The sequence below is a fragment of the Carassius auratus genome, chromosome 25 (assembly GCF_003368295.1).
Source record: "Carassius auratus strain Wakin chromosome 25, ASM336829v1, whole genome shotgun sequence".
NCBI classification, from domain to species: Eukaryota; Metazoa; Chordata; class Actinopteri; order Cypriniformes; family Cyprinidae; genus Carassius; species Carassius auratus.
Window position 1 is genome coordinate 21,408,361 of NC_039267.1, and position 64,572 is coordinate 21,472,932.

Sequence of the window (64,572 nt, forward strand, 5' to 3'; positions counted from 1 at the left end):
TTTTCATTGTGTTGCGTCATGTTTTCATTGTGTTGTGTCTTGTTTTCGATATGTTGCATCTTATCTCCGTTGTGTTGCGTGATGTTTCCATTGTGTTGTGTCTTGTTTTCGTTGTGTTGCATCATGTTTTCATTGTGTTGCATCATGTTTCCATTGTGTTGCATCTTGTTTTCATTGTGTTGCATCATGTTTTCGCTGTGTTGCATCTTGTTTTCATTGTGTTGCATCTTGTTTCCATTGTGTTGTATCTTGTTTCCGTTGTGTTGTATCTTGTTTTCATTGTGTTGCCTATTGTTTTCGTTATGTTGCGTCTTGTTTACGTTGTGTTGCATCTTGTTTTCATTGTGTTGCCTCTTGTTTTTGTTGTGTTGCGTCTTCTTTTCATTGTGTTGCATCATGTTTTCATTGTGTTGCGTCTAGTTTTCGATGTGTTGCATCTTATCTCCGTTGTGTTGCATGATGTTTCCATTGTGTTGTCTTGTTTTTGTTGTGTTGTGTCATGTTTTCATTGTGTTGCATCATGTTTCCATTGTGTTGCATCTTGTTTTCATTGTGTTGCATCATGTTTTCGCTGTGTTGTGTCTTGTTTTCATTTTGTTGCCTCTTGTTTACGTTGTGTTGCGTCTTGTTTTCATTGTGTTGCATCTTGTTTTCATTGTGTTGCATCTTGTTTTCATTGTGTTGCATCTTGTTTTCATTGTGTTGCGTCTTGTTTCCGTTGTGTTGCATCTTGTTTCCATTGTGTTGTGTCTTGTTTCCGTTGTGTTGCATCATGTTTCCATTGTGTTGCCTATTGTTTTCGTTATGTTGCGTCTTGTTTTTGTTGTGTTGCATCTTGTTTTCGTTGTGTTGCATCTTGTTTTCATTATGTTGCATCATGTTTTCATTGTGTTGCGTCTAGTTTTCGATGTGTTGCATCTTATCTCCATTGTGTTGCGTGATGTTTCCATTGTGTTGTGTCTTGTTTTCATTGTGTTGCATCATGTTTCCATTGTGTTGCATCTTGTTTTCATTGTGTTGCATCATGTTTTCGCTGTGTTGTGTCTTGTTTTCATTTTGTTGCCTCTTGTTTACGTTGTGTTGCATCTTGTTTTCATTGTGTTGCATCTTGTTTTCATTGTGTTGCGTCTTGTTTACGTTGTGTTGCATCTTGTTTTCATTGTGTTGCATCTTGTTTTCATTGTGTTGCATCTTGTTTCCGTTGTGTTGCGTCTTGTTTCCATTGTGTTGTGTCTTGTTTCCGTTGTGTTGCATCATGTTTCCATTGTGTTGTGTCTTGTTTCCGTTGTGTTGTATCTTGTTTTCATTGTGTTGCCTCTTGTTTACATTATTTTGCATCATGTTTTCATTGTGTTGCGTCTTGTTTTCGTTGTGTTGCATCTTGTTTTCATTGTGTTGCCTCTTGTTTACATTATGTTGCATCATGTTTTCATTGTGTTGCGTCTTGTTTTCGATGTGTTGCATCTTATCTCCGTTGTGTTGTGTCTTGTTTTCATTGTGTTGCGTCATGTTTTCGTTGTGTTGCATCTTGTTTACATTGTGTTGCATCATGTTTTCGTTATGTTGCGTCTTGTTTTTATTGTGTTGCGGCTTCTTTCCGTTGTGTTGCATCTTGTTTTCATTGTGTTGCATCTTGTTTACATTGTGTTGCCTCTTGTTTTCGTTGTGTTGCATCTTGTTTTCGCTGTGTTGCCTCTTGTTTTCGTTGTGTTGCGTCTTGTTTTCCTTGTGTTGTATCTTGTTTTCGCTGTGTTGTGTTTTCGTTGTGTTGTGTCTTGTTTTCGTTGTGTTGCATCTTGTTTACGTTGTGTTGCCTCTTGTTTTCGTTGTGTTGTGTCTTGTTTCCGTTGTGTTGCCTCTTGTTTTCGTTGTGTTGCGTCTTGTTTTCCTTGTGTTGTATCTTGTTTTCGCTGTGTTGTGTTTTGTTTTCGTTGTGTTGCATCTTGTTTACGTTGTGTTGCGTTTTGTTTTCGTTGTGTTGCATCTTGTTTACGTTGTGTTGCGTTTTGTTTTCGTTGTGTTGCATCTTGTTTACGTTGTGTTGCCTCTTGTTTTCGTTGTGTTGCGTCTTGTTTTCCTTGTGTTGTATCTTGTTTTCGCTGTGTTGTGTTTTGTTTTCGTTGTGTTGCATCTTGTTTACGTTGTGTTGCGTTTTGTTTTCGTTGTGTTGCATCTTGTTTACGTTGTGTTGCGTTTTGTTTTCGTTGTGTTGCATCTTGTTTACGTTGTGTTGCATCTTGTTTACGTTGTGTTGCGTTTTGTTTTCGTTGTGTTGCATCTTGTTTACGTTGTGTTGCATCTTGTTTACGTTGTGTTGCCTCTTGTTTTCCTTGTGTTGCATCTTGTTTACGTTGTGTTGCGTTTTGTTTTCGTTGTGTTGCATCTTGTTTACGTTGTGTTGCGTTTTGTTTTCGTTGTGTTGCATCTGTTTACGTTGTGTTGCATCTTGTTTACGTTGTGTTGCATCTTGTTTTCCTTGTGTTGTATCTTGTTTTCGCTGTGTTGTGTTTTGTTTGCATTGTGTTGTGTCTTGTTTTCGTTGTGTTGCATCTTGTTTACATTGTGTTGTGTTTTGTTTTCATTGTGTTGCATCTTGTTTTCATTGTGTTGCATCTTGTTTTCGTTGTGTTGCCTCTTGTTTCTGTTGTGTTGCATCTTGTTTTCGCTGTGTTGCCTCTTGTTTCTGTTGTGTTGCATCTTGTTTTCGCTGTGTTGCCTCTTGTTTTCTTTGTGTTGCGTCTTGTTTTCCTTGTGTTGTATCTGGTTTTCGCTGTGTTGTGTCTTGTTTCCGTTGTGTTGCCTCTTGTTTTCATTGTGTTGCGTCTTGTTTTCGTTGTGTTGTGTTTTGTTTTCTTTGTGTTGCGTCTTGTTTTCCTTGTGTTGTATCTGGTTTTCGCTGTGTTGCCTCTTGTTTTCTTTGTGTTGCATTTTGTTTTCCTTGTGTTGTATCTGGTTTTCGCTGTGTTGTGTTTTGTTTTCGTTGTGTTGTGTCTTGTTTCTGTTGTGTTGTATATTGTTTTCGCTGTGTTGTGTTTTCGTTGTGTTGTGTCTTGTTTTCGTTGTGTTGCATCTTGTTTACGTTGTGTTGCCTCTTGTTTTCGTTGTGTTGTGTCTTGTTTCCGTTGTGTTGCCTCTTGTTTTCGTTGTGTTGCGTCTTGTTTTCCTTGTGTTGTATCTTGTTTTCGCTGTGTTGTGTTTTGTTTTCGTTGTGTTGCATCTTGTTTACGTTGTGTTGCGTTTTGTTTTCGTTGTGTTGCATCTTGTTTACGTTGTGTTGCGTTTTGTTTTCGTTGTGTTGCATCTTGTTTACGTTGTGTTGCCTCTTGTTTTCGTTGTGTTGCGTCTTGTTTTCCTTGTGTTGTATCTTGTTTTCGCTGTGTTGTGTTTTGTTTTCGTTGTGTTGCATCTTGTTTACGTTGTGTTGCGTTTTGTTTTCGTTGTGTTGCATCTTGTTTACGTTGTGTTGCGTTTTGTTTTCGTTGTGTTGCATCTTGTTTACGTTGTGTTGCATCTTGTTTACGTTGTGTTGCGTTTTGTTTTCGTTGTGTTGCATCTTGTTTACGTTGTGTTGCATCTTGTTTACGTTGTGTTGCCTCTTGTTTTCCTTGTGTTGCATCTTGTTTACGTTGTGTTGCGTTTTGTTTTCGTTGTGTTGCATCTTGTTTACGTTGTGTTGCGTTTTGTTTTCGTTGTGTTGCATCTGTTTACGTTGTGTTGCATCTTGTTTACGTTGTGTTGCATCTTGTTTTCCTTGTGTTGTATCTTGTTTTCGCTGTGTTGTGTTTTGTTTGCATTGTGTTGTGTCTTGTTTTCGTTGTGTTGCATCTTGTTTACATTGTGTTGTGTTTTGTTTTCATTGTGTTGCATCTTGTTTTCATTGTGTTGCATCTTGTTTTCGTTGTGTTGCCTCTTGTTTCTGTTGTGTTGCATCTTGTTTTCGCTGTGTTGCCTCTTGTTTTCTTTGTGTTGCGTCTTGTTTTCCTTGTGTTGTATCTGGTTTTCGCTGTGTTGTGTCTTGTTTCCGTTGTGTTGCCTCTTGTTTTCATTGTGTTGCGTCTTGTTTTCGTTGTGTTGTGTTTTGTTTTCTTTGTGTTGCGTCTTGTTTTCCTTGTGTTGTATCTGGTTTTCGCTGTGTTGCCTCTTGTTTTCTTTGTGTTGCATTTTGTTTTCCTTGTGTTGTATCTGGTTTTCGCTGTGTTGTGTTTTGTTTTCGTTGTGTTGTGTCTTGTTTCTGTTGTGTTGTATATTGTTTTCGCTGTGTTGTGTTTTCGTTGTGTTGTGTCTTGTTTTCGTTGTGTTGCATCTTGTTTACGTTGTGTTGCCTCTTGTTTTCGTTGTGTTGTGTCTTGTTTCCGTTGTGTTGCCTCTTGTTTTCGTTGTGTTGCGTCTTGTTTTCCTTGTGTTGTATCTTGTTTTCGCTGTGTTGTGTTTTGTTTTCGTTGTGTTGCATCTTGTTTACGTTGTGTTGCGTTTTGTTTTCGTTGTGTTGCATCTTGTTTACGTTGTGTTGCGTTTTGTTTTCGTTGTGTTGCATCTTGTTTACGTTGTGTTGCATCTTGTTTACGTTGTGTTGCGTTTTGTTTTCGTTGTGTTGCATCTTGTTTACGTTGTGTTGCATCTTGTTTACGTTGTGTTGCCTCTTGTTTTCCTTGTGTTGCATCTTGTTTACGTTGTGTTGCGTTTTGTTTTCGTTGTGTTGCATCTTGTTTACGTTGTGTTGCGTTTTGTTTTCGTTGTGTTGCATCTGTTTACGTTGTGTTGCATCTTGTTTACGTTGTGTTGCATCTTGTTTTCCTTGTGTTGTATCTTGTTTTCGCTGTGTTGTGTTTTGTTTGCATTGTGTTGTGTCTTGTTTTCGTTGTGTTGCATCTTGTTTTCGTTGTGTTGCTGCTTATTTTCATTGTGTTGCAGCTTGTTTCCTTTGTATTGTGTTAATTTTGTTGTGTTGCAGCTTGTTTTCATTGTGTTGCATCTTCTTTTCATTGTGTTGTATCTTGTTTTCATTGTGTTGCGTCTTGTTTTCGTTGTGTTGCGGCTTCATTACATTGTGTTGTGTTATTTTTGTTATGTCGCAGCCTGTTTCTGTTGCGGCTTGTTTCCATTGTGTTGCTGCTCTTTTCTGTTGTGTTACGGATTGTTTCCTTTGTGTTGTGCTAATTTTAGCTATATAAAGTTTGCACAAAACTAAATGATCTGATTTGTCATTTCTTGGCTGCATAATTTCAAAACCATCAACATCAATTCCATGTGACAGTATTGAATCTAGAGTATGATTTAGACAATGAGTAGGTCCTGAAACGTGTTGTCTAACACCAATAGAGTTCAGAATGTCTATAAATGCTGATCCCAAGAATCTTTTTCATTATCAACATGGATATTAAAATCATTAACCATTAAAACTTTATCTGCAGCCAGCACTAGCTTAGCTGACATGTTATTTTAGATCTAAGTTTGGGTTTAGGAGTGACTGCACATGATCCACAGACAGTGAAAGCCAAACCTTTGAGACGCTGTCTTTATATGTCATGGCTGGACAGATGAAATTCAATGCACCCTATCCCATTCTGACTGAAATGACACATATCCTATGCAGGTTTCCAAACTGATAAAGAGTCTGACAGCGCTGGTAAAAAAGTGTAAGTAATCAATATCTATTCAGGTTAGTGCTGACACCTCAACCTTGAGTGACAAATGACAGAGACATCTGCTGAGACCAGCAAAAAAACAATCAATCATACACTATATCGCACCCACATACATGAAAACATTCAGACTGCGGCAGCATGAATATGAATGATATCTACACTGCACTGATGTATACTGACAAATGTTAATTAGCTAAGTCAAGCACCTTGACAGGTGATTGCATGATTAAGTTGACAAATGAAATTGGCTACAGGGAAAGGTTTGGAACTGGTTTGGAAAGAGCACAGCCATGTAGCTAGCAAATGCATAGTAATACACTAAAAGTGCGGTCACATTAGTGAAAAATTGTCAGGCAAAATGGGTCCATTGTCTGCATGAAGCACAACTCAAACAGAAGTCATTTAGAACTGAGTAACGTTCTGTTGGACAGCATGATGAATTCGAGTTACCAACTTGAATCAGCTGCAAAATCTGCATGAAAAAAATTATTCTTCCTCACATGGTATACCCAAATCTGTGGCTTCCAGAAAAAATGTGACGCAACTTAACAAACATCTTAGCATAGCATCGCATTGCAAACACCAACAACTTAGCAGTTACTTTGAATGGGGAAGCATTAGTAACAATCTCTTCAGAAAATATAAAAACCTAGTTTATGTGCTTAACAGACTCTTTTTTTGTCAAGTGACTGTTAATTACCAGAGCAGGATGCCATGAATTAGTGATAGGAATACCCGGTTCCTTTTAGAGAGCTCAGCTCAGCAATAAGAACAGGCTCTTCTGCACCCCAAACAGTTCTCTATTTAGCACCACTTCCAGCTTTCATTTAAATTATTCAAAGTAATTACACTAAACCTTTCCAAAATACCACATTTGTGCATTACTTGTGCTATAAAATCCTTGAATTATGTAAAAAAAAAATTACAGATCTATTACAGAATATTACAGTGAACTATCAAAACATAAACCAGTCCAAATGAATCATACTCAGAATGGAACATGGTGTGCCAGATTAACACAATTTGTAGTAAACTTGTGAAAGGAGTAACCAAAGGGCATGGACCTTGTGAAGGGTCAGTTACACTTCAACAACTATATCATACAATTATACAGAGCTACTGCAAGATGGCTGCAAACGTGTTTCCCTGACGCATACGGTCTATAAACTTAAATTAATCTGTAGTCCTTAGGTTTCACCTTAAGTTTCAACCAAATCTAAACGTTCTATTGTTTTCCATGATATCTAAAACGCATTGCACAATGTTCATTAAGAGCAGGAACTTATAAAGCATAAAACAGAGCTGAACACTCAATAAAGAGAATAACACAAGCAACAACACAATTTTTGGCACAAATGGCACCCCATATTTTATGTGTTGAAGGCACCTAAGCCTCTTTAAACGATTAATCATGACACTCTAAATCTGAAAGCGCTTTTGTGAAATACAAAATGAGCCCTTTTGCACTTGGCAGATTCAAAAGATGAGTTTTTCTTTGTATTGCTTCCTAGACAACTGCAATCAATTACAATAAATTATACAAAGAGCGTCTCTTCTCATCCAGGATTACTCATCTCTCTCTTCCGTCCTCTTTGATGTGTATTTTCTTCAGTGCCCGATGTTTAGGTGGTCAGATGAGAGGCGGTTATAATTGAGATGGGCATGTGCATAGGGTTGCGTCACACTCATCCAAACACTTTAATGTCAGAGGCGTGATAAACAACACATAAACACAGATGCATCCCAGAACATGACTGCTGGAAAGCCAGAATATGTGAGACGGTTTCCATGTATTATTGAGCTTCTCTGTCCTCATTTTCATCCCCCAACCTGTCTGTGTTTTTCACTTCTGCGATCGCATGTACCATCTGCCTCCACTATGATCTCTGTAGTGTCCTGCTGGAGCACATGTTTGTCCTCTCAACAACACCCCTGCTGCACATTCATAGTGTGATTCGTCACCATAATGGATGTGTTTTCTTGCTGATTAGCCCTGGTCTTGTTCTGAAATCCTGGTCAAATGACTTTGCTGCAGTGCGCCGCATGTCATTTCCTGAGGGCTGATGCTGCCCCCTACTGGAGACATTAAAATGTGTTCATGTGCCCCAGGGAACTGAACACTTCTGTCACTCCGTACTAGCAGTCTTGGCTTGCCAGTCAAAGGGTCTTATTATATTAGTCTGCTATATCACAGCATGGCATGGGATGATACGCACAGCTGGACAGCAATCAATTATTTAAATGAAGATTTCAAGAAATGATTTCCAAAGCAACAAGATCCTACCAAACTTCATTTATCTTAAAGCTTCTGGGTGATTTGTGCCTCTGTGAAGAATTAAAGCTGAGCATCACAGTCTCTTTGACTGATTAAATATTCATCAGAGGTTAAATCAATAAAGCAAGAGGAAACAACAGACCGAGAGCATGTTCTTCTTAGAGTTCAGTGTGAGCTTATCACTTCATCACTTCAGACTGAATGAATCAATGTGTGCAGGGTATTTCAGACAGTTCGTGCTATTGATTTCATTTGTTTCTCTCATTTGGCAGTGAATCATTTCAACAACACAAACCTGTGGAAATAACAGTCAAGTCAAGTCAACCATGTAATGAAGGCAGGTTGCAGCTCAAAGTCAAACTGTGTTTTTAAGACAACGGTATTTTCTTCCTTTGTTTTTGAATTGTCATTGGTTTCCTAATTGCTTCACTGTGTAAATCTAGCTGAAAAGCTATCAAATACAGTTTAACATGCTTTCCAAAACTCCCTGGGGTGTATTTATAATATTTTTTCTTCCAGAAGACTGAATGACAATCAATCCCACCACAGCAAACAAACAGCTGTTCACCATCACACAACATCTGAACAGGATCTGGACAAATTTACTATGTACACCTATATTTTCCACTGCATGTCAAACATAGTTCTGTGTTTTGACTTCTATTTCGTCCACATATTTATTTATTTATTCATTCATTTATTTAGCCATTTATTTATTCATTTATTTATTATTTGAACACTTTTTGCATGTTACAATGTTATTTTCATGTTATTAGCACATTAATATTGCCACAGAATGTAAACTACATTATCGCACAACCTCCGCTGCTTGATTGCTTATATCATCACATATTATCATCCAAATTTAATTTGCTAAATGCAACTATAATGCACAGCCATGTGCATTAAATATATTATAAGCAATAACATCATGATTGTTTGTAAAGCTGCAATGTATATTGCACTACAAATAAAAGTCTTGACATTTCCCGCCATTTCAATTATTAAAAATTGGAAAAGGACTTTACAATTCTACATTTCTACATGAACAATTGCAAACTGAGTGTGTTGAATGAGACAAATAATATGAAGTGTATAACCAGATTTAAATGATAATGAGTGGTGTCAACTGATTTTGATTTAAAGGACTAGTTTCATACTGCTTTAACAGCAGTGAACTCAAAGTAGTGAGACTCATTTGCCTGATCGATAGTCTCAGACTTCCTCTCATATTGATTATTTAGTAACAAATAACTCTCCTAAATGCTCTGGAGTCAGAACCTCTTTAGATGAACACACTTCCACTTCATCCTTTAAAAAGGCAGTGTGACACTTCTGTCTGGTATGATGGAGCAGAAATTTATGAATTATGCAACGATAAAAAGTCTTGTGTCACATTTCACCTTAAACTAATCAGAAAAAAAGACAAAAAGAAAAAAAAGAAAATCATATTTTGTGTTAATTATGAACTGACTGCAAAAAGAAAGGTATTTTTTAGCTCTAATGTGTAAACGTTTCAAGACAGAACTATGAGTTTGATAATAAGAGAATATCAAAAGCTAATTAATGAAATGCTGAGAACTGATAGAAACTGATTAACTGATACAAAAACCAAATCAACCCTAAAACAGCAATACAACATTATGCAAATAATATCAAAGGGTTATGAAAAGGTGTGTTCAAATATAACACAATCACAATAGTTCAGCTTCAGTGTGCAGATGAACACAGCTGATTACCAGATGCCTGTGATGATGAAGGTCCTGGCCATGTCTCCAGCTCCAAGCTTTCGGTCTCCCTGCGCTCTGACTGCACTGGCTCAAACTGCATCTCTGTCCCAAACTGTGTTCAAGCCCCTTACCGCTGATGCTCATCCATTGTGGCGTTTTGAACTAGTTGGAAATAAAGTTATATTCAGCAGAAACGCTGGCAGCAGTTATGAGCCAACAGTGATGTTTATTTGTGCTCAGCCACAGATGGGGTGGAGTTTTACACACTCCACATTTGCAAAAAAATTACAGGCACAGATAATGTAACGGTAGGCCACTAACAACAATCTCCCATCAATAATGGATTAGTCCTGTGTTATAGTTTACTGTGCCGTAAGTGCTGTATTTTGAGTGCACACTTGACTTACTTTTATTGTGCAGTGATTATGACCCTAACACAAACTCCTACTGTATCTCCAAGCGTGATCATGGAGCTCAGACAGAGTGAACATCAGGTTCTTGGTCACCACACTAACCCAAGCCCTTCTCCATCAGCTGCTCATCTCTATAGGAAGAGTCCTGGTTGTTTCAAACTTCTTCCATAATGGAGTTAGTTATCAAAAAAAAAAAAAAAAAAAAAAAAAAAGATAATATCCGTTATATGGACCATGGTAAATGCTGTGATATTACGATACTCCAATACTGTGACTTTTTACTTATCGGATAAAAAAATCATCCTACTCAAATTTGTATGCGTATTTGTAGAATTTATCCACATCTTGGTGTCTCCATGCAGAGTTTTTTAAATACACAATTCCAAAATGCACATTAATATAGGTGGATGAAAACATATATTGACAGATCAGTCAGAGTCAGTCAATCATGTTAGCTTTGCTTGGCAGCATAAAGGAAATTAATGCAATTGTTTGTAAATTTGACTGAAAATGAAAGTAAATGAGGGGAGTTGAATGATTCCTTGTCCTGTTGCTCCCTCTAGTGGACTGCAGTTGTCTTAGAGAGGGCAGTTTACCTTTGATTTCTGATAATTATTTATGTGAAAACTGTTAGAAAATATATAGAAACAAACTACAGATCATGTCTAAGGTCTCTGGGTTTGGTTGCCTGTAGCCATTATTACAAGTCTTTTTCACAAACTATATCCACAATTATCCAGCAGTTACTACTTACATGGTATTACTATGGTTATATACGTACAGTGATGTGTCTTCCGTGCGGCAGCAGGGCGCTGTTGAGCTGCACTTCCCTCGACTGACAGAGCTGCTGTAATCGTGTCCTTCTGACAGCTACACTGTCAGCTGAAGTAATACATCTTATTTATACAGCAAACCAAAAACAAATGTCTGGAGGCGTGAGAAAGAGGTTCGCTGAAGGTCACATTCGTCTGTTAGTGTGGTAAAGGTTATTTAGCGGCAGCGCTAGCTGGCTAAAGTAGCTCAGAACTGCTTTGTTTACATTGCTAGTTCAGTTCAAGCAGCTTTCATAGAGGGTTTATAGCAGCATATAAACGCTGTTAGACTGTTAGAGACACAATCTCAGCGGCCTGGCGCATCATAGGTGCTCAATTTGACCCTGATTTGGCTAAAACAAGTTGTATTTGTGCCTGTGCTTCATTAAACGCCAGTATGGGGATGTGTTTGCCCTGTCTGGGTGGAGCTGAGGATGATGCAGCAGTCACACCAGACCCCGTGAGTCCTGGACATTCATCTGCTTCAGATGTTTAGCGGAGTAAAGTCTGCGTCAAATAATGACGTCGGAGTGGCTGTCCGTGACATGAATGAAAACTTAAGACGTTAATACATTTATTTGATTATTGTGGGGAAAATTCTGAAATGTAATGGTGTAATTAATACTCTCTTTGATTTAAAGCCGCTATAGTTGTCGCCAAATCTTTATTTAAAACATAGCCTATTATTTGCTATAATAACAAGACAGAAATAAAGACATATTTTTAGGTAACATGAGTTCACTTTCCCTTGCTGATCAATATTTTAAATTTTATTTTATTCAGTTAATTATTACTTTTTTAGTTAATATATATATATATATATATATATATATATATATATATATATATATATATATATATAGTTTATTCATTCATTTGTTTATTTTCCTCGTGTATTTGTGTTTTTCCTTGTGTTTGTGTGGCCTTGTTTGTGATTTTTTTTTTTTTTTTTACTTTGAGGTTCTCCTGAAGGTGCTTGTACAGTGTGAATACACACGCACACACACACACACACACACAGATATATATATATATATATATATATATATATATATATATATATATATATATTTGTCAAGACTTAGGTCTATACTTCTGTCTGTTTTTGAGCAAAACATTTATTATATTTTCTTTTCCACAGGAGACGAGGAGAAGACAGCTAGCGGAGGCTGCAGAGAAGAGACAGAAAGAGGTCTGACAGCGTTACACACAGACATGAGTAATATCCATGCTGTTTAGTTAAGTGTAGCTCTATCTAGTGAAATAGACGTTTACAAGTACAAATAAGTTTTGCATGCACCTTAGAAAAGAGCTGTTGTTAGATAAACACTTTATTTAAGCTGAAAAGTACCACAACGTGAACCCGTTTATAACATATTTCTGGAGATTTGAGCCTTTATTATTACTGCTGGACTAGTTAATGTTGGATCTGTCTCTGAAATGTATGGTGTAGTAGCAGTATTTTGTCTGTGTGTAGACCACCTGCAGAGGTATCAAAAACCCAGAAGCCTTGGAGAGGAAAAAGAAGAAACTAGAAGAGACAGAGAAACAGAGCATGACCTCTGCAGCTTCTGGAGGCGGTGGGCTGAAGGTACACACATTATTTACATTCTTATTATTTACACAAACAGAGGACACTTTTCTGTCCCAGTATTATTTCTATTATTTAATATGGACAGCATCTCCTAAAGTTTAGCTTTGCCTCTCTCTCTCTCTCTCTCTCTCTCTCTCTCCAGTGGCAGGTTGGCTAACACAGGCTGAAGGGAAGATCGCTGATGTGTCCACTGCGGGTGTCACCCTTCATCCACACTGACTTGAGAGATTCTTCGGTTCTGATTTTGAAGTGTACACTAGCTAGGAGATTTTGCATAGACTCTAGATTTTTTGCCAAGCTCTTGCACTTGAACTCCTCATCCTCCAGGCCTTCTGATTGGCCAGAGTGCATTCAGGCCACACCCCTTTAAATGCCAAGATGGGCTAGCTAGTGGGTTCATGGGTCTTTAGCAATTCATGTTTTGTTTTGTTTTGTTTTATCCCCTTCAACCTGTTCAGTTTGTGTTCATGCATCATTTCAGACACGCAGCTTTTGTACCGATGTGCTTTCTATTTTTAACATTAGTAGAATCCTCAGATCTGAATGTCATTTGAATACCAATTTATACAACTGAACAGCATCTTTTATATTGAATTTTGGATAATACATATATAGCCATTTGTATTTATGCATCAGTTACCAGTGCATTTTGCGATTGGGCATGACTTGAAGTATAATAATAATAATGCATATTATGTCAGTAAGCACTTTCACTGCCTGTTGATTGTACGACTTGCTGTTCTTATGAACCAAATTGAATGTGCATCACTTTATCTCATGAGATGCATTGATTTCTCACCGTTTTCCGAAGGCTACTGGCTGTCTTCCGTTAAGAAAATCTTAACTTAAAGCATTTAAACTCAACATCCATACAGTATGTCCATATATTTTATCTTTAGAAACTCATCTTATTGCCTTTAATGCATTTATTTGATGTATTGCTCATGAGTTGTAATGTCTGCCTACAGCAACTCATTCACTGCTTGAGGCAGGGAAACAAATAAACAAGTGAAACATCTTCCCAGGTTTCATTCAGAGTGGGTTATCAACATCAGACACTGTATAACAGTAATCTAAAAGTATTGCAATGTTCATGTTTACCAGTAGAGGGCAGCGGCACACTTTCTGATCAGGAACTGTATTGAAGCGCATCAGCAAAGAAATCTTGTGTTTGAATGAACAACCAACGGAAATATCTCCTTTGCCCCGAACCGATGACCTCTGGCCTCTAAAGTTCTGTTCTGAAGAGTGGCATGAACAGTGTTGGGGAAAGTTACTTTTAAAACTAATGCAATACAATAGTGCATTACTTAAGTTACTTTTAATGGAACGTAATGTACTACTTTTTATCATCTGGGCTGGGTTTGCTTTAAAACCCAAACGCTTTGCCAACTCTAAAGGCCCTTTCACACCAGAAGTCAAAATAACGGAAGTGCCTCTGCATCTCACTCACAGTTTCTCTCAACAGGAGACAGGAGAGATGTCAGTGAATAAATAGGAAATCAAAGTAACTTGCGTTACTTATCTGAAAAAGTAACATTTAAAGTAATGCATTACTTTACTAGTTACATGAAAAAGTAATTGATGTGTAACTCGCTTTACTTGTAATGCGTTACGATCAACACTCGGCGTGAACAGATTACGTTCTCCAACAGAGCATGTTCAGCACAGTATTATACAATACATGTCAGAAAATATATATATCATGACATCAAAAGAGCAAAAGAATACACCCCCCAAAAAAGTCATTAGTATTACTATTAGTATAGGAAGCACTAAAAAATATAGCCACCAGGGTAGAAGTAAATACTTGAATTCATCCAGCGATTTCATTACATATAGGCACTATTAAATGTAAAAGGTTATTATGCCATTTATATTTAATCAATTAAACATTAAGAGGCTAAAAAGAAATGTAAGAAATTGGTATACAAAAACAGCCTTGTTTCTGGATTCCAGTTCAGTAATTTGTTATGCACAGACTAATTGATTTAAACTGTTATTTATGTATTATGATTTGTTTTTTTTTTCTTTAACATTTTTAGTTCTAGAAGCCAGTAGAAGTCCATGTGTCCTTCTGGCATCTACAACGCCTAGCCAGTGAGCTGTGCTTCAAAGTTACGATAAAAGTCATCATTTCTTTAGTACATTTCTTCTTTATTTCTTGCTTTTGTAGTGAGCCGCCACTACCAGATAGCTGTCAGGTGCGAGGTCTTTGATGTTAGGAGATTTGCCAGAGATGGGTGATATCTTTCCTTCCACACGAGAGATCTGGAGCATGCGACATGGGTCATGCTTCAGCAGGTAGCTCTCGAACGTCTCCCAGCCTCCACCAACTCGCACCATCACATGTTTATTATGCAGCATCTAGAGAGACCGAGACAAATACTTTACTGATAGATAAACATATGCAAGTATGTGAAAGTAGACTCTTTTAGCTTCCCTAGCTTGATTTTAAGCATCTCTGGCCAGATTGCAATCCTCGGGAGGTGAGATGCGTGGCATTTGAACACTCTGACCCACTTGAAAACTGATGTTTGTTAGCACCAAAGGAATGCAATGTTACTGAGTGCGACTACCTGTTTTGCATCTGGGTTAATGCATACATAACTGGATGTTACAAACAGGTTGGCAAAGTCTGACAGAATGGAGGCCTGTGGCCTGTAGAACTGATTAAGTAAAGTGGTGCCATGACCCGGATGGATATGAGTGTAATAGAGGCCAGCTGGTTTGAGATAGCTGTGTGGGTAAACGTCAATCCCTTAGTAAACCTCATCCTATTAGCATCTCATAAGTGTGCACAACTCCCATCCTGGTTATTGCCAATTTGAGCTCTGCTCGAAGTGGAACATGTGAAACCAGTTACAGTGGTGTTGTACGGAGTGACCCAGATGGGGGAGCCCAGCAAGAAGCAGTTGTGCAGGTAAATCTCACTCTCCTGGCTACAAGAGGCATGCTATTGGCCAGACTCCGTGACTGCAGCCAGTTCAAACCCCCACAGAGTGAGGCAAGAAGAAACGATCACATATGCAAGTAGTTCTTTTTTTTTTTTTTTTTTTTTAACTAAGGCTCAATTTTCAGCATGTCAGAACATGTTAAGTGAGACTGTTTGCTTGCAATGCATTGGCAAAGCATTTGTGTCTACAAAGAGTGTTTCAGACCTAATCCTGATATTCATGAAAGCTCATTTGGGGGAAAGAGTCTCTGCTATCAAACTCTTTTAACAGCTCTAGTGCTATAATCACACCCTTTATTGGCTTTCTGTCACCTGCGGTTCCTACTGTGAAGCTCCCTCCAGGCAGAGAGCAGTTTGAGTCGCTGAGATGAGGGGCTGTATTTCCTGTGAATTATTCTTTCAGGTGTCTACATTCCCCAGAGGTCTAAATTCAGGAGCAATTTTGATGCAGGTCCAGTTAGGGGTGTGCGATATTTATCATGTATGATACAATATTGTAATTTATCGTATCGTAGTCTATGATTGAATTGAATTGTTTTAGTTTTTTATATGTATAAGATATGATATAATATCACACAAGCAAGAGTGATATTTTCCTAAATATTGGTACACGAGTGTGGTTGCCAATGTGATATAAGTTTTATACAACAGTTCAAAACAAGTTAATATTGAGTGTTACATTTATACATCTGAACATTTGCACAGTTCAAAACAACACTATGGTGTTTCGTTCCAATGATATCAATGTCAAGTCAATGATTCAATAATCTATTCATAAAAAGCATGCATAAATTATTATTATTATTATTTGTGCTTCTATCACTCATTTCTGATGCGATACTTGAAAATGCGCATAAAAACGTTGATGGAAACAAAGCTAATGTTATTATTTTTTGTTTTATTCTCATGTAATTCTGTTGAAAATGAGTGAAATTTAAGTCTATTCTTAATCACCCTAAAATAGGGTTCATTTTATTTATACAAAATGTTCTGAGGTGAAATATAAGGCTGAAATTTCTTTGTGAGTTTAAGGTTGAATCTTTGGTTTGGATTTACATTTACAACTCAATTTTAATGCACAAATACATCATTAATGAATTTTAATTTCTTCTGCAACCAATAATAATCAATCTTAGCTTAATTCTCTCAAAGCGCACACACGTAGAGCTCTGAAGTATACACCAGCACATAATAATAGTCAATCACAGTCCCAATAAAAAGTGGCAGTGGAGTAATTCAGCTGTGATTCATCCCTCTATTACAGCCTCTGTCCCAGCGGCCTTGAGCAGGCTGCTGAAGAATCTTTCATAAAGGGTGAGAAATGACGAAATATCACTCTGATAACACACTGTAACCCTCTCCTGGGTGAACAAGCCGTAGCCTACAGACACACGCGCTCAAAAACAGATCCGTGAGGACAGGGAAAATGAAAGAACATTAAACGATAAACAACAACAGAGAAATCTCTTACTGTGAGCTGCAGCTCATATTAACCCTGCGGGGGAATGATATTAAAGATTCATAAGGCTCTTAGCAGGCTGACGGAGGGACATTCACAGGTCAGCCTCTCCAGATGGGCGTCTGTGTGCCCCTCAGGCCCCGGAGTCACAAATATATCAGCAATCAGACTCTACAAGTCACCGCAGGACCCCTTTATGAACACACCAGACACACGTATGTTATATCAAGTAGCTCAGGTCTGTGATGTTGAAGGTTACCTCTCTAAATAGGGAACACACACACAATTCATTTCTTTCAGGAGCACCAAAGTTCAACGGACCAAACGACACACACTGAAGCACAGTCTATTTGAGTGAGAACCAAATGAAAACACTGATGACTGTCTACTGAAACCATCTGGGGAATCTGAAGGTCCTTCACAGACAAACACAAAAGGAATGTGTCCTTGAGACAAATTCATTCGCTCGTTTCACTGGAAAACGAACAAGAGGAAGCAGAAGATTTGCTCGACTTGGCCTTGGTTGCTGAGCAACACGTTTTAAGGATTCATTCTTTCAAAAAATACACTAAGAAAAGGATTTCAGTCATTTAAGTCATACATGTATAGAGCGGAAAAACTGAATCTCTGTTTATTCAAATAAACGTTTGGTAACCAATTACATTTATCTACAGTAGACGCATTGTACCATGGTTTAAAATAAATAAATGGCATTGTTGATACACGACGGCTGTGATTCTGAACTGGTCCAGATTTGACACAAGACATAAAGATCAACCAAACAATGCAGAATAACAAACAGCAGAAGAGTGTTTGGTGTGTTGAATATCAATGTCTCTTGAATTTTTCATGTGCTCAGCAGCCAATTATTCAAAATCACACTGCGGTTGGCACACCCTTTTTTACTTTGGTTTTGTTCATTGTTTTTGAGAAAAGGGGTGTCATGTAACTCGCACATGTAGATGTCTGCCTAATTTGATTAAAAAAAGTTAGTTTAATTGTCTTTCTCCAAGGAGCTTTTTTGAATTTGTGAAGTCTTTGGTATGTGTGCAGAAATCAACTGTGTTAGCTTCCCTCTATAGAGGGCAGCAGTGATGCAGCATGCTTCATTTCTCAGCCAGAGAGCAATTAAAACCAGCACTGACTAATGTGATTCTCCTCAGGCGAATGAATTAACATCAGCTGCAGTGGTTTAACATGATGAATCGCTGCAGTCAGAGTTTTAAATGAAAGCCGAGCTCTGACATCTAAACTTGAAAAAGACGGGGAATATTAATTGTGTAATTATGAGGTCTAGACAGCTAAAGTTGATCGAATCAAATGACTGAGTTCATGGAGAGAGAGAGTGAAAGCGAGAGCATATTTAATTTGGCTACTATGAATGTCAAACAGTGGACAGGACAATTCTGTGCCATGTCATCAATGTCATCTCAAATAAAGACTGAAACATCCTAAACATTTACTCAGGCCATCCAAGATGCAGATGCGTTTGTTTCTACATTAGACTTGGGGGGGGGGTTCTTATTGCGTGAGAACACTCATTAAACACTGTTTCTAATGAGCTACGAATGCTGTGATCACTCAAGAGAGCTGTTATCAGTTATTACTCCACAGCTCAGGGTAATAAAACACAACTGATGCAGATACACAGTGAGGACTACTCCGATCTAAAGCATCTTTTAGTCATGGGTTGCCTGGTAACAGGATTCCATGGTGAGCAGGCCCATCTCACTAATCAGTTTTTGTCAGTTAGTGTCAGTCCGTGCTGTTATGGGATGCCCCACAGCAGTGTTTGTGTGCATGTTTAACACAGTGATGAACGTTATCACACAGCATAGATAATAAAGTTTCTGCTGCATATCTAGGAATCATGTACAGGGATCATAGGTGCTGCCTTGACACACAGTTAGCAGCACTGTGTGCAAAATTAAGGCATGCATTTAGCAACATGTTAACTTATCTCGAATCAATTGTGAGGGGCTCTATTTTTGTGGTGTGCATATTTGTTGCCTATGAAGAGTGTTTCAGATGAGTCCCGTAAGGTGCTGTTTAATTTATAAATCACTGTAGGCTGGTGTTAGCATTATACAATCATTCTTGCATATACTGTATCCTGTGAAACAATTTTTTTTTTATAAATACATTTAATTTCATTATATTACTACCAAAAATACTACTACTACTAACAATAGAATATTGAACATTAAATTGTTTTTAAAAGTGTTGGCTAAGTCTTTTAACTTAGCAACATGCTAACATGCTACATAAATATCCAACCCAGGCTCACTGGAAAATAAGAATGCATCAATACCGATACCGATACCGATACTGGTATAAGTATCTGCCGGATGAAATGAAACGAGACAACAGAACAAAGAGAGTAGAATTTCATTATTCGAGATTATGGATGTCTAAAAATTACATGTATGTAATTAATATAATGTTGAACATTCAATATTCACAAATGTATACCTGATTGATGCAAAGTACGCAGAGTGAATTGACTGCGTGGCGACATGGATGAGCAAACTTGTCGAGGTTAATATTTCTTTCTCACAGACATGACTGGAGAGATTGTCATTTGTTTGGATATGTCAAATGCAGGTAAGTAACATAAATTACTTGACAGTAAGTAGAGAGAAAGAGAGAGAGAGCACTTCGGTTGCATAACCATGATTGCTGTTTGCTGACTTAGCACACAAATCATTTGGATTATAAGTAAATTGTAAATGTAAAACAATTTATAGGGGCATTCACTACAAACATTTTATGATACACATCAAGCTTACACAACTTTATTTAAAGCTAAAGTGAAACAGCAGCCTGTACATGTCTCTCTCATTCTGCACCAATAATAATATATGCGCACACTTCACATGTTTTGCTTGTTGATGTTAACTGCATTATACTGTATGGGTCGCTTTATGAGTTGAATTTAAGTTGCAGCACATTTCAGATGATAAAAAACAGCAATATTTCAGAAACTATGTTCATAGTTGTTACAAGTTTTATGTATAATATTCCCTTCACTGTTACAGGAAACAGTCTCCTGCTTACAGTACCGAGCCACTTCTTTAATGCACTATTAAATTTAAGACGGAATACAGCAATAATACTAACACTGAAAGTAAACTTGTAAACTTGTACAATACATTTTAATGCAATTAAAAATAAAAAAACTGAATTAAATATCTATTTGCTATGAACTAAGCCAACTAACATTATTCACACTCTTTTGGTTTCTGTGCCCACTGCCCAGTATTTTTTTTTAAATTACAAAAGCAATGTAAATACAGGTATCGGTACACTGTATCGGCAAGTACCAAAAGAAAAGTATCGGTATCGGCCACATTCTGCAAAAGAGGTATCTGTGGGTATAAATGGTTACACAATGATATTTCATTGCTTGTAGTTTCATGGCAGTTTAAAAGTGAAAAAAACAAAATGTCCAGTGACTGCGGTTAAAAACAGTGAATTGCACAGTTAAATACAGTATTATTACATTGTTTGGTGTACATGTTGTACAATCACTGCATTTTAGCTTCCTTTTATGAGCTCTGTGGTGGAAAACTCGTAATTCACCAGATTCACACCTGAGCTGCTCCAAATTGCAAGGGCAGTTCTCGATCAGGTGCGCTACTGAGCAAGTTTACCATGTCAGAAAAGATATTAAATGCATGTAGAGGAACCTTTTTTGAGATATGTAGGCAGAGTTGTTAATATGGCATCTACCTTGAATATGGTTTGTTTTATACTCACTCTAATGAAAAGCATTTTTTCTCCAACACGGTAACGGCCTTGTGATTGTCGTTCTATGCAGAACTTATTTGGGCACTTACAGGGTGGATCTTCAGAAATGTGCTTTACCTGGAACACACGTTACACGCTCAGTTAAAACATTACATTCTCATTGTAAAGGAAATAAACATCTGTCAATCTAAAATTTACAGAGTTACCGATAACAAGAGTGATGTATGAGAAAGTAAATGTAACGTACAGCTGCATCCAGCAGCTTGCCGGTGCTTTTTTTGCTGGAGTTGGTCTTGTTGAATGGAGAGATGGATGGAGAGATGGTTGGAGAGATGGATGGAGAGATGGATGGAGAAACAGATGGAGATTGAGAACTGGAAGTGGGAGGTACAGGTGAGAGCGGAGGTTCAGGCGTCTTCTCTTCCTGTTCGATCTCTTTCTCCAGCTTTATAAGTCCAGGTGGCTCGACCTTATACCTGGCACAACAGTGACCGTTCACAACAAGATGCTGATTTAAAATGAACACTTACTTATCATTATAAAAACAGACAAGCAAGTTAACCACGTTAAGATTCATTTTTGAAATAACAGACAAAAATCTATGTCGATTTGTCGCTTTTGCAAATTAATTTTCCTTTACTTCGCCATTTTGAGACTATGGCTTTTGCCAATAACTAATAACCATACCTAACTAGAACTTGTAGAGACAGTTATATACAGCTTTTTATATCTAGAAAAAATATATCTAGACCTGAAACTATATTACATAAAGGACATACCTTTGTATTATGTTGTCTATTATTATTTTATATTTTACATTATTTATATAATAGAATAGATAATAGCTAATTAGATTATAATTAGATCATAGAAAACACTGTGATCACAACATTGAAACAAGGCATTCTCTGTGAAGTTGCTTTACAATCTGCATTGCGAAAAGCGCTATACAAATAAACTTGAATTGAATTGAATAGAATGTACCTGGATGCTATTCTTCCCAGCTCCAGCAGACATAGACAAACCTCTCTTGGCTGTTTGTGTAAAACTAGAAGAACATAAATATAAACCCATCAGACACAGCACAGCTACTGCATCCTGTGCTGACATACTGTACCAATAATACAACTACTGAGAAACATCCATGTGGTTGAAGGATGAAACCAAGAGCCCACAGAATGAGAGAGAAGATGAAATACTAATTCACTGACAGCTAATGTTCCTTCAGCGGGTTTTTAGCTAACAACACATGCTTCTCATGTGGGATTGTGGAGCACACAAACTACATTGCCCATTATCCAGTGGGTTTAGTGATGACAACACAACACAACACACCATGCATGAAATCTGTAATCTCCACATCAAACCACAGAACATCCCACCTGAACATAACGCATCCTCGTTTTCATTTACCTATTTCTAAAGAGGGAAAAGGAAGAAAAGATGAATAAAGGATTTAGTGTTTTTTTTTTTTTTTTTCAATTGAAGTTTGGTTGAACAGCACATATTTGACCACATCTCACACCGTTCACACATGTGCAAAACTATAATAGCAGTTTTCTTGGTGGACAGAACAGATAAACAAGCACAACACAACACACTCTTGATACATCTCCTATTTCACTGATTTGCATTTCAAATCTCATGGGTATCCAAGCAGATTTTTCTGAACATTTAAATGAAAGTCATGTTAGGACAGCTCTTCTGGCTTGAGTTACTGACAAACACATCTACATACAACACATTTTACCACAAACACACACACATGCAGCTTCTATTGTGTGTAACTCCAGTGGGAGAGAAACAGTTCTTTCTGCACTGCCCTGCTGTACTCCCTAGACGTCCCAATCCTGTCTTTCTCTCGTTCTTTCTGTAGTTTCAGCAAACTTGTTATTCTCTCCAGCTGTCTTGGATATGTGTTGAAAGCAAAGCATAAAGAAGCAGAAGCTGCATAACAATCTACCTGGAGTCTTTGAGTTGAGTGCGTACGCCTGGATCTGACACATGACAGAGAGAAGTCCCGTCCTCTTACACACCATAAAGCTGGAGAAGAAGAGGCCTTTCTTTCACCAGAATAGTTTGTGTCTAGAATACTACAATTCTTCGAAATGCAGGGAAAGAACAAAAGCCAAAGACACAGTTCTCCATTTAACTGACCTTTTCCAATTTCAGTCCATAATCCTCTCAAGTTTCATTATATTTCTGCATAATGGAGTTTTATGTACAGTGAAACAAATTAATCATCACCCAAACATATTAGAAGCATTGCCATGTGACTTTCCAGAAATGTCCTTCAACTGTATTGTCTATGAACCCTTTGTTCGTCATTATTTTCTGAAATATACAGTACAGACCAAAAGTTTGGACACACCTTCTCATTCAAAGAGTTTTCTTTATTTTCATGACTATGAAAATAGTAGATTCACACTGAAAAAAAAAAAAAAAAAAACTTAAACAAAAAGATATGTGGCCATTATTATTATTATTATTTTTTTTTTTTTTGGCTCAGACACAATTTATATATAACTATTAGTTATTAACAATTAATAACTAGCCGGACATACTGAAAGGCTTTTTTCTCTGTTCTGACTGGGAGGTGCTATATGATCCAGATATTGACAGGCATAATGAAATCAGTTCTGCTTATGTCAAATTCAGTTTAAGGCTGGATCAGAAAAAGCTTAATCAGAAAAAGGAGAGAAACTCTTTTTTTGTTGTTGACACAATTAAAAAATTGTGGTTTAAGGTAAGGTACTTAACTAATAGAAAACCTAAAATGATAAGTATGCAAGTTATAAATGAAGAAGAGACATTGGCAAATGAGCTTTAGTGGTTAGGGTTATAAACTTTTATTGTGCGTTTGATGTTAATTTTCATGACTGTATCAATGTTTTGGGGGCTATTAGGATTGACGATTCTGTTTCTAAACCTTAAGTGAGTTTAATTATTTTAAGGTTGTTGAAGATCTTGATATTAAAAAGTCAACTGGCTCAACTCAAAGTCAATTTTATATAATCGTTTTGCTTTCATCTTGAAAACCTTTGCTGAGGAATATGCGGATATTTTTCAGCGGTCTATTGATTTACATATTATTCCTGATATTTGAAAAAAAAAAAAAAGTAATTATACCTGTCCCAAAAAGACATGGGGCCGTATTCATAGAGAATCTTAATGCAAAAAGTAGCTCCTAGTGACAAAATTCTAAGAAAATTCTAAGAAATGTGGGCGTTTACTCTTAAATTTAAACAAAAAATCCTAGTAAAGAAAAAAGTAATTCAGAAAGCATCTTAACCCTTAAAAGACCTCTTAAGGTCAATCTTGTTTGGCGCACAGACAAAGACTTTTAAGAGGCTTAAGAGTTTCTTTAGCGGAGGAGAAAATGTCAGAAAGATGAAGAGGCAGAAGAAATGTGTTGCAGACAATGGATGACAGTGAGTTAATAAGACGCTATAGATTAGATCGTGCAGCGATCATATTTGTGACTGATCTTATTAGAGATGTGCTAACATCTCAGACACAGCGCAGAAATGCCATAGCGCCAGAAATTAAAGTAATCACTACATTACGATATTTGGCAACTGGGAAAATGCAACAGTGATGAGTTGGGTCTGTCACAACCTTCTGTAAGCAGAGTGATCACACAATTACAGCACTTTCAGAACATCTTATGGTGTCGCAGTTCATTTCGTTTCCACTGGACGTTCCCATCTTGCAGGCTCAAAAAACTGCATTTATGAATATAGCAGGCTTATAGGTGCGCACAAACAGGGGGAATGAACCATTAATAGTTTGTGCTATACGCTCACATGTCTGCTTGTCCCGTGCCCGAATTTTCCTTTAAGGATGGACTTGTGTTCATCCACTAACTGGGCTAACAGTAAACACTGTTCCTCTGTCCAGTTTGGCTTTCTCGCCCTTCTTGGTTTTGATTCCATGTTTGATACATTAAAACCAACATTCAAACCGCCACTTAAATAGGACAGCAATCACTGTAATTGGAAAGAGTGGAACAATTTTTATCATTCTAAGCCAATCAAATACCTTATAGGAAATTAAAAGCATGGTAAATAAAAAAAGGATTTATATACACACATGTAATGTATTTGTGTATGTGTGTGTATGTGTGTGTGTGTGTGTGTGTGTGTGTGTGTGTGAGAGAGAGAGAGAGAGAGAGAACAGTCAAATATGAAAAATTATGCATGTAAATTCAAAGTGAAGGATTAGAATAGACCCTATACTTAAAATCACTCTTTTGTTCCTCCTTGGACAACCAACCAATCACAGTCTTAAAAAGATTGTGTCATACATAGCAACGGGGTCAACCGCGCCTCCTCACTAAGATGAAAGTTTTTGTCTTTTCCTTACTCAGAATTCCTCTCAGATCCATCCCGAATCGCTCTTAAGCTAAGACTCCCACGTAAAAGTTTTTAAGCTAAATTAAGAGTTTTCTGAGACAATTCTTAGAATCATTATGAATACGGGCCCAGGTCCTTAAGAGTAGCCTAGCCTATTATCGGCCAGGCGCCTTAACCTGCATTGTGATGATTTGTTTGGAGGATTATGGTGAGGAAGCTTAAAGAAAAGTTTAAGGACATCTCGATCCATATCAAATTAATAGGGTCACTTTCACTGATGATACTACCCTTACTGTGGTGTATCATGTTTCAATGTATCCAAGGTTTATACCAGGCTGTTCTTTCTTGATTTGAGCTCTTCTTTTAATACCATGCAGCCAAACCTTGATCTCCAAGCTAAATAGTATAGCTGTTAACCCATAAATGTAGCATCAGTGTGTTTCATGCATTTCTTACTTATAGGACTTGAGTCAAAATCAAGCAGACTCTCTCTGAGTATAGGTCTATTAGTAGTGGTGTCCCCCAGGGGTTTGTATGCTCACCACTCTTATTTACACTGTAAAAAAATGAATACAAGAGTCCCCATCCTGGGAATATTGTTGTAAAACTCTCAAACAATACTGCCATTCTTGGTCTACTCTATAAGGATGAGGACATTCAATATAAATCAGGCAACTCCTCTCACTGAGCAACAAATGATAAAATGTGAATAAAAGACAATGGCAAAATATACTCTATATACCGTACTATTCTTCTAACTCTTTGTTGCTGTGTGAGAGTTGGATTTGTTTAAAAGTCTTACCAAGCCCATCTGATTCAAACAGGCAGGTGTCATCCACGCCCACCTCTCGACACCATGACAGGAAGTTGGCTGTGTTGTCCCTGGCAAAAAAGGAACCGGATGCAGCACTGGCTCGGCAGGGAATCCTGCGGCTGGGGATCGACTGAAAGAGAGAATTTGCCTGTGTTACTCAGTGCAAGATATTTGCATTTAAAATGTCTCACATGCAAGAGGAATGTTCCTGAACAGAAGGGTGGCCAATTCTAAACACTCCAAACATTCAAAGGCCAAGAACATCAAGGAATAGTTCACCAAAAATTAGAAATTCAGACATATTTTAGTTACCCTCATGTCGGTCCTATGCTGTAAGACTTCTGTTCATCTTTGGAAAACAAATGAAGCAAGCATGTTTCAGCAAAAACATGCTGAAACATGCTTCCATGTTTACCATGTTTATATGTGGATAAAAGCATAAATGAAATCCATTTATCATATAAAATGAATGTGTATCTATAAGATTTGAATTAAACATCTTGATTGATATGGATTAATGTACTGAACATTCAGTGAACCATTTAATGCCAGTATGGAATCTTGCATTGTTAGAAGCCAACCAAATGCAAATGTCAAGTGTTCGTGTAACAGGCCAACTAGGAAGAGCTGTAAGGGTTAACCTCACTTCAACAATTTCATGAGATGCACTAATTACTGATGCTAGAGGCTGTGGTCTTTAGCATCCTTGTTGGTGCGGCCACCTCCCATGCTGGAATTACTGCTCTGAGCAAACATGGCAAGCAGAACTGTAGGGGTTACATTGGTGTGAGGTTGGAATGAGGTTTGTGAAACAAAGGCTGTGTGAGTAAACCTCACTCCCCTGATTTCAAGAGACACATTAGCGACTGTTGCTAGAGGCAGAGATCATTTGTACACCCGCCTCCTGGAAATGCTGGTTATAATCCCACTCAGACCGAATGAGGCAGGGTTAGACTCGCATCTGTGTTTGCGTATTAATTCATCTAACCTTTCAAAATCATAGTTAGCTGTCTTGCTAGAGAGTCAACATAGCTAACTTCTAAGATATTTTAATTAAATGGAACCTGTTAAGTGAAGTACAAGATTCAATTCACAAGTGGTTCCAGTAGAGTTTGCAATAAGCAATTTGCTAAGCTAATGACTCAGTTAAATTAATAAGCATAAGAAAAATATAACTTTTGTTAACAATGGGCAGTTTGCTATTACTGACAATTAGTTCTGGTAAAACTGGCTATACTTGGCAATCATGTTGTTCAAATCTTGTGTGTACATATCATTTTGGAAATTACATCCATCCATTCTCTGATCTGATTCCATTTTCAACACACTAATTATTTGAAATGCTGTCTAGCTCTTGAAGCAGAGCTCCAGATCTTGTTCAGTATTAAATGCATAGAAAATATGTTCAAATGTTAAGACAAAACCACATGTTGTATGTATGTCGGTAAAGTTGAATTAATTAATTAAAATTTTTTTTTTATTTTTTTTTACTTGACCAAATAAATCAGGACAGAATGTAACTGGCCATGGATTTAGGGGTTTTAGAGAAGTTTTTGAAATTCCCTTTTTCATCTCTCCCCCTCCATTTCCTTTCTCACTCAGTTTTCCCTACAGTTTAGTGCTGTTCTCCTTCAAGAGCTGTGTTGAATGCTTTGGGAATGCCCCAGGCGAGATCCGGTACTGAAGCATGTGTGAAATCAGTCTAATAAAGAAGCGAGACGTCACGAGCCAAGTGAAGTGAGCAACCAGGAAGCATAAAGGTGCATCTGACACAAGCACATTTTAGCTTCTGCTCTTCAGCGAGCGCGTAAGTGTTTGTGTTGCATAAGCACTTCAGTCAGTCAGTATTTCTCTGTAAGAAAGCGAGACAATGCCCAAGTGTAAAACCAAATCTGATGTGGAGAGCAGGCAGCGTTTCAAGTCCTGGGTCCTCCCTGCCCACACTATCTCTCGGGTGGGGATACACATGATCTGTCGTCTGTTTGGTAGCAGAGCACTCAAGGGCAGCCCTCGAGGGGGGCTATCGCTGAGGCACAGCAGCTGTTATTGTGAGAATTGCAAGTGGATTTAGCGGAGGGATCCGCCCCGTGGTTTCTTTCCCACCGGAGAGAAACCACGACCACACAACCAGACTACAAGCCCACACCGTGGAACTGTGACAGCAACATCTCTCTGGTTAAAAGGTGAACACCTGCTTCACTTCAGACTGGTCCAGCTGGGGCTCAACACTTCACTGTGCAACTGGCTGTCTGACTTTCTGACTGGAAGACCTCAGGCAGTACCGAGAACAACACATCCAGCACCATCACACTGAACACTGGGGCCCCCCAAGGATGTGTGCTGAGCCCCCTCCTCTACACTGCGCTGATCCACAACTGCACACCATCACTCAACTCCAGCCTCTTCATTAAGTTTGCAGGTCTCATTAGCATTAGAGATGAGACCAACTACAGGAGCGAGGTGAGCTGCCTGGCCGTGTGGTGCAGTGACAACAATCTCTCTCTGAATGTGGAGAAGACGAAGGAGATTGTTGTTGACTCCAGGATAGCACACACTCCTCTGTATGCTCCTCTGACCATCAACGGTGCGACTGTGGAGACAGTAAGCAGCACCAAGTTCCTGGGTGTGCACAACACATAGGACCTCTCCTGGACTGAAAAAACAGCAGCACTGGCCAAGAAATCAAAGAATCATCTCTTCTTCCTCCACAAATTGAGGAGAGCCAGAGCCCCACTCCTCATCATGTACAGCTTCTACAGAGGCATCATCTAGAGCTTTCTAATGAGCTGCATCATTGTGTGGTATGCACTTGCAACGCCTCCTGTCGGAAGACTCTACAACTCATAGTGAGAGCAGCGGAGAAGATCATTGGTGTCCCCTCCCTCTAGTACCTTTACGAAACCTGTCTCACCCGCAAAGCTCTCTTCATTGCAGGTGATCCCACACCCGCGTCACACAGCTTCTTCAGTCTGCTGACATCAGGGAGGAGACTGTAGAGTCTCTAGGTCAGGACAAGCACTTGGGGTCACTTAATCTACAGTGATATTGTTGACTTGATTGCAAATAAATGCACAGACACTATTTAAACTGAACAGAGATAACATCACTGGATTCAATGATGAACTGCCATTAACTGTCACCCCCCAGATCCCACATCCTTCCACTCCCTCCCCACTAACATATGATGACATGCACCAGTCACTTTGTGCAGCATTGGTCTGCTCACTACCTCATTCAGCACAGAACTGACATCATTGTACTACCTCTTCAGACAGTTTAAATAAAAGAACTGCTCTTTGAGCCTTTTGTCACTTTAAACAGACTGTTTGTTCACTTCACTGGTTTGCACTCTATCTGCCATGTGCCTTGCACTGCTTTATTTAACTTTATTTGTATTTTTATTATTTTTTACATTATTGTAAAGTTGTATGTTATATTTGATATTTTATCTAGATTTTTAGGCTCTACTGTTTGTGTTATCTGTATGCACCACGGGTATGAGAGTAACGCAATTTCAATTGTATGTACCGTATATCTGGAAGAATTGACAATAAAGCAGACTTGACTTGACTTGAGAGAGAGACAGGCATTTAATCTATCTTCCTCCAATGAGGTTGATGTGATGAGCATCGACATCGAGGAGACTCGCCACCACAGTCCCTCACATATGAGGAGCTAGTGGAGGTTGTAACTCGTGCTGTAGCCAAGCTAAACATCAATTGGCCAGCCATGAAATAGGACACTTGTCCCAAAGGAAGACTGGATGAGTGCTTCCTTAAAGCCAGACTGCAACCTTCACGCCATGGTCTTTAATTTTCCCCCGATCTCCATGACCAGGTATCGATATTGTGGGAGAAACCCTACTCAGCCCGACTCTTCGCCAACAGTCACCAAGTACTCTTACATCATAGGGCTGAATGAGAAGGGTTATGGGGCAATGCCAGTGGGGGAGCAGACACTCTCGAGCAATATCTATCCCCATCATCAGCATCATCCCTGAAGGCTCCCACCAGGCCAGTAAAATTGACATTCAGCTGGTTGGTAAAGCTTGGCCGGTGGCAGGTGAGGCCAGTGCATGTCGGTGTTGCAGGTGTTCCATGCCGGCCTGCTAAAAGAACTGGATGATGGGGGGAAGAGGAATCCGACATAATCTCTGAACTGCATCGGGCCACCAAGGAAACGGCTATAGTCACTGTCCGTTCCAAGGCAGCTCTTGTGGCTATGGAGTGACACCTGTGTTTGAATTGAATTACAAGACAAGAACAGATTCTATACAAACCCTGCTATCACATTCTGGTGGTTTGCTTTCGAGGGTGAATCATACCAGTATCATGTTTTTCCATCTGGCCAATCTCTCACCCTGCACTTTCATGAAGTGAATTGAAGTGTGGATGCTGCCCTGGCTCCATTGTGATTCCAGAGTGTCGCATACTGAATTACATTGACATTTGTTTAATATTAGCTCATTCAGAGCAGATGGCAGCTCAGCATTGAGATGTTGTCCCCGCCTATATGAAAGAGCTGGGGTTAAAGCTAAATGTCAAGAAAAGTGTGCTTTCTCCACTACAGAGAACCACTTATCTGGGCGTGGTGTGGGATTTGACAACAATACAGGGCACAGTTACAGGGCAGACCTAAGGAGACATCATGTGCTTATCCACACAGAAAACATGTCGGCAGTGTCCTACATCAACAGGCAGGGGTTTCTGCACTCGTGCCCCTTATACAGGTGCCCAAGAAACTCCTGAGGGCTTAGGGAAAGTTCCTCTCACTAAGAGCAGTATACATCCCAGGGAATCTCAATCAGGGAGTAGACATCCTGTGGAGACAGGGACTGAGGCCCGGACTATTCCAGACTATGGTCTCACATCGAAAAGAACTTTAAATCCATATTCCATTCTGGACCATGATGTGGTAGCCTCACAAATAAAGAGTCCTTCTAAATTCATACAATTACACTTAAACTCTTAGCATCAGTCCAAACATAGGCCATACATACAGACATGTACCATCTCTGCAAAAAAATTGTGTAAGCTAAACCCTTGGTAAAAATAAACTTGTTTCACACTGTACAGTTAACCCTGATATAACAAATGTAGGCAAAAACTTTAATTGGACCTACAGTATACATAAACGTTAAAAATAGCAGTACTATTTAACCTACTAACTTAAAAAAAAAGAAAATATGGGGAAATTCTGGGAACATTTTATAATTATTGTTATTTGTTCATTTCTGTGCCATCACAATGTTGTGGGCGTTTGTTAGGCATTGATATAATGTTGTCAAGTTGTTCTCAGTGTTTTTAGAGCATTGCTAGGTAGCAGTTAGGATCTTCGGGATTGCTGCTAGGTGGTTACATGTTACTCACATGGTCCAAGTCAACATAGACCACTTTACAGTAACATGTCTATGATGTTACGCTCTCTGTATACAGTCTCTCCATTTTAAGGGATTTATAAATATCATGAGACAGTAATGGTGAGGTTGCACTTTAGTCAAAAACACTAATGATTCCAAAGATTGGTTTCTGAATGGATCCGTCTTTGAATAATTGTAAAGTATTGACTGAAAGGATTTTTAGAGCCTAAAAATCTAGATCAAATATAAAATGTATATACAACTACACAATAAAGAAATGTTAAAAGACATATAATGAAATAAAAAAATAAATTAAATAAAGCAGCACAAGGCACATGGCAGATAGAGTGCAAACAGTGAAGTGAACAAACTGATAAACTATTTTTAATGTAAAAAAGAAGCTTATTCAGTCTGATTATATTGACAAAGGGCTCAAGAGCAGTTATTTTGTTTAACTGACTGATGAGTTAATAGAATGATGTTAGTTCTATGGTGAATGAGATAGTGAACAGACCAATGCTGCACAAAGTGACTGCTGCATGTCATTGTATATGATGCAGAAGAGGGATGGGGGGGGGGGGGGGGTCGAGTTCTGGGGCAAGTTCAGCTTCCTGACAGCCTAGAGGATGAAGCTGTCCTTCAGTCTGAAAAAGCTGTGTGAGGGGTGGGTGGGATCACCTGCGATGCAAATGGCTTTCCGAGTGAGACAGGTTCCATAAATGTCCTGGAGGGAGGGGAGAGAGATAGGGATGTTGCGCTGACAGATTTTTTCCACCGGTTAATAGACGTGTAAAAAAAAACGGTAATCCGGGGTCACCGGGGTTGCATGTCGGGGATTTCGGGTGGCCGAAAATGCGGTCGTGCAGACGTGCACACGTCTTAACTTACTTTCACTTTAATTAGCGGCAATTCAGTAGCATTTGTTTGAACTAATCATGGGTTAATTTATTTTATTCTTAATAAAAATACACAAAACAATAAGATACTCGCTTGTATTACACACATCTTTATTGCAAAATGAATAATAACTTAACACACCATGCAAAAACTAAACAAAAGCACTTATGAAACACCTTTAAAGTGCATTTATTAACGAAACGAAACACTGCACACATCCTGCAAGTATCAAACAAGAAATTATATACAAACATTATTTGCATATGTATTTCGTCACTGCGTCAGTGCACGTGTTCCACCTCGCACTGTCCCTTTTATATTTTGTGCATCGCGCAAATGCACCACTTATCGAAGGCTGTGTTTGTGTGTCAGGCTTTTGTGGTCGATTTTTTGATTCATCTTGGCCGCTTCATTTGTGTGGTGTGCTTGAAGATGTGCGTGTAAATTCGAAGTGTTACCTCCGGATGCTGCCACTTTCATCAGGCAAAGTTTACAGGTTGCCCCGTTAATGTGTTCAGGTTCCCTGTTGGCATTTGGTTTGAATCCAAAATATTTCCAAATAGGTGCTTTTGCATTTCGCTTTGAAACCAGATCTTCCGCCATCCTTTGCCAGTTAGCTCACCTCACTCTCCTCAAATGATAAATGAAATCGGACACCTGCTGCTTTACTGCGGCGCTCGTTCGGCTTATGCTAAATTACGAAGGCACGTAGTCACTAACTGAATTAAGTGCTTTATTGCTATAGGCTAAAACTTCAACACGATGGGGACGGTGCCAGTGGTCAAGTGCTATGACCGGAAGGTGGGTTAAACACCGTGTATCACCGGTAACACCGACTATCGCAACAAGCCTAGAGAGAGACCAATGATCTTCTCAGCTAATCTCACTATGAGTCTTTCGGCAGGAAGCGTTGCAGGCCCTATACCACACAGTGATGCAGCTCGTCAGGATGCTCTCGATGGTGCCTCTGTAGAAGGTGTACATGAGTTTGCGGAGGAATTAAAGCCGCTGCTGTGATTTCTTGGCCAGTGCTGCTGTGTTTTCAGTCCAGGAGAGGTCCTCTGTGATGTGCACACCCAGGAACTTGGTGCTGCTCACTCTCTCCGCAGTCTCACCATTGATGGTCAGAGGAACGTGCTGAGTGTATGCACTCCTGAAGCCAACAACAATCTCCTTCATCTTCTCCACGTTCAGAGAGAAATTGTTGTCACTGCATCACCCGGCCAGGCGGCTCACCTCACTCCTGTAGGTTGTCTTGTCTTTGTTGCTAATGAGACCCACCACAGTCATGTCGTCTGCAAACTTAATGAAGAGGTTGGAGTTGTGTAACGGTGTGCAGTCGTGGGTCAGCAGAGTGAAGAGAAGGGGGCTCAGCACACATCCTTGGGGGGCCCCAGAGTTCAGTGTGATGGTGCTGGATGTGTTGCTGCCGACCCGTAATGCCTGAGATCTACCATTCAGAAAGTCCAACAGCCAGTTGCACAGCAAAGTGTTGAGCCTCAGCTGGACCAGTTTGTAAATGAGCTGTTGAGGGATGATTGTGTTGAATGCTGAACTGAAGTCTATGAACAGCATTCTGACGTATGAGTCCTTTTTGTCTGCTGAGTGCTGAGTGGACGTTAGTGGCGCTGGCATCATGGGTCGACCGGTTGGACCGATATGCAAACTGGAAGGGGTCCAGGGAAGGGGGGATGGGGGGAGGGCAGACTTGATGTATTGCATTACTAGCCATCAAAGCTCTTCATGAGGATGCGAGTAAGTGCAACATACTATATACACAAGGCAACCCCCTCAGTGGAGTACATCAGCCAACATATGTAGCCATTTTACACAAAGTACAGCAGACATGCTCGCAGAGTTTGAAATAATATATTGTTACAGGGTGGCCTGAAACATTTGTGCAATGTTAAGACATTTTAAATGAAACTATAATAAAAAAATATTAATTAAATTAAGCATGCAGTCTATTGAAGTCGTATTACTGTTTGAGAGTTTGGTAAGCATTGCCACTTTTATATACAGCACAGTATATATATTTGTTGACAAAATAATTATTAAATTAAATAATTTAAAATTAAATAAAACATATGATTTGATGTTTGAAATTTATAAATAGTAGAAATTTAATAAAAATGAATAAAAACTACATAGATCTGATAATGTTTAAGTGGAAGTACCATAATCGACAAATGGATAAGCTGAGCCATGTGCCATCTGAAGCTGGAGAAAATTATACAAACAATAAGAGGGTCTTTTAGGACATTTTATAATATCTAGCAGCCTTTCCTAAATGTTATTGTTGAAATGGAAGCAGACAACATAGAATGTAAAGGAAAGAATGGAAACTTGTACTATGTATGTTTACTTCATTCTATTTATTTTTTTATTTATGGAAATTCGATTACGTACAATGTCTTTATGTCTGGTGTTTGGGGGATGGGGGGTTCAGAGTATTCAGGGTAAAGAATGGGAGTTTTTTATTAACAAATTCAAACAATAAACACTGTTACCCCATGGTTAAGTGACCAAAACCAATGACAATGGTATGCGACCCCTGACTTTTTGTGCTATACAAAGATTTGTGATCACGGACACATATTTCGATTATCAGCAATCCAAGAATGGCTAGACCTGGATAAGATCCAACCTGAACTACTCCAATCTGGTGTCCAGTGCATTGTTGACGCCCTGATGGACCTGCTCAATGCTTGCTGAGCAGCCAAAGCAGTCACTGAGGAATGGAAATTAGATGTGATCATCACGCTCCCCCAAAAAAGCAATCCCTTCTATTGGTACCTGCAAAGGTATTTTCCATTGTCCTTCTAAACCACCTCTGAAGAGCTGTTGATGCCTGCCTTAGATCAATAAGTGGGATTTCAAAGTGAATGATTCTGCATAATGTGACTGAACAATCGCAGGAATACATTTATACCTGAACTTTATAAACTTTGTCAAGGTATTTGACTCAGTCCACCGAGAAACGCTATTGAAGATATCCCAGGCTTACAGAATTTCATCATGATTTGTTGACAACTTTCACAACCTTTACCAAGGCTCTCACTGCTGTGTACACATGAAAGAAGGGGTAACTGATTTCTTTACAAACAAAACTGGCTATGTTATTCCGTCTTGTCATCGACTTTAATGCCCGCCACTCCATCGACTGCCAACACTGGCATACCTTGAACAGTTAGCAACCTCTTCTTTGCCAGACTGCTGGAATCTTCTTAGGCCAACCATGGTTAATCAAACATCATACAGTGCTGTCCTTGCAAAGTGGCAAGATCCTGAATTGGGGCTACTTCCCATCTTGTACTTTCCAGATCCATCAAAAGCCCGGTTAAACAAAAATCTGTGAACATTTCTGAATGCTGCTCCCACTTCAGTAGTGTGTTGTGCTCTAAGCAGGCATCTTAACTGCCCGGGATGGTGTAATCATTCTCATACTGAGTGTACCAGTGCCCAGAGGAAAGATTTACCTACTGTCCATCCCAGAGCGGAAGGCCATGGAGAAGAAAATACAGAAAGTCCTTCTGCAAGGATATATCCAACCAACCACCTCCCCTGCTGCTTTCAGATTTTCCTGTGGCCAAAAATATGGAGGCTTGTGGCCCTGCATCAATTACCATGCTCTCACCAAAATCACCATCAAATTCTGATATCCCTTCCTCTTGTCCCTGCAGCTCTAGAAAAACTTCGCAGCACAAAAGACCAGTCAGACCTCTGCAGTGCCTACAATTCAAAAGGAGATGAATGGAAGACCGCTTCTGTACATCAAGATGGAGAAATGTCAGTTCAAGTGGTATTCAAATCTAATTTCTTGGCTACAACATCAGTCAACAAGTCTCTGTCCTGGTCTCCAACAGCCACAGAGGCTTTTGAGAAGCTGAAGCTGCCCTTTTGCACAGCACTGCTATTAGTCCATCCTCCCCCTGACAAACCCTTCACCGTCAAAGTGGATGCATCCACCACATAGCAGTGCTCTCCCAGCAGCAGGAAATGTAGCAAAAACTCTGTCCATGCACTCTCTTCTCCCAAATCCAGCCAATCCAGTGGAAATAATGAATGAATGAATTAATGAATGAAGCATTTATATAGTGCTGTATTGTGTATTGCTGTACACCAAAAGTGCTTTACAATTATATGGGTGGATCACACCTAACCAGTGTGCAGCATCCAACTGGATGATGCGACTGCAGCCAAAGCACAATGTTGCCAGTGCACTCACCACACACCAGCTATATGTGAAAAGGAGTGAGAGATCGAGCCAATTCAGTGGATGGGTATTACTGTTTAGGAGGGAATTTGGCCAGGACACTGGGGTTACACCCCTAGGCCCGTATCCCTAAAGAATTTTTGTGCAAAAAGTGGCTCCTAGCGGCCAAATTCTAAGAAAATTCTCAGAGTCATGACGTTTTCTTAGAATTGCCCCTAAAAGTGACACGAAAATCCCAGTTAATATAAAAGCTATTTCTCAAGATTCCTAGCACTTAAAAGGGCTCCTAAGGCGAGATCTGCTAAGAGCAGGGAAGAGGACTTTTACTGGCTTAGGAGTTCCCCTAAGCAGCTGCCCAAAATGGCCAACAGAGGAGGCAGGAGAGATGTCCTGCAAACACTGGATGACAGGGAATTATTGAGACAGGGAACAATTACTTCACCAACTGGGCCAGCAACAAACCTTGCTCCTCAGTCCAGTTCGGCTTGCGATTCCTTTTTTTCTCCATTTTCTGTGTTTGTAGGATATTTGTTAACAAGCCTTCATAAATAGACCAGCCAGCAATCACAGACATTGATAAAAGCTGAGCCGTGTTACCCTCGTTAAGACCACACTGAGTTGTAACGTTGTAATTTCTACTTCATTAAGGACAGCCTCTTGAGATAGGCCATCTTGTTTTCAATGGGGTCCATATGGGAGTGAATGTACAAAATATGCCAGCTAGGATATTAATATGATCAAATAAGACACTAATCATTATTTGAACAGGGTGTAACGAGCTTAAGTTTTCACATATTTTAGATTCTAATGTTAGGCTATAACCCCTACAGCTTACTATTCATTTTCCAGATATTTTCTTGAATGTGAAACATTATTTACAATTACAGTCTGCATAAGATTAAAGTGTATAATTATGTTTATTGATTTGAGGCTACATCCTTTGCTCATTATCACCAAAAGTTCATTTTCATCAAACTTGTAGGATAAACCAATCACGGCTTTTGAAATGATGACTCATACCTAGCAACGGGGTCAACCACACCTCCTCACTAAGATAGGATTTTCCATCCATTCCTTGCTCAGAGTTCACTGAAAATGTTCTGGAATGACTTCTAAGCTAAAACTCCTGGCAAGGAATTTTTAGGTTAAGTTAGGAGCTCTCTGAGAGTATTCTCAGAATCTTTAGGGATACGGGCCCTACTCTTTATGAGAAGTGCCATGGGATTTTTAATGAATACAGAAAGTCAGGACCACTGTTTAATTTCTCATTTGAAGGTTGGTGTTTTTTACAGTGTAGTGTTCCTATCACTATAATGGGGCATTAGGACTCATACATACCACAGGGTGAGCACCCACTGCTGGTCACACTAACACCTCTTCCAACAGCTACCTAGTTTTCTCAGGAGGTCTCCCATCCAGGCACTGACCAGGCTCGACCCTGCTTAGCGTCAATGGCCATCTAGTCTTTGGCTGTTTGATGTTATGGTTGTTGAAAGTCCAGTGTTTCCAAGAATGTTCCACTCATTCACCACTCTGTCCTCATGGTCTTCAAAATGTTCCCAGATCCCAAAGTCTCAGTCTAATACAAGCTTTACATTATTCAGTAGACATTGGTCACCCTAGGGCCAGTCAAACCTTCTCTCTATTATGAATTTTTTCTGGTGGGTGAACATGGCAAGAGACATCAGACGGATTGTGAGAGGTCAACTACCATCAAGCAAGCTCCATCCTCTGTTCATTCCAAAGTGCCCTCAACCATGTCTTCCATTACTTCAGCCTTCCGGAAGACATTGTCTCTAACTGCAGTCCACAATTTACTTCCAGAGTTTGGAAAGCTTTCTTCAAGCTCTTTGATTTCACTGTCACTTTATCCTCAGGTTATTGCAGTTGAATCGGCAGGTGGAGCGGAAGGTCCAAGAGATCGGTCACTACCTCTGAACCTTCTGCCATCGCCACCAGAACACCTGAAGTCAGTACATTTCCTGCAACAAGTATGTGCAGTACTCCCTACATCAACAGAGCACTAGTCTGACCCCATTTCAGTGTGTACTTACCAACCAAGCTGCTCCCGTAGTCTGGGAAACCACCTGTGGACTACTGGTTCTGGGAAAGCTTGAGGGTCTGGTACTCAGCTCATCACCATCTACAGGGAGCCATTCAGTGTCAGAGGGGTCATGCTAATATCTGGAAGACCTCAAAGCCATCCTATCAACCCAGTCAGAAGGTATGGCTCTCAATGCATCTTCCATGCGAGAAGCTGAGTCGCTGATTCATCTACCAATTTGAGATTGAGAGTCAGATTAACCCCATCACCTTTGAATTGAAGTTGATCAGCACTACAGAAATCATCCTGTTTTTCAAATCACCACAGTGGTCTTCTGAAGTATTTGGAAAACAGAAAAATATGGCCAAGAAGAGAGATCCCGGATTCCAGAAATGACATCCTCAACCCTGAACTACTTATCTTCTTCCAAGAGATAAATTTTGATGGTCAAGGGCAGCCAGCTCAACGTATATTATAGTAACTTAAATACTAAAATAAAACTGAACATAAGGCCACACAAATATTATTTTATATTTAGACTATTTGCTCTGAAAATAATAATAATGGTTACACTTTATTTTGCTAGTGCTGATAGTAAATTCTACTAACCATAGGTAACTTTGCAACTACAAGTCAACTAATTCTCATTAATTTGCAACTACTTGTTGGTTGTTTGTAGGTTTAAGGTTAGTAGAGGACGTTTCTTATTGTCAGTATGTTGTCTATTGTGGACCCACCAAAATAAAGTGTTAAAAGATAATAAGTAGACAAATTACTTATACTATTTATAGACATTGAATATTATTATATATGGACATTGAAAATAAAGTGTTACAAACATTGATATCAGTGATAATTAATAACACTGATTGTAATTGGGTTCAAATCTTCACTATGACTAAGGAACCCGCTGTCACACACCGTAGAGGAATGAGAGCAGCAGACAAAGACATCTTATTCAAAATAGACTTAACTGAGACTACATACAGCACATATCACAACTAATAACCAACAAATGATAGAACAGAAAAAGGATTAAAAGTACAAACATGGTAAATGAGAGAACTAAGGAGGAATAGTTGGACAAGGATTAACTAATCAGAAACCATGGAAACTAATGAGAGCTCATAACAGACAAGACCTTTAACAAAACTGAACATAATTGTGACATTAGCTCCCCCCTCAGAAGGTGTGACCTCACATCACAACAGTAGATGACAGAAAGAAAGAAACGAGGGTGTAGGCTTAGGTGGAGGGTGTGGTGCTGGTGAAGGACTGGAGCCTGGAGAATTTAGGAGGCCACCACCATGGTGGAGTAGATAGTGGGAGGAACCAGGGAGGAGCTTCGGCTGAAGAACTGGGTGACACCCAGAGGCCGATCCAAGGAGGCGGAACCAGGGTACATGGAGGAACCAGTGGAGCAGAGAGATCAACAGACCAGGCCAACATCAAAGGCCTGGAAGCCCAAGGTGGAGCGGCTGGCTCGCATTCCTGAGGCAGAGCTGGGGATTCGGCTGACCAGGGTGACGATGGATCAAGCAAGGACGACGGGGCAACCGGAGGGAGGAGCCTGGTGAAGCCGAAGGGGTGGAGGATCAAGACGAAGCCGGAGACCCAGAAGTCCATGGCAGAAGCTGAGCAATGACTGACCGAGGTTTGTCTGGATGAACAAGGGAGCCCAGAGGAGTCCTTGGGCAGACGGGCCTCGGTGGAGCCAAAGGAATGTAGAGCCGGTGCGAAGCCGGCAGGCTGACAGGCCGAGGTGGAGACATGGGCCTGGAGAGCCGAAGTGCAGTCGCGGACTCAGCGCAATCCCGAGCTGGTGGAAGGGAAGCCCGAGGCGAAGCTGATGAGCCGCAAGGAACTAGCGGCAGAGGCAGAGCCGAAAATCTGGACGATACCAGTAGGGTTGACGATCCAGGGGACTGGTTAAAACCAGTGGAGGAGATGAGACCAGGAAATCTGATAGGGACATCGGAGGAGGAAGATCTCCAGATGGGACTGGAGCCTCTAACAATCTGGACGGGACCGGCGGAAAAGGCATAGGTTTGAGGGTGGGTACTAGGCTGGGAATTGGATCTGCGGACCACAGATCTATAAGGTTCATGTCCACTTCTGGCTTTAAGGTGGACTGATCAGCATGCTGCGTCTCCTTGTCTTCAGTGGGCTCTGGCTCTGGTTCCTGTATGAGCCCTGTTGGTGTCTCGGGCTCGCTGACTGTGAGAGGCCACCGTTGTGGAGCATCCAGCCCAGATACTCCAGCCACGTTCGGCTTTCAGGTCTGAGGGGAAGGCGTAATGCCGGTGAGTCCATACCTTCCATTTGTTTCGATGGGGTTGGTTAATCTGTCACACACCGTTGAGGAATGAGAACAGCAGATGAAGACATCTTATTTAAAATAGACTTTACTGAGACTACATACAGCACATATCAAAACTAATATCCGACAAAAGATAGAACAGAAACAGGACTATTAGTACACACATGGTAAATGAGAGAACTAAGGAGGAATAGCTGGACAAGGATTAACAAATCAGAAACCATGGAAACTAATGAGAGCTCATAACAGACAAGACAAGAACTTTAACTAAACTGAACATAATTGTGACACCTGCTATTGAATCAGATACATTTGATAATCTGCATAGTTGTTCATCTTCAATGCAAGTGGAATGTACAGTTCAGACAAAACATCAGTCTGCTGAAATTATGACCTCAGTCGTGCACTAGATATTTTTATTTTATCATTTAAATGCAAAGCCCATTGTTTATAGTTTACAGTTAGATTTCTGACATTAGTTGTCTTCATGTATTTATTGTCGAAGGCAATGCATTTGTACAAAACGTTCTGCTTTGAAGAGTGTAACAGTGCTGCTGTGCATGGTACTAATTTAAACCTTTTAGAGATGATTAAACCATGATACTTGTTAGCAGTCAGGTTAATATAAATTGTTAGCTAAAATAGAAGAAATAAAATCTAGATAAATATTCAATCTCAATATAAGGCTAGTCATTTTATGACTAGTTGACCATCTTGACCCAATGATATGTTGGGAACTGCTCAAATTATCTTTATATTGGACAAGTTTTCTCAAACTGTAAAGTTTTTGCTGTAGCTCCCATTTCAGAAGTAACTCAAGTGATCTGATTTTATTAATGGAACAATAGGTATGCTGAGCTTCATGAGATATGCTATGTATGGTAGCATTGTGACTTGCCATATCATGAATTCAGTTATGCTCGAGAGTGATTACATGTGAACTGAACTTTTGCACATTAGCATAATATTAGCACTCCTGCATTTCCACAGCAGTAACATGAATTAATTCAGCACAGCTGCCAAAACTTGTGCATGTTTTCAAACTAAGGTTACAGAATACTGCACTATATTGGTTTCAGGTGCTGGTATTGAATGCATTTTTAGTCTCTCTCTCACACAAAGACTTTTGTCTGGAGTCAGGGCCGATTGCCATCCCCTGCCAAACCTCGGCATTGTGGGACGATGAACTTTGGAAAATCACTGAGCTTTCTCATTTTAACAGAGCAGCCTAATGAAAGCTGTGACTTGTTAAGTGTTCAAAAACTCCTCCGGCTGGGAAAACCATTAAGATCAGGAGATTTTTTTGATGGTAAATTAAGAAAATATTTCTGCTTGTCTTGGCCAAGAACCACCTCTTACAGATACTCAAAATGGGGCTTTCTGCTCGTTCCCACTCTAACAGAGTCCCTGAAGGAATTACACAGTAGAATTCATGGCCCATAGTTTTCGCAATTGGCATATCAAAGCAATCATGAAATGTAGACCTGCATGGTACTATATGCACTGAATATCGGCAAGTTAGTTAGAGGAGAGTAGGGTAAGATCAGTTAGTGCATTTAATATGCATTTAATCTGACCAAGTACTTGAACAATGTAGTATAAACATGCCTGTAACTGAGATGTGTGCATTAATAATAATAAAAATCATTTTAACTGTAAACATATTTTGCTTGTCAAAATGGAAGGTCATTTTTTTTGGTAACACTTTATTTCGATTCTACAAACAGCATAAGTAACTTGTCAACCAGCAGTCATTAGATTGTTGGTAGACTGTCTGCTTAATATCCTCTAACACTTTATTTTGATGGGTCCACAACATACAACATACTATGAGAAACTTTGCAAGTATATTTCAACTTGTTCTACTAACCCTAACCCTAAGAGTTAGTAGACATGTAGTTGCAAATTAATGAGAATTATTTGACATTTAGTTTCAAAGTTACTTATAGTTAGTAGAATGTCTAAAGTGGACTAACAAAATAAAGAATAACCTCAATGTTATTTGACTATAATATATAAATTTTTATATTTATATAGAGATGTATTATTTTATGCCAGTTTTGTTGTTTTAATACATCAAGTTAAACCAAATACAAATATGAATATTTATTACGTAGCTTTAGCAACTAGATTAAATAAAATAAGTTTAAGTGCTAGTAAATATAAGGTGGGTAAGTTAAATATTACACAAGTCACGAAGTCTTTTGACAACTTTATAGCAAAATAAAACACAAATTAAGATGATTGCAAACATGTTACTTAAAAAAAAAAAAATCCAATAAATAAATAACAGTAAATGATACCTTTCCTGGTGAATTCACATCAGGATCATTTTGCCTGAACTTCTCCTGCAGAGTCTCAGCCAGCTGACACAACAGGAAACCGTTATCTAACCTGTCCATGAAGCTCTCGGCTGTGATTTCCACACCTGATGGAAAAGATGAGAGGAAGAGATGAATATCCCACAAAAGATCTGAGTTGAGTTGTGCATCATTGAACTTACCTTATTTTTATAACTCTGATCGGTGCATTACTGAATTACAGCACACAAGTCAGAAATGAGCTTTTCAACATTTATAAATAACATTTTCTTTAGGTAACCTTTTAAATATTACTATCATCTCTTGATTCTGGAAATACGCAATAATTTATGATTATGATAACATGATAACATTGTGATGTTAAAGATTAATTTTAAACTTTAATTCTAAAAATCAATTCTTCATATTCATATCAAATTTTAAAGACATTCTCAATAATGACGTACAACCCTGTGTCAGATCCAGATATTATGATTCACAGATAAACAAATTTCAGTCCCAAAAGCAGACAAGTGCTTTGGAAGGAAGCAGCTGATTTATTTAGCACCAGTATTCCAGATGAGACACACACACACACACACACAGAGAGAGAGAGAGAGAGAGAGAGAGAGAGAGAGAGAGAGACTCATTTCTACACGGATCAACATGTGGCGGCTACATTTTACTGACTTCCAGACGATCATTCTTTCTGCATGATGTCACTGTGAAACAGGAGGTGGTGGCAGGGGGTGGGGGTATCTGTGGAAAGAGCATATTTTCTCATCCACTATACTTATTTTTCTTTATAAAGAGGGGGCGTCAGTGGTCGAGGGGGTTCAGATGTTTTAATGAGTTCCAAATGTGGTAATTGAGCCCGGTGAAGAGGAGACAGGGAGCTTGTGAAATTCTTTCTAGCTCCCCCTTTAAAGAACCAAAATCTACACTACCTATCCCCATATTCAGAATCAAAGAAATATAAGTAATACATATTGAGAGTGAACAATTACTACAAAAACTCTCCATTACATTGTGCCTCATTTACAAAACAATCTGCAGTTGTTCCACTTGTTCTATACAAACATGCTGTTTAAGCCATACGTGTAAAAGCAAATGTTGCTTAACTCTTCCATTGGTCCTGTTGTTGGGAGTAGCTCAAGTGTTTTGATAAATTGAGCAGGTAAGTTGTATACTGTATCTAGTGTAAATAGTTTCAGTGATTACAATGGGTTTTATATTCATTTGAAGTGAAATGACACTACACTCGCATCTATACATGTATCAGCTATTAAGTTAGTTTTAGAGCTTTGTTACATTTTTTATTTATTTTTAAATATTTGCAGTGAGAAAGATGTGTTAAGCTTGTACAAAGATGGTACAAAGACCTCTTATATGTCAAAAGATCAAGAAGAAAATTTTGACTTATCGTGGTGAATGGTACTAACTGATTATTATCTTGACAAAAAGCCCAATCTAAATTTCCTACACTGATTGTCAAGATTACATTTAATTAACATCAACAATAAAATCAGACAACAATGGTATAATAAATTGTGCTTCTTTAGCTCCACACATCATGAGTAAGTAAAAAGTGCTAACAATACTGACAATGATATAAAGCCACAAAAAGCCAGTGTATGTTTCATGTATACAAGTGGCTTCTGGTAAGACCAGCAAATGGTCAAATCATGTTCCCATAACACAGATCAGTTTCACAGATCTTAGCAGCTATTTGTCTAAAAAAACAACACAGAGACAGGCGTAAGCCACTAAAGAGTGTGGACAATCTGTATAGGGAACTAGTGGTTGGTGTGTGGTTGAGTATGAAGCCCCTATGTGGCCCACTGCGGCTCCTGGCTTCCTTTTGCTCCAGGCAGACCAAAGACAAAGCCCTGGTTTCAGCCCGCTGTTCACGGCCTGAGTGCTGCCAGAAATTCCACAGACATCCCCCTCCATCCTCACACACACACACACACACACAGAACAGAAGCCAGCGCCACGACACACAACCATTCTGCTCTCTTCATAATTTGTCTCCTGGTTCAAATGGTGAGTGGCATTCAGAATCTGATTAATGCTGGGAAATGTTGGAAAAGAAAACATGGACACATGCAGTCATATGCCTGCGCATGCACACAAGTGGATTACATTCATCAAAGAAAACAAAGAACAAATTATCAAATTATTTAAAATCAAAACATTTATGAAATATATTGCACATTAAGGGCTGTACATTTTTAAGATCTTAAATTTATCGACATCAGCTTAAATTAAATATGATTTGATATGAAGAAATGATAATATACAAAAGATAAACAGACCACAGCTGGATGTGCCCTAAGCAGCCTATGCAAATAATGAAATGTGAATTTAAACATTTCCTCTCCACTACGAACAGAATACACCAGCAGAATGAAGAAGGCCTCAGCATATAGCCTTGTTGCACACCTCATGCATTAGTCAAACTTATGAAAATGTACACATGAAAATCCACAGATTGCATTATTAGTTGAATTTGTATTGAAGTCTACAACCTTTGCAGCTCCAAATCACCACTGGACACATTGCAAATGGAAAAGGAAAAAAAAATATTCAGATCTTACTGTACTTTAACGACCTATTTCTCCCCATTAAAATGATTTTTGTTGAGTTAACTTTACCTGTCAAGTTGTTTCAGTCATGAAATATAATATATTTGATGCAAACTGAATCAGTTCATTTAGATATTACCACATAAAGTAAATGACTTTAGGTTACCTGACGAGCATTGTTTTGGATTTAGAGTTCAATGTTTTAAATATCATTTTTTATTTTCTTTACTTGCTTTATTTGCATTTCACTATTTAATTTTAACAAATAAAATGGTTATTTTATAGTACTAGAACTTATGAACTTTCACAATAAAGTACTCGATAGTTTTAGGTAAATATATGGGTTAAGGAAAGGTTTAAGCATAGTTATTACCCTGTTATTGTAATTACAGTATGAACATGAGGAATATAACTGTAAAAGAAAGTGCTACCAATAAAACACTATAGCGCACACTAGTTTTATTACCAACCTATAGCTTTTGCCATATTACTAAGTGAGAGATTCATTTGGCAAAAACATGGTTTAATTTGACCGTTGATGTCAGAAACAAAAGACTTTTGACGCACTTTCCTATTTCTTTTAAATGCTGATTTGCATATCTGCATTGCTGTTATATTGTTTTTTTATGAACTTTTATAGTTTTTCAGTCTTAACTCAGAACGTATCATTTATTGTAGCAATTTAACAAAGAATCACTGCTATGAAAGACACAGGAACTGCTACGGCACTGAGACAGGAACAGCGTGACTTACCCAGCATGCTAGAGAGCCAGAGCGCCAGGTCTTCCTTCATGGGCAGCAGACTGGCCTCATGTCTACTGGCCAGCCACTGACTGTACAGCTGCAGATCTGTGAGGCCCGGACCAGCCGGCTGCTGCCTGCCGCTCAGAGGACTGAACATGCTTCAGAAAACAGAGAGGAACATCTACATCAGAACAACTCTATAACATTAACTCAAATGAATTATTCCACTTTCCCACAGAGCACAAACGTCATCTGATCATGATTCAAGCCCTTTCTTTTGTTTCACAGCAGACTCTTATCCTCTACACCGATCTTCTCATCACAGTCCAGCTCCGGGCTCTGTCTTATCTGACCTGTGATATCATATTCACTCGTTTATTTTATTTTTTTAAGGCAAAACAGACACACACTCAGTGTGGCTTCTCTCCAGTCCTGCCCTAGTGCGATTCTTTTCTGACCCAAAGGCTCTTCACACAAATGAACGTGCCATTCCCAAAGACACATCTGAATTAGTAGCAATGCATTAGATATCACTTTGTCACATAAAAAATCCAAGCATTTAGGAAGGCGTTTTACTAAAAATGATCACCGGACTTGGCAGGACATCATCTGCAAAGAAAGAATAGTGGGTGAAAACTGGACTGGCGAACACTAAGGAAGATTGTGTCCAAATGGCACACAAGTACTGCAGCAATAATGACTGCAAACCTCAAATTTGACACAAAAAACTATCACAAAGTCAACTGTTGGTTTTACTCCATCCTTAGTCAACAGTACAGGAGATTCATACACAGCATTTTTTAATACGGTTACCATCAGGATGTCCAGTTCAACATTTGTCTCTTTATTAAAACAGCTCGGCTTGTTAAAGGAGCATTTCCTTGTCTGTCTAAGGCAGTTTTATTTCTCTGTAATGCTATTCCAGTTGAATTCCAGTGATCTAGGTGCACACTGGTGAAGGCTGTGCACTATATTGTAATTCTGGGGAATCCTGCTGTTCAGGCGAGTTAATCTGCTTCTTGTGAATGTATAACGTCTCCTGGAAAAGCTGGTTACGTCATATCATTGCTGCTTGAAGTTTTGTTCCAGAGTTATAACACATTAAATGCAGGGGTAATAATATGAGATGACCATAATTCATGCGAGGAGCTGTTGAGAAGTGTAAACATCTTCTCCAGTGATGCAGAACGGGACCTCTTCCTAAATCCTCCTCTCCTGTGTCCCTCTGAGCGACCTGGGAATGAGGACTCGGGTCCAACAATCCTCACTTTGTTTGCGGTGGGCTCTGAATGGCTGGCAGGCGAAGGCGAACTGAAAGTCAATCTGTATATGTTCAGAACGCCAGAGTTCACTTCACCTGCCAAACGTCTATCAGATAAAGCCAAACCTCCTCGTGCTTTCTCTTTCTGAAAGAGCTCCTGTGCTGGAAACGTTTAAGAGAGAAATGAAATAGGTGTTACTGGCTTTCTAAACAATTAAAAAGAGGACACGCTGTCCCATACGGACAAAGGCAAGGTGAGCAGCGGTCCACTAATAACATCAGTCCTGTCTGATATTTCCCAGACAGATTCAGTGCTCGCTGGGTGTTGAGTGAGAAAGCTGATACTAAAGAATGTGAGAATGACCTTTTTAGTGTTGCCTGCATCTTTATTATATTTCTAAGCAATCAGATCTGGCAGACAATAAAACAGATGAGCTCATTTCAGTACAGTTACATCGAAGGAGGGAGCCAAGAAACACCTAGACCTGATTATACCAGGGACTTAAGAGTTGTCAATCACAACCCCCAAACAAAACCTAAACACTCTAGCCCTACAACTTACATGTACCTCTAATGTATTAATATGCAACATTATTTAATATAGATCTGTTAAATTAGTCCCAAACTGCACTGCATTGACCTGATTACATATTTTCTGTGAGGACTTAAAAACTGACTTAAAATTCAAATTATTTATTTAATTATTTAAACATAAAAATGTTGGTGATAGAACCATTTTATCATAAAAAATAAATACAAATAAAAATCATAATTAAAAGAATGGAATTCTTGTTTGCAGTTTGGCTTAATCTTAGAAAAGAAAATCTAATACTTTTTCTGAGATTTTATAAAAAAATTATTTATTTTAAATCAAATATTTGAATAATATTTTTTATATAAATGCATGGTTAGTAAAATGTCTTTTAAAAATAATAATAATAATTGAAAAAGATTGAAATCTGAACACACATTCACTCAAATCTGTGAGTGCTGCTCATTTCCTGACACAGACAGCATGATCACCACCTGGACTGATGATGGTGCTGGGTTCACAGATGGAGAGGACATTTACACTGCATTCAACACCACACATATTATCAACACACATATTGGGCACATATGGTCGAAATCAAAGGTCAGTGTACAGTGTGACACACTCGAACATTTAGCTGGGACGATATTTTCCTAGCAAACAGTAGCAACAGAGGAGAGATTGGCAGTAGGTGTTCTCCATATGTTGAGTGCATTATCCATTCATAAACCATAAACGTTGACCTTTACTAATGCAGAAATTATGACTGATTATACTTCAGCTCCCACATCTGATTCTGTTGCAGTTATTTGAGCCTCAATGCTGTGTCATGTTCAACAAGCACAGGATTGTATTCTGTCCTAGACTGTGAAGGGTAAATCAAGTACACACAGGATCTACACATCTCACAGTATCCAAAGACAACCAGAATTTCAGCCGTTTGCATCTAAGTTTAGATCAAGGTATATTTTCTTTCCCAGTTAAGCAAAGACTTGGTCTAGTTGCTTGCACAATCTCTTCATTTTTCATGCATCACCCTGGCTTTAATTATGTTCACAGGCTATTACACACTTTAAGTGTTAGTTTAAAACGCACAATAACCCATTTTACTGAGGCAGCTCATATGAGAGAAAAACCTTCGGCAGTCTGAGGAGAAAAAACTTATTTTCTGTTTTCAAGTGGGCCGTGCTTGACATTTTATTGCTGTAGTAATATTTCAAAGCTGCTGGTGCTTTCATGCGCTATTCCTGACACAGAGAAACCACAAAAACAGACTGCATTGTACAGATGGATCTAAAATATCACATGCATTTACCCAGAACTATAAATATGTCTGCACATAAATAAATAAATACATAAATAATAATAATAATAATAATAATAATAATATTTTGCCAACCTAAGAAAACATTTGTAAACTTTTTTTTTTTTTTTTTTTTTTTTTATTGTATTAAGTATATTTATCTTATAGCATGTCTATGGTATTTCATTAAGATCTATCTATCTCTGAAACACATTTGTATCTAGGACTACACGTACCCTCCGGAGCGATCTGCCTGGAGTCGGTTCTTCAACAGCAGACGGTCGTTTCCAGTGAATTCATGCTTTTGTCAGCAGCACAGGGTGCTCAGACTGTTGTTCACCGTGACGCTGAGGCTCAAACACCCGACTGTCATTGCGGGTCTCAGCTCAAAGTGCGCTCCTGCGATAGACTGATCGCGCAGTCGCACCGCCTCCCTGAGCGACGCGACTTTATCCGCGCGACTGGGAGCTATGGAGCTGCACAACAAGATCAAACCTGACCCGTGGTACAGAAGAAAGAAAACTAAACAGAAGGAGAAGGGGGAAAACTTAACTGACTGGGAAAAAATGACGACAACAACAATAATAATAAAACACTTATTCCAAAAAATAAATAAATAAAAAGTAAGCTACAAAACTTGCGAGGCACTTTAATTTGTAAAATGACAATCTATTGATGCGTTTCAACAATTGTTCAGTAAGCTATTTTGAGTATTGTTTTGTTAAAACTCGTTTTGCGTAAAAGACAATGTAACTGAAAGAGAGTGGTTTAAATAGTTGAGTTTAAACGCAAATTAATAAATCTTTTATTTTGAAATACTGCCACGGAAGTCCAGGTCCCGCGAAAGAAAACGTGACGTCGCGCGCGCTCTCAGCCAATAGCGAATGAGGAACGAAGCGCACGCTCGCGGACTGAATCAGAAGACAGTTCCGCGCGCACGTTGATTTGTTTATGTTCAGTCAAAGGAGAGAGTCTCGGGAGGCTGTGCCGAGACGAGCGCGTCAGTGAGGGACAGGAACACCAGTGAGCAGCTGCACTCCCGCGTCCAGTCCAACCCCGTCCTGCTTGGAGTATGACTGAGTCTATGGGTGCCGACATCAGATGAGCCTGTCACCTTTAATGCGCTGACTGATCGAGTCAATGATTTATTAAACTCAAGCATTAAAGAGGAGGCAGAAACTGAACTCAGAACACTCAAACGGGAAGCTGGAGACTTTCATGTAATAGTCTGTGTATGGACGGATCTAATCATTCAGCTAAAGCTGTAAACATCAGATTGGAAATTAATTCAGCGCTATCATTATTATTTACATTTGATGTGAATTTAACTACATTTGAGGATACAAGAATGTGGATTGTTTCCCAGACGTTTTATAATTATTTAAATATTTGTCACGTTTTTATTGTTATTTCTTTATTTGAAAGGGGACAGTATACTTTAATAAACATTAAAACAATGTAAAAGTTAGCTCAAAAGTGCTAATTTTCATCGGCAGTCCCCCAGCCAGATTTAAATAAGGCAACCTTTAAAAATAATCACAAGTACAAAATCACACACAAAAATAAAAATAAAATTGCATAAAACACATTGTGTTTAATAAATACAATTCATATAAAAAATTGTTAAAATTTTCCATATACATATTTAAATACACACATAAAACCATTAGTGCCCACAAGTTTGGCTCTCTACAAGCCATTTTTTTGCATTATTTTTGAATGAAACGAATGACGAGGACTCTCTAACGGTTGCCGGCTCTGTGTTCCATTGCTGAACTGCTCTTACGGAGAAGACATCCTGACCAAAAGCTGTTTTTCTCCGGGGTATGATGCAGTCTTCCCTCACTGCCCCTCTAGTTACCCTAACCTCACGTTTTTATATTTTAACACTGGTTTTATTTTTCCATCTATTTGTCGTTTTTTATAATTGATTATATTTATTTATTTATTTATTATTATAATTATTATTATTTTTTTTTTTTTCCTCAACAGAACAGGAGCCTCTGCCTCAGTCTCCCGGCAGACAGAGGGCGACAGTGCTCTTCACACCATCAGGTGCTTTATCTAATGACTGGGTCCTCCTGCTATTCCATTTACAGCTGAATAATTAATAAAGCTCTTAAACAGCATCTGATACTGTTCAGATCATGTCCGAAGTTTCTGTATTTCCTGAGGAATTATTTCATGAGTAGATCAGTTCTACCTCATTAGATACCTCTGGAGATGCAAAATACAGAAACACATCCTCCTTTAATATATATATATATATATACAGAGAGAGAGAGAGAGAGAGAGAGCTACACTGCACAGTAGGCTTATTCTGTGTTTCATCTGTATTGTGTGTTTAAAATGCACTCCTTCATTAAGGAGAAATGCTGCTGGGCTGCATGACAGATGGTGGCATCACTGTCACCTTGGCAACTGTTGGCATTAAGCTCTGGATTTCATTTAAAATAGAGGAGGAGGCCAGCAGCAAACGCGTGCGCCTCTTAAATTGGTCCCCGGGGACACGCAGGCGCGTGCTTCATGGGCTGGCTTTCATATGTCTGTCACATTAAGGAGGAGGAGAAGGAGATGGGGAATCTGCATGGGCTGGGGTCACTGCACCTTCAGTGATTTATGAGGTCACTTGAGGTTGTCGAAACCCACAATGAAGACTTCATCTCAAATCTCAGTTTGGAGACCCCATTTCCTTTTCAAACCGGTCGTGTTCTCTCACTAAACACAGAATCAGTCGGTCTCATCTGATCTCGAAGTAGATTTTACATCCTGTGACAAGCCGAGTCTTTATGACAAATTCATCCTGCTACATTTTTAGCACATTTTTGGTTCTTTAAGAGACTTAAATTGTGCTAATAATGATATAAATATGTATTGAGTGTGTTGTGTTTTGATTTACATTAGTATGTGCACCTGAAATACATAGCAGCTATGCTATTCATATACTAAACTTTCCTTTCCTTTCTTCTACCGCTTGCACAGAAAGTCTTCCAGTTTTGTGGAGATTCACACAGAGATCAGTCACAAACCAAAAAATAAAATAAAAAAAATAATAATTTCAGGATTAAGAAGCAACATTGCATCACCTACTGATGAGCACATTCATTTTTATTTATTACTTTGGAAGGCATTTGTCTTTTAAACACATTCAAATTCACAGATTCATCAACTTCACTGTTGTCATCTGATCCTCTTTCACTACAACATATTTTTACCTTAAGTACCTCTGAGATTTGAAAACAAATAATTTAATACTAATGAAGACCTTTGCATGTTCGTGGTTCTCTGACACTGGTTCATGCAGGTAACCAAATAAAAGACCGAAACTGCAGACACTTCAAAGTAGTTTCTCTCTGTTTCCGATGCTCTAGAGATGCTGTGCTTTCTCTGACAGCAGACAGATAGTTCTTCATCTCTCTCTCTCTCTCGTCCCTGTCTCCTTGGAAACAATGAAAATGTGTTTTCTCAGCTCAAATATTCACTGAGAAAGCAGCAGTGCAATGCTGAGAAAACACAACCGTTTCCACAGTGAATAATCAGAGGCGAGACTTCCTCCCTAACGCAGCAGTTCATTATGGACTTCTCTTTCAAATGAGGGAAAAAATCTTGATGCCATTGTTCAGCCATAATACAGACATTATCCCGTCTCTCGTTTGTGAAGAGTCGTTATGCAGGAATGTCTTTGATGCACATTAATTACTCGTACACACAGGGCTATTTTATTCACCTTTCCATGATTGTGCTCATCCACCAACCACATGTTAATAATTTCAATTTAACATTCACAAAAGCTACACTGGAATATAGATTTCTTCAGCAGACATACACGACCCACAAAACCTTATTTTTTATATTATAACACAGACTCTGTCAGTTGATTGGCTTATTTAAGGTCATGTGATGTGTATTTTTGGTGGTTTCCCAGTGGCTTTTACTGCTAAACTGATGCAGTGTTGTTTCTAGCACAAACACCACATTATACACAATCTGCACACTCAACGACATGTCTGAAATGGCTTTTAAATAACCAAGGAAACACATGTACAGGCACACCTTTATTATCAGTGTTCCCTATAGACGTGGTGAGCTGGTGTGAGTGTGTGTTGGGGGCGGGTGTTGACAGCACCAATGAGGACATGGCTTGTTAAACATGTGATGAAAAGCGCAGCTTGGAGAGACTGCAGACAGATGAAGGATCCTGCTCTTTAGGAAGAAGCGGAGCAGATGAATACTGAAAGACGAGCACTGATATTCCAGATTCCTGACAGATACAGAGTTTAATAAAAGAATACTTATATTTTTTATAAAAGACACTGAATGAGTCGCATCCTTTAGACAGACATTTTTGGATCAGCAAATCTGTTAGATAGGATACTAAAACATCTCCATATCCTCTTACACATGGAACAACACACAAACTGTAGATCAGAAATTGCTTCTTCATCTGACTTGCAGACGTCATTGAAGTTATAGCTTGAGTAGCATTTGTATTGTGAGAAATAGCAGAATTACTCAGAGGTTCCAGACAAACTGCCATTGGTCTAATTAGCACTTGCTCTGTTTGTAATATCTGCCGATCCGTTGTTCGCACCTCCATCACTCATGTGTTCTCAGTTCTGCACAAGAGCACAGAGAGGAAGTGAAAAAAATGAAAGTGAGATCACTATTTAGCATGTTCTGAGACTCATTCCAGTCTTAATTCACAGTGCGTAACTGATAAGAAAGAAAGACCAGAACGGAATGAAAAGATTGGAATGGAAAGAATCGTAATTGGGAAGATGAACAAAATTGTGCAATATAAGGGTAACCAGAAATAGAGGGAAAGGGTTAGAGAATGGAGGAGCATGAATGTGAAACAAAGGGGAAACAAATGGGAAAGGGAATGGGAACAAGAAAGGAAAGGGAAGATGAGTAGAACAGGAAAGAGAAGGGTGGAAGCTGATAAATGGAGATTGATGTTTGACTTATACTCAGTATTTGAGAACACAGAGCCTAATATGTCACCGTGATGTGTCTCTTGGATGGACTATTTGCTATGCTCTAGTGCTATAACAGTAGCTCAGAACAGCTCCCAATCTTTCGTTATATTGCCTGGTTTCATCAGCAGACCTGATACCCGTATCAACACTCTTGACAGATCTGCTGATAGATAACTATATAAATAGATCTCCACATGGACCAGAGTGTGCTCACAGCAGCTGCTGTTAGTGAGAATGTGTGAGGTTTGGTAGGAGTATTTGCCACACAGTCTGGAGTAATAAATCTAGGAAGTGGGTCAGGTTCTTCAAAACAGTGTAGAGGTGGTGTAATGTTTTAATGTCAGGGCTGAATGAACTCTGTAGTTTAAAGTCCCTCAAATCCATCCCTGATGACCAGTGTCCTGCAGAGTTTAATTCAATTCACCTATGTCAAGTCAAGTCAGCTTTATTTATATAGCACTTTTAACAATACAGAGTGTCAAAGCAACTTTACTGTATTAAATAAAAACAATTGTGTGTCAATAATGGAAAATGACAATAGTAAACGTCTCAGGTTACGAATGTAACCATGGTTCCCTGAGAGGGAACGAGACACTGCGACCTCTGAAGGGACACTATGGGGAACACCTCGTCGTGACCCGTGTCTGAAGCATACTTTGAAAAACGCCAACGTGTTGGACGACGACAGCCTCTGACGTCGCTACCTGCCCGACTCTAAATATGCGCCCCTAGGACTCGTCACTTATCTTCTTCGTGAAGCTTGCGTCCGAAGCATGGCAGGGAGCTAGAGGACGCCGTGTCTCATTCCATCTCAGGGAACCATGGTTACATTCGTAACCTGAGACGTTCCCTGTCAAGGGAACTTCAAACTGCGTCCTCTGAAGGGACACTATGGGGAACAGTATACCCACGCCGCCATGCTGAGGGGAGTGCAGGCCAGAATCATGGCAAACACTAAGTACCAACTCTACCATGACATTATCCCTTATGGCCAAAGGCCTAAGCTACATACCCAACTTACCTGAAGGGCCTCGGCCTGGGGTAGAGCTGAAGGCTTGGAATCACGAAAGATTCCTTTAAAGGGATACGGCTAAGAACCTAGCACTGTTTATTACCAAGTCTTGCCTGTCACAAAGGAGGGGCTCTCGTGGCACTCTGATAGAGCAGCTCGTAGATGGAATGGCCCGGGAGCAGAGCAATTGGAGGACGGAACGTACAGATGAAGCCTCGGCCATGCCTGTACCATGGCGTCCAGCCCCAATGGAGCTGGATGAGTCAGAGGAAGCCAGAGGGGATAGTGCGACACTCTCTTGAGCCGCAAAACCGATCCACCCAGGTCTGGCCAACCTCTCTAACTCTGCTTCAACACCTTGGTGCGAAGGCGCCATTCCCCGAGCCTCAGCCCCTGCCTCAGCAGGATGTCTGCTCTCACAGTGCGTCTCAAAACAGTATGTAGTACTGGAGCGCTCTGATGAAAAAAACGAGAATTCAGTCTCCCATGAGAGGAGGACTCCGAGCTCCGAGCAGCATGCTCATAGGCGACCCTTTTTGAAAAGGGGAGCGCTGCTAAACTACTGTGAGAATTGCCCACACAGCCCCCCATGTTGAGGGGCAGTGCTTGAGGTGTATAACAAATACACACTGGTTGGATCAATCAATCAATCACCTTTATTTATATAGTGCTTTAAACAAAATACATTGCGCCAAAGCACTGAACAACATTCATTTGGAAAACAGTGTCTCAATAATGCAAAATGATAGTTAAAGGCAGTTCATCATTGAATTTAGTTATGTCATCTCTGTTCAGTTGAAATAGTGTCTGTTTTAATTTGCAATCAAGTCAATGATATCGCTGTAGATGAAGTGACCCCAACTAAGCAAGCCAGAGGCGACAGCGGCAAGGAACCGAAACTCCATCGGTGATAGAATGGAGAAAAAAACCTTGGGAGAAACCAGGCTCAGTTGGGGGGCCAGTTCTCCTCTGACCAGACGAAACCAGTAGTTCAATTCCAGGCTGCAGCAAAGTCAGATTGTGCAGAAGAATCATCTGTTTCCTGTGGTCTTGTCCTGGTGGTCCTCTGAGACAAGGATGAATGAATTGGATGAAGCCCAAGGAACCCCGGGGTAATCATCCTAAGAAAGGGAACGAAGCGCAGCGCGTAACCCTTACCGTACAGGATTCCAGAAAGTGTGCAGAGCCTTGCATGCACATTTACCACTTATGTGGATTTCAGACAGTGCGCAAAGCGTTAACGTGCACACTGACCACCATGTGGTTTTGAGAAAGTACACAGGCCTAGCGTGTGTACAGAAAAGTTACCTGACAACCACTGTATGTGGGAGCTCACCGACCTGTGAAGCGTACGATCTGATAACCACAATATGTGGGAGTTCACCTACAGAGAGGCCTAGAGAGGCCTACTACCTGTTACCAGATAACCACCTCAGTGGAAGGTAATATGGAACTCGACTCCAGGGAGGCCTGGTGACAACCACAAACCGTGGGAGCTCGTTTTTTACTGGAAACGAACAGCATGTGGGAGCTAAATCTCCAGGGAGGCCTGGTGAGGCCTACTACCTGACAACCACAGTATGTGGGAGCTCGCTTTCAGAGAGACCTGGTGAAGCCTACTATCTGAAAAACCACAATATGCGGGAGTCCACACAACCCCTCATGTTGAGGGAAGCGATGCTTGGGGTGTATAACAAATACACACTGGTTGAATGAAGCCCAAGGAACCTCGGGGCTAATCATCTTAAGAAAGGGAACGAAGCAGAGCGCGTAACCCATACCGTACAGAATTTTAGAAAGTGCGCAGAGCCTTGCGTGCACACTTACCACTTACGTGGATTTGAGACAGTGCGCAAAGTGTTCACGTGCACACTGACCACCATGTGGTTTTGAGACAGTACACAGGCTTAGCGTGTGTACAGAAAGGTTCCTAAGCATCACAGAGGCGCTGGATCGCACAGGAGAGGCGAGCTCCAACCCTCAAGCGAGGGGAGCATCACCTGAGGCAGTACATACAGAAGGACTCCGTAACTACCACCTCCCCGGATGCGCCAAGCGGGGAGGTGGCCCTTTGTTGTTCGGGCTCTGCTGCTGCGTATGATTTACCATTTAAGCGGGATGTATCCTGGAAGGGCTTAGATGGCAATGAGGGAGATTTTAGAGAGGATGTTCCCCCACTGAGAGATAGCTAGCCAGCATCTCTTCTACAAGGGGCATCCTCTCATAGCCGTTCTCGTGCATGCCATCGATATCAGCATAACTCGTATGCTGAAACCGACGGATGCGAAAGAAAAAACAGCCTATTCCATTCCTTTTCAAATTCTGCATGTAAGTCAGGCAAGAATGGGAGGCTCACCTGGGCTGGCGGGCTATGGTCAGATAAATAACGCTCATCGAGGCTACCTCGCGACGTTACCTTTCTGGCATGCTTCCATGGCAAGTTTATTTATGTATTTTTATTTATTTTTTTATTTTTTTTGCCGCGGCGCGATCCATAACCTCTAACAGCTCCCCATACGCAGAGCTGGAGAAATGAGCGGCTCAGCCTCAGCTTCTTCGCCACTCTCAAATATCTCCTGCTCTTTTCTGGGTAGAACCCAGCAGAGCAATAACTTCAGTGTCAGAAAGGGTTAATGACAACGCATCTTCCTCCCGAAGTTCGCTCTCGTTTGCCACCGGAGAGTGTGAGAGGAAAAGTCCCTCTCTACACTCCTCAGCGAGATCCACCTGTGATCCCCACGAGCTCATTCTCCTCCGTGCCTCGGCAACGGCGGGTCCTGAGCCGCGAGATCCAGATGACAAACGAGAGCGGAGCTTTTTCACAGAAAAACGCTCGCAGTGTGCACAGATTGCCACTTCAAGGACATTGCGCGCGTGCTCTTCACCCAAACAAGAGACGCAAAGACTGTGTGTGTCATCAGGTGTCAAATAACGCTGGCATGGATGCACACACTGTTTAAACGCCTTGCTAGTGGATACCATGATAACAATAATAGATCACTCTTACCGTTCTGGTCATTTCTCAGATGCACGCTTCAAACAAAACAGTCAATGAAGATGAAGAAGATAAGTGACGGGTTCTACGGGTGCATATTTATAGTCGTGCCGGTAGCGACGTCAGAGGCTGTCGCCGGCCAACACGTTAGCATTTTTCAAAATATGCTTCAGACACGGGTCACGACGAGGTGTTCCCCATAGTGTCCCTTCAGAGGATGCAGTTCGAAGTTCCCTTGCCAGGGAACACTCAATTTTCAGTTAAAAGCAGTTCATCATTGAATTCTGTGATTCCATCATTCAGCTCAGTTCAGTTTAAATAATATCTGTGCAATCAAGTTGACAATATCACTAGATATTAAGTGTCCCCAACTAAGCAAGCAAGATGCGACCGCGGCAAGGAACCGAAACTCCAACGGTGACAGAATGGAGAAAAAAACCTTGGGAGAAACTAGGCTCAGTTGGGGGGCCAGTTCTCCTCTGACCAGACGAAACCAGTAGTTCAATTCCAGGCTGCAGCAAAGTCAGATTGTGCAGAAGAATCATCTGTTTCCTGTGGTCTTGTCCTGGTGGTCCTCTGGGACAAGGTATTTACAGGGGATCTGTATCTGGTCCTCTAGTTCTCCTGGTCTCCGCTGTCTTTCAGGACAGTAGAGGTCATTTCTAGGTGCTGATCCACCATCATGTCTGGATACGTACTGGATCCGGGTGACTGCAGTGACCCTCTGATCTGGACACAGACTGGATCTGGTGGCTACCTCGGAACAAGAGAGAAACAGACTAATATTAGAGTAGATGCCATTCTTCTAATGATGTAACAAGTACATAGGGTATTATGGGAAGTGTTTCCTGTTCTGGTTAGCCTAATTAATGCAGCCTAAAAATCCTTTAACGGATATGGATATTAAAAGCATATTAGTATGTTATGTGTAAGCCAGGTTAAAGAGATGGGTCTTTAATCTAGATTTAAACTGCAAGAGTGTGTCTGCCTCCCAAACAATGTTAGGTAGGTTATTCCAAAGTTTAGGCACCAAATAGGAAAAGGATCTGCCGCCCGCAGTTGATTTTGATTTTCTAGGTATTATCAAATTGCCTGAGTTTTGAGAACGTAGTGGACATAAAGGATTGTAATGTAAAAGGAGCTCATTCAAATACTGAGGTGCTAAACCATTCAGGGCTTTATAAGTAATAAGCTATATTTTAAAATCTATACGATGTTTGATAGGGAGCCAGTGCAGTGTTGACAGGACAGGGCTAATATGGTCATACTTCCTGGTTCTAGGAAGAACTTTTGCTGCTGCATTTTGGACTAGCTGTAGTTTGATTACTAAGCGTGCAGAACAACCACCCAATAAACCATTACAATAATATAACCTTGAGGTCATAAATGCATGGATTAGCATTTCTGCATTTGACATTGAGAGCATAGGCCGTATTTTAGATATATTTTTTTAGATGGAAAAATTCAGTTTTACAAATGCTAGAAAAGTGTCTTTCTAAGGAAAGATTGTGATCAAATAGCACACCTAGGTTCCTAACTGATGACGAAGAATTGACAGAGCAACCATCAAGTCTTAGACAGTGTTCTAAGTTATTACAAGCAGAGATTTTAGATTCTATAATTAACACCTCTGTTTTTTCAGAATTTAGCAGTAAGAAATTACTCGTCATCCAGTTTTTTATGTCGACTTTGCCTTCCATTAGTTCTTCAAATTGGTGTGTTTCACCGGGCCGCGAAGAAATATAGAGCTGAGTATCATCAGCATAACAGTGAAAGCTAACACCATGTTTCCTGATGATATCTCCCAAGGGTAACATATAAAGCGTGAAGAGTAGCGGCCCTAGTACTGAGCCTTGAGTTACTCCATACTGCACTTGTTATCGATATGATACATCTTCATTCACTGCTACGAACTGATGGCGGTCATATAAGTACGATTTAAACCATGCTAATGCACTTCCATTAATGCCAACAAAGTGTTCAAGTCTATGCAAAAGAATGTCGTGGTCAATTGTGTCAAACGCAGCACTAAGATCCAATAAAACTAATAGAGAGATACACCCACGATCAGATGATAAAAGCAGATAATTTGTAACTCTAAAGAGAGCAGTGTCAGTACTATGATACAGTCTAAATCCTGACTGGAAATCCTCACATATACCATTTTTCTCTAACAAGGAATATAATTGTGAGGATACCACTTTTTCTAGTATCTTGGACAGAAAAGGGAGATTCGAGATTGGTCTATAATTAACTAATTCTTTGGGGTCAAGTTGTGTTTTTTTTTTTTTGAGAGGCTTAATAACAGCCAGTTTGAAGGTTTTGGGGACATATCCTAATGACAATGAGGAATTAATAATAGTCAGAAGAGGATCTATGACTTCTGGAAGCACCTCTTTTAGGAGCTTAGATGGTTTAGGGTCTAACATACATGTTGTTGGTTTAGATGATTTAACAAGTTTATACAATTCTTCCTCTCCTATAATAGAGAATGAGTGGAACTGTACCTCAGGGGGTCTATAGTGCACTGTCTGATGCAATACTGTAGCTGACCGCTGAATGGTTGCAATTTTATCTCTAATAGTATCGATTTTAGAAGTAAAGTAGTTCATAAAGTCATTACTGTTGTGGTTTTGGGAAATGTCAACACTTGTTGAGGCTTTATTTTATTGAATAAATGCCTAGGGTTATGTTTGTTTCCTTCTAAAAGAGAAGAAAAGTAATCGAATCTAGCAGTTTTTAATGCTTTTCTGTAGGATAGGTTACTTTCCCATCAAGCAATACGAAATACCTCTAGTTTTGTTTTCCTCCAGTTGCGCTCCATTTTTCGGGCTGCTCTCTTTAGAGTGCGAGTATTCTTATTATACCATGGTGTCAAACTTTTTTCCTTAACCTTCCTTAAGCGTAAAGGAGCAACTGTATTTAAAGTGCTAGAAAAGAGAGAGTACATAGTTTCTGTTACATCATCAAGTTGTTCTGAGGTTTTGGATATGCTAAGGAATTTGGATAAATGCGGTATAAAGCAGGAAGATAACTTAAAAAGCAGTGTTTTGTGGTAGAAGTGATGGTTCTACTATACTTGTAACAAGAAGTAGAATTTACAATTTTGGCTATATGAAGTTTGCACAGAACTAAATAATGATCTGAGATATCATCACTTGGCTGCATAATTTCAACAATATCAACATCAATTCCATGTGACAGTATTAAATCTAGAGTATGATTTCGACAATGAGTAGGTCCTGAAATGTGTTGTCTAACCCAAATGGAGTTCAAAATGTCTATAAATGCTGATCCCAATGCATCTTTTTCATTTTCAACATGGATATTAAAATCACCAACTATTAAAACTTTATCTGCAGCCAGAACTAACGCAGATGTAAAATCACCAAACTCTTTAATAAAGTCTGTATGGTGCCCTGGTGGCCTGTATACAGTAGCCAGTACAAACATAACAGGGGATTTATCATTAACATGTGTTTCTCTGGATAATGTTATATGAAGCATCATTACTTCAAACAAGTTATACTTGAAGCCTGCCCTCTGAGAAATCCTGAAAACGTTGTTATAAACTGAAGCACCTGTAGAGGTCCTTTCTAGGTGCTGATCCACCATCTGGTCTGGATACGTACTGGATCCAGGTGACTGCAGTGACCCTCTGATTAGGATACAGACTGGATCTGGTGGCTACGGTGACCTCTGAACAAGAGAGAAACAGACTAATATTAGCGTAGATGCCATTCTTCTAACAATGTGTAAATTTCTAGCATCTCTGAAAACATTGATTGGCTTGATTTGGGGTTGGAGGTAAACTCTACAGGGTCAAATCTGACAAAACCTGGTGTAAATTCTGGCTTAGAAATCACCATTTTACACTTCAAAAAGCATTGGCATGGTTTTTTCAGTGGCCATATAGAACAAGGGTGATCAATCCTGCTCCTGGAGGACCAATTTCCTGCAGATTTTAGCTCCATCCTGCCCCAACACACTTGCCTGGACATGTCTAGTAATTCTGAAGACCTTCAGATGTGTTTACTTAAGACTGAAGCAAAACTTTGCCGAAAAATGACCCCTTAAGAATAGGAGTAGACACCCCTGTTTAGATAAGTCAGTAAATTTGAGTAAAATCACAGACTTTGCTCCCATGCGAATGCGTCATGTGAAATTCAGATGTGTGTTTTCCAGCATCCCTCCTCCACCTCGACTCCTCAATCCTAGCTAGTCCTATCCTAGTTTGGGATAGAGCACGGAGTTCTCTGGTTTCAGGCTAATTTCTGAGCTTGAAGCCCTCCCCTGCTACAGTATACCAAATATGCATACTACTTGTTCTGTCTGATTATATGTAAGTACAAACTTGTGAAATTATACTTTTGTCTTATAAAAGTTCACAAGTTCGCCTGCCTATTCAGTCTTAATGGTAAATCAACTTGGCTTGCCATCCTCGAAGGATACCAAATCCTGAGGCTCGGCTCGAGCTCAGAGTTAACCCTCTTAACGGTATTGTATAGAAAGTCAAAGAATGGAGTAGTGGAGGAGATGGGGAGGTGGATTAATGCAATAACAATTGTCACTGGGACGGCTCAGTGGCTGCTGTTTATATACACAATAATGATGATTGACAGGACTTATTAATGACCCTGTTGTACAGCCTTTGTGTCTAATGGCCTAAACAACCTGCACGGTTGTCCCAAACTGTTGTCAAGGTCTTGCAACAAAAGATACAGCATGATAATCGCACAGTGTGTTTGCTGCTACGATCCACGTTTACTGACCAACCAATATAAATGTGACATGGTGCTAAAACATAAAACTGTTTACCTCAAGCTCTTATACCTTCCTCTTTTGGCGTTTCCACTTTTTTCAACACACATAACTAGCACATGCTAATAACGTTTTATTCTTTTATAGTAACATGCGTCGTAGTTTACAAGTCTATAGGTGTCATCATCAAACCGTGTTGCACAGTGTGACATGCAGTGATCTTACAGGATTGCTAAAATTGTGCGGTGTGTTTTGGGCTTTAAGCATGCCCATGATGCCTTGAAATGCTGTATAGTTCACTAAGTCTTGGCAAGTGTTTTAACAAAGCTTTGTGACCATCAACTGAGATGGATTAAAAATGTAAAGCAAAACATCCATCCTAGATGCTATGCAAGATGAATGCAAGCAATGCACAATTTTGCGTTCTGCACAATTTTCTCCCTGGTACTTCTAAATAACATTTGAATCAAAGGCTGCATGTGTGTGTGAGAGAGAGAGAGAGAGAGAGAGAGAGAGAGAGAGAGAGAGAGAGAGAGAGAGAGAGTGAGAGAGCTGTAGCATTCATTAAAATCTAAGCCTGTCGTGCACATGCATGCATAGATCCCATCTGCTGAGGGTCAACTCTGAATAGGAGAGATGGCCCCTGGGGACTTGTTGGCCCTTCTCTTGTGTGCTTAAGCGGATTTGGCTCCTGTTCTTTCACTCTCTGACTGTGTCCCTCTCCCGTCTTTCTCTGAAAGTCGCTCACTCTCTTCTTAATCACTGTCAATGTGAGAGGTGAGAGGCTTTGAGTCACACCTGAGACCCAACCCAGAGGACAAATATCACAAAGCAGATCTCTTCAACATCTCAGTTGTTTCTCCTAGACAGGAGTAAACCTAAGTGAAGAGCAATAGACTTTTTCTTTTCTGATGTTTTTTGCTTCACATATTATTCTCCTGAGAAAAAATACACCAGTTATGTTTCAACAAGGTTCTTAAACTGAGCTTTCACAGGCTCTGCCTCAAAATCTAGTGAGAATCTTACTTATGCAGCATTTTTGGGCGTTGTGTGTGCATATTTGCAAATGTCTATTTAGAAAGTAATCAGTTTATTTTAATTTCACAGTGGCATAGGCAGTCAGTTACCTTAACTGCACTTTTCGAGTAGGTCCCTACATCTTATCCCTCTCTAGGAAGGAGAATGAATGCTGAATAATCCACTGCTGGTCTCCACAGAGCAGATCTGGCAACCTGAGCCAATGCAGAGATGCTTTTTCAAGGGAGAAAAAAGTACTGTCAGATCCCACGGCATCAGCAGGATCGAACTATTTTAAGATGGTGTGAAGAACAGGGCGGTGGAAGGGGGAGGGGATGATTCTCAAACACAGGAGAAGTGTTGATAAATGATGATATATTCATGTAGTTTCATGCCTATATGTGTGCAGTTGTGCAGACACCAGGCTTTTTTGGACTCATT

General features: G+C 39.7%; 2 protein-coding genes across 2 annotated transcripts; one reads left to right on the forward strand and one right to left on the reverse strand.

The window, feature by feature from the left end:
- Positions 1 to 10,868: 10,868 nt before the first annotated feature.
- Positions 10,869 to 13,487, forward strand: LOC113043831 (small VCP/p97-interacting protein-like). Its single transcript, XM_026203431.1, has 4 exons — positions 10,869 to 11,335; positions 12,017 to 12,067; positions 12,353 to 12,466; positions 12,612 to 13,487. Exons 1-4 carry the CDS (start codon positions 11,273 to 11,275, stop codon positions 12,624 to 12,626), a joined length of 243 nt encoding a protein of 80 aa, XP_026059216.1. The 5' UTR covers positions 10,869 to 11,272; the 3' UTR covers positions 12,627 to 13,487.
- LOC113043776 (growth arrest-specific protein 2-like) lies at positions 13,381 to 49,860 on the reverse strand. The gene is made up of 8 exons (XM_026203369.1): positions 49,604 to 49,860; positions 46,281 to 46,429; positions 42,943 to 43,067; positions 25,792 to 25,933; positions 21,619 to 21,682; positions 20,882 to 21,110; positions 20,644 to 20,751; positions 13,381 to 14,836 (listed from the first exon to the last, which is right to left on the reverse strand). Exons 2-8 carry the CDS (start codon positions 46,426 to 46,428, stop codon positions 14,627 to 14,629), a joined length of 1,026 nt encoding a protein of 341 aa, XP_026059154.1. The 5' UTR covers position 46,429; positions 49,604 to 49,860; the 3' UTR covers positions 13,381 to 14,626.
- Positions 49,861 to 64,572: the final 14,712 nt, after the last annotated feature.

Bases quoted from the DNA above. Each gene is read 5' to 3' on its own strand.
- LOC113043831 (XM_026203431.1), top strand. From the start codon at position 11,273: ATGGGGATGTGTTTGCCCTGTCTGGGTGGAGCTGAGGATGATGCAGCA. The intron at 11,336-12,016 runs GTGAGTCCTGGA...TCTTTTCCACAG, and splicing joins CAGCAGTCACACCAGACCCC to GAGACGAGGAGAAGACAGCT. The intron at 12,068-12,352 runs GTCTGACAGCGT...GTCTGTGTGTAG, and splicing joins CAGAGAAGAGACAGAAAGAG to ACCACCTGCAGAGGTATCAA.
- LOC113043776 (XM_026203369.1), bottom strand. From the start codon at position 46,428: ATGTTCAGTCCTCTGAGCGGCAGGCAGCAGCCGGCTGGTCCGGGCCTC. The intron at 43,068-46,280 runs GTAAGTCACGCT...CTTTTCCATCAG, and splicing joins CTGGCTCTCTAGCATGCTGG to GTGTGGAAATCACAGCCGAG. The intron at 14,837-20,643 runs GTGAGTATAAAA...CGGTCTCTCTAG, and splicing joins AAAAAATGCTTTTCATTAGA to ATGCTGCATAATAAACATGT.